Source organism: Primulina tabacum, chromosome 16, assembly GCF_025594145.1.
Source record: "Primulina tabacum isolate GXHZ01 chromosome 16, ASM2559414v2, whole genome shotgun sequence".
In the NCBI taxonomy this organism is placed as follows: domain Eukaryota; kingdom Viridiplantae; phylum Streptophyta; class Magnoliopsida; order Lamiales; family Gesneriaceae; genus Primulina; species Primulina tabacum.
Window position 1 is genome coordinate 9,934,704 of NC_134565.1, and position 72,089 is coordinate 10,006,792.

Genomic DNA, 72,089 nt, shown 5'->3' on the forward strand with positions numbered 1-72,089 from the left:
TATGTTGCGCACTCATGTATTTAAAAAAAAAATTAGACCCAAATTAATTAACTGATCCTAATGATGATTAAGAAAATGAATTAGGTTCGGGTCCCCACATCTACATTCAAAGTGCATTTTTTAAAAACTATGTAAGTTTTACTAACTGATGAATACCCAAGAAATATTCCCTCTGCAGATTTAGCATCAAAAGCTTTTAAATGATTTTTGTTATTATCATGAATAAAACATCTGTATCCGAATATTTTGAAATAAGAAACCAAGCTTTTGCTTCCATGCCAGATCTCATACGGTGTTTTCAAATGATTCTTATTAATCATTGATATGTTTTGAGTGTAACATGCAGTGTTTACTGCTTCAACTCAAAACCTCTGAGAAATACCAGAATCAGCAAGCATTGTTCTAGCAGCTTCTTAAAGGGTCCGATTTCTTCTCTCAGCTATACCATTTTGCTGAGGAGTTCTTGCTGCTGAGAGCTCATTCTTGATCCCAATATTTTCTAAAAAATTTGAAAGATTTTGATTGATGAATTCAGTCACTCGATCAGACATTATTCGATCAATCCCAACTGATTTTTCATTTAATAATCTTTTGAAAAGCTTAATCAGTTGTACAGTAGTTTGGTCTTTGGATTTAAGAAAGATAACCCAAGTAAATCTTGTGAAATCATCCACGAATACTAAGGTGTATTTCGTTCCCCCTAAGCTCATGACTGGTATAGGACCAACAAGATCCATATGTAGGAGTTCTAAGCATCGGAAAGATGATTTACAACCCTTGTTTTTAAATGAAGATCTTACTTTCTTACCAAACTGACATGTTGAACAAATTTTATCTTTTGAAAAATCTATTTTGGGAAAACCAGTTATAAGATCATGGTCACTCAAATAAGCAATAGATTTAAAGTTTAGGTGGTTCAACCTCTTATGCCCAGTTTTTAGAAGATTTGGAAGCTATAAAGCAAACTAGTGCATAAGGTTGATCAGTCCAACTGAATTTGTAGGTGTTCCCACAACGATTGTCAGTTAGGATGACCTCATCAATTGAGTCTCTAACTGAGCAAGTGTGTTTATCGAACTGAATTGAGAATTTATTGTCTCAAAACTCATTGATGCTGATCAAGTTATATTTCAAATTCTCAACATGTAAAACATCTTTGATAGTAAAATTACAAAAGATAAGCTTACCCTTACCCACAGTTTTACCTTTGGAGTTGTCTCCAACACTGATATTTGGACCTGTGTATTTGATCAGTTAAGATAGCAAATTTGCATCCTCTGTCATATGACGCGAGCATTCACTGTCCAGATACCATGTTGATTCTTTGTTTGTACATGTCACCTGCAATCACACACAATATATAATTTTGGTACCTACATATATTTGGGTCCTAAACTGACTAGTCCTTTAGGAACCTAGACTTGGACTAGTCTAACTGACTTTCCAGTTGCTTTGTTCCAAATAGTTTTTATCGGCTTGTGTGTGCTTGATGTGTAGTATATAGATGAATCAATATGAGCTTTAGCCTTATTCAACTGGTTGTTCAGCCAATATCTTTTCTGAACTGGCTTACTGTTATAGTAATTGGAGTATCCATTTGAATAGTTCAGGTATTTATTGCTGAACCTTTTTGGTGACTGACTTTGTGGGTCAGTTGAAAATTTTGGGCTATAACCAATAGCATACCTTCTAGCATTTTTCCTATTTTCAATAGGTTGTACAACTGGTTTACTTGGCTCAGATTGTTCTTGTACCACAATTGATTTTACAAAGTGGATATATTTCCATTTGCCCATGTTCAGTTTTGGTTGAGTATCACTGGTGAAAGTTTCATCTTGGTTACTAAACCCTAAACCAATTTTATCATTAACTGCTTTTTTCTTATCTTGTATTTCAGCTAGTGCAACAGATGATTTATTCCAAGCCTTAATAAGCTCAGTTTGCTTTGAATTCTCAAGCATTAACTGCTGAATCATAGATTGATTATTGCTTCTTTCAGCATTGAGCTCAGCAATCTCTCATTTAAGACTCAACAGATCAACTGATTCATCAGTCTCAGTTTTATCGTCTTTGGGATCAGTTTTTTTTGCACTAGCCTTCTCAAAAGATAGGTCAAGCTTGTGATACTCATTGACCATGTCATGAAGTGTAGAAATAAGTTCATCTCGTGTGAAGTCAGTTGAACTAAAGTCAAATACCTATTGACTGGTTGACTCCAGTTCAGTGTCATCAGCCATCAATCACTTGACCTCCTCATCATCATCACTGGAGCAGCTCAAGCTCTCAGGTTCTGAATCATCACTGTCAGATTCTACCCATTTGGACTTGCTTTCCTCTGCTAGAAGCACCTCATGTTTCTTTCGGTATGATTTCTTATCATCCTTAGTTCTTCTCTTGTGCTCGTAAGATTTCTTTCCATTTTCAGTTGAGCCTCAATTGTCCTTCTTTGGCTTAGGACAGTCATCAATAAAGTGACCAGCTTTTCCACAATTGTAGCAAGCATTAGGTTCTTCTTTGGAGTTATTTCTCTGATATTGTCATTGAAAATTGTCCTTGATTTTTTCTCATAAATCTTCCAAACTTTTTGACAAATAATGACACAGCGTCATTACTTAACTGATCAGCAGATTTTTCAACTGAACCAGTTGGTTCCAGTTTGACAGCAGTTAGGGCAGTTGTAGCAGCTGGTGTAGAAGGTTCCCCTTCTCTAGTTTGCAACTCAAACTCGTAGGCTTTTAAATCAGCAAATAAATCATGAAGTTTAACCTTGTTCAGGTCCTTTGATCTCGCATTGCCATGGTCTTAACGTCTCATTCCTTGGGAAGACCTCTGACTACTTTCACTGCTATTTCTTTATTTGAATACACATTTCCGAGTGCATTCAGTTCGTTTACTATGCTACTGATTATTTCATCATATTCGTGCATGGTTTCTCCAATCTTCATCTTGATATTGTCGAATTTTTGAACAACAACAGATAGTTTTTTCTCCTTGGTTTGCTCATTTCCTTTACAGAGCTGAATCAGTTTCTCCCAGATTTCCTTAGCAGTTTTGCACATTTTTATTTTGCTGAAAGTGACTTTATCCAGCGTTTTGTACAAAATATCTTTAGCCACGTTGTTCAAGTTGGCTTGTCTCTTGTCTTAAGCTGTCCATTCATCTCGGGGTTTTTCAATGCGGTGTGTTGCCCCATCAGTTATGACAACAACATTGTTTGCCTTTAATATTTTCATGGGTCCGTCTGTAATAACGTACCACATATCATCGTCTTGTGCAACTAGATGATCCCACATTCTGATTTTCCAATCATCAAAATCCTTTCTGGAGAACAATGGAATTTTGTTGAATGAAGACATGGTAATCAGTTTGTATATTGAAAAATTCGGGAACAAGATTCAACCGCTCTGATACCATTTGATAGGATCGGGTAAAGGTGAAAGAGTGTTTAGAATGGGGGGTTGAATAAACACCAACAATTTTCATAACCTTTTCTCGATTTATAAGTCAGTTTAATGATAAACTGATACTCGGGAAACTTGTAAGCCGATATCAATCAGTTAACAATAAAAGTGCGGAAATAAACTAACTGATAGATAGAATAAAACTGAAATAAGAATACACAAGATTTTATGGATGTTCGGAGATTTCAAACACTCCTACGTCACCCCTTCTATCACAAAGATAGGATATTCACTAAAAGACTTTGATCGATACAAAGAGTTGTACATACTCACTTCAGTTTTGGACTTAACAATGCCAAACTGAAACTCTTAGTTACGAACCAGTTTACAGTATTCAATTGGACTGAAATAATTTAGCACAACTGATCTATTCAAGATCAAGTATTATAATAATAACAGTTTGTGCTTGTAAGCTCGAAGTATAGCCTTGAATGCTATGAATGTATACAATAAGCGTGAGCTTTGAAATTTGCAAAGATTTCAGCAGAGTAACAGCTCAGTTGATAGAATAGTATATCGATCGAGTTGATTCAACTTGTTTCTTAGCTGCTCTTCTCTGCTATTTATAGTATTTGCCTCCAACGGTAATATTGAATACGATTTGAAACTCTTTATCCGTTGTTTGCCACTTCAACATTCTTCTGACAGTCGTACACTGCAGCTTTTCTGAAATGCGGTGATCTTACTACTTTTTGCAGTCAGCTTTTGTATAGTTGTCGGTTGAACGTCTTTTTCCTTAACTGATGACGTGTACTGCTGAAAGATCAGCTGATAGGATGTAGCTGAAAAGCTAACAACCGATTGTGGAACTGATCAGTCAGTTGTCTGCGTAGTTCAGTTTGCTAGTCCAGTTGCCTTTGAAAATCTGCGTAGTAATTTTCATTAAGGGCAACCGATAGTTTGCGTATTTTAGATCAGTTGCTATCAGTCTTCTTGATCAGTTAGTTCAATCTATTAAATGCTCAGTTTGTCAAACTTCCGAAATTCAGTTTCCAACAACTAGTATCTCCTGGATGTATGTATGGTAATACTATCGATGAGCTCAAATCGAAAGTATCAGGAGCTTGTTCATCTCTCAACTTCATTGATGTATTATTTTCGTATGATATTTCTTTCAATAGCTTCCTCATTCAATGTTACACGCTTGTTTACCATAGCATTTAGTCTAGTTATGATTAATTCAATACTATTTTCCTCATCGTTTTTATGTTCCAAAGGTCGGTTTGTAAAATCTAGGTAGCTAATTTGTGGGAGGTATTGGTAGCTCCGACTCCTTATTATCCAACAAATATATCACATTGTCTCCCTTTCGACTAAGTAATGGACTACCAGTTGTCAGTGCTCCATTAAATACCCATTTTTGTGTAAATGCAACAAAAATTTTAAGAAAAAGTCGAATAAAACATATTTATTAAAATCATGATTCCTGAATGTTGTTGCTAAATTATTGAATCTCCCTCATGCTCCGTAGAATGACTCTCTGTTTTTTTGGGCAAAACTGGAGAATATTTGTTGATTAACATATCGAAGTATTTCACAGTAAAAAAATTTCAATTTTTTTCTCTTGATGAATCACCTGAGAAGAAAGAAGCATCAAAAAGAAAAGAAAAATAACAAAACTAAAAAAACTAACCTTGCACTATTCCTAAGTAGCAGCGTTAAAATTTGATGTGTTGTCATTGTGCCACAAAACTTAAATTCTTGTTCTTTAAGTAAAATGAGTGTAATGGTGATTAGGGTCGAATCCACAAAGAATAAGATATTTATTTCTTTCAAGGAAAAACAATAAAAATTGGAGAATTTATTGGATAAGGACTAAATCAAATCCTAAAACTAAAAGTAGAAAGTAAGAAAAAAATAATTAATTTAAAGAGAATTAATAACCAAATTGAGTATACCAAAAGAAAAAATTCAATCTTAGCAAGTTCTGATTCAAGGGTTTCCACTATTCAATTGTATCACTGTTCATCGGCTAACATATTATTTATCAATGCATTTACAAGTAATTAACCTTAGAATTAATGGGATAGCCGCTAAAATTCTTATATTTTCCTATTTGATCAAACTAGCATCAAGTCAAAACTTATCAATAATCAACTAGGTACGATAGCGTTCCATATTAATTAAAAATAACATTTTCATTTTGTGAAAACATTTAATCATGAAATCTAACAACCAAGATAATTATAATTGATATATCCAGTTTTGTTGATTTATTTATATTAAATATGCAATGATAGCACAACACACTTAATCTATCACTACTCATTTACCAATCGTTCATGACAATTACATATCACTGAAATCGTGGATAATCGTAGAAAATTATATATGAAGTTAAATTGTCAGATTAATCAAAATACAACTTTCATATAAATAAATAATAAACTAACAAATATTTGAACAAAACGAGAATATTAAATTAAAGTGCAAAACCTCATAGTGATAAAATTGAATAGTAGAAGTATCCCTAAATCAGAAATAAAAGCTTAGCCTAGAGTTGCGAAAAGAAGATGAAAAATTACTGCATCTCTTTGTCTTTCACGTGTAGATGGTGGAATTCTTGTGTATATTTTTTTGTGCATCCTTCTCGCTTTTCACGTGTAGATGATTAATTGGGCCCAAGGAAAAAAATCATTAACTAAAAAAAAACTTAATGTTAAAAATATCTCAAAAAAAGAATATATAGCTTTTATGGAATAAAACTATACGTAATATTTTGTTCTCTCAATAACAATTTCTCTTTTCAAGAATTTTTTAAATCAAACACCATGATTAGAAATTTAAAATTTGGCATGATATTCACAAATTTCAAATTTCATTACTTGAAATTCTATCAGCTTCAGTTTCACATGCAGCAGAAAAACAGTCACAAGGCATGACCACGCCTTGTTATAGACTTATTATGTTTTTATATTTATTTCATAGTTTTATCTTAGGAACTTCAAATGTAATAAAACTCATATTTTTAGCACAAATTCGCTACAAGACCATAAAAGTTCTTTATACAATAAAATAACACAAAATGTATGAATTAAGTATGTCGAAAATTAAAACAATGATAAATATGATAACAAAAATACAAACTATTACGAGTCTAGCAAGCTTGCATTACAAGAAACAAGGCACGAACGGAACTTCAAATGACACATCATGGAAATACAAGAGCTATAAACTAGTGAATGTTTGCAAGAGTCGATATAAACCCTAAATAAACAAGTTAAAAGTATTCTGGTCAAATATCGATGATGATCGTTGAATTATTTCGACGTTAAAAAGCCCGAGATAGATTATAAACTATAAATATTTCAAGATGCTTAGAAAGTGGGACATAATTAGTTTAAAAAAATTGATAATTAATAATCACATAATAATTATGAAATAATTGAATGTTGTACTTCGATATTAGGTTCGAAGCTCATTTCTTCGAGCTAGAGCATATGGGCAATGGGTGAAAAGTTAGACGACGTGGAGTCGATACACGCATTTTAGTGCCTCTCCAGGTAAAATTATCATCGTCTGCCCGATGACTGCCCGCCCTCTACATTTTTACTTAAATTAAATAATTAATTTCTCTCCCTATACGTACAATCATTTTGTCTCTATATCTCACCGTTTACTCTCTCTGGAACCTCTCGCTGTTTCTCCTCCTGAAGCGGAAAATTTTGCAGGTCTTTCTCTGTCTCCTTGTTCCTCTTTCTAAGGCGCGTAGCCGCACGCGTGGATGTGCGTGCGCAATTTTACGTTTTTATTCTGGTAATCGTACCTGAGGGTTAATCGGTTGTGATGTTGGTAATTTTTTTTTATTAGTTTGCTTGTTATATTCGATCTGAAGCTTTTGAACTTGAATTTGATAGGTACTGAATAGGCGAATCGAAGCTGTGAATGAGATAAAGGAGGATAAATTGGGGTTTCAATATAATTGAGGTGATCTAGGGTTTTCTCTGAATTGGGGAATCGGGGTTATTTGTGGGTTTTCTGGTTCTTTTAATTTGGTGATTGGGGGAACGATATTAAGTTGTTGAATCCGGGTTAGGGTTTGGGATAAAGTGGTGATTTTGAGGGGGTCATTGGAAATATTTGATGGTTGAAGTCGTGGCGTCGGGCGGAACAGAAACTGTGCAAAATGAAACAAAAGAAAATGTAGATATGCACGGACGGTTCGTGGGACGGATAGAATTGTAGGAGTTCAAGGAGTGTGGTTAGCACATGCGGTCGGTCCTGCCCGCGGCGACTGAAGCTGTTGGGGGTTATCATCTTTCGTCTCTTGCTTCTTCTGTCACTGCCAGCACAACTGTTGATTCTTTCTGCAAGGTATTACCTTTGGGTTTCAATTTTTAGCCTTTCTGCAGATTCTGCCATTCTATTGCCTTTGGATGTTGTTGAATTTTTCCTTTGCTCTGTGACATCATTGAATGTCGTTAGTGTGCTTTCCATGTATCAGGATTTGGTTGTGATGAGTGAATTGAAACATGTAACCTGATTGTTTGATGGCATCTATAGTCTATTTGTTTGTGAATTCTCAGCTTGGAGTTTCTTGATTTGGTGTTCGAGTAAAAAAGTGGTTGCTGGAGGGTTCTCTTATTCGGTTCATACTTCAAACGATAATGTTCCACCATAAGTTATTTTCCTCTTCGTAGAAAATAGTACAGTGTGTTTTTATACCAAAGCCAACTTGGAATTAGAATGCCATTTATTTTAATATTTTATTAGTAGTAACGTGAGGGATGATATGCAAATCTGTCCGAATTCGGTTGACTCCTCTCTACTTGTGCCTCCAACACCTCATTATTTTCATGCTATGATCATTGTCCCAACATATCTTATTATATATACTCCTTTCCGAGCTATGGTATCCCAAAGCCCGGGTTAGAAATTTATGACTTAGATTAGTATGAGGCAGGAGAAGGGTGTATTACTGCACATGGTCTTGTTCAAGCTCTGAGGAATGTGATCTTGTCCAGTTGGTTAACCTACTGACATTCACTAAGATGATTAACATAGTCTGAATTTATTGCTTACGCTAATAAATTTCACAGTAATGCTGTGCATCTGGGCAAAACTGCTTTGATGCTAACAGACCTTTTCTTTTCCTCTTTTTTGCATCAGCAGATGAGGTGATAGTATACACCCGTTCGAAACATCATCCTTATCAACCTGTCTTTGACACTGTGTTTAATATATATGAATGGTTGAGGTAATGATAGAAATTTGTTCAGAACTATCATATGATTTCCATGCCTTTGACTCTATTCTTTCTTTTACTGTAATCATATGGTGTTTGTAACTCGTGGACATAAAATGCTTTGGTCAACCTGTCCTTTACAGTACTTTCAGGACACTGTGAATCAGTGGGAGTGGGGAGGGAGAGGGGTATCTAGAAGATTTGATCATGCTGTGAAAGATCATATCTACTTTGTTCCGAAATGATTGTCAATCTATGTTGGACAGTTTGTATTAGTGTTGAAATGCATGAATTAATGATGCACAATTATCTAGGATGATCTTTTGTGGTATAACTTTTGCATTTTTTTTTAGAAACATGGTGATGATACTTTAGGTCTGTTTTGAGATCTCTGCTGATTATTTTCATTAAGGCGATATTGTGAATACATATTTTGTGAGTTACGAATACTGGGATAATTATTTGCATCCATCCAAAATTACTATTCATGGGTCATCGTGGTAGGGGTGTGGAGTGGATGTCCAAAAATATGGAAGCACATACTTGAATGATGCCAAATATTTGTACCATACACTCATCATATTTCTGATCTACCCAAAGAAACCTTCTCTCTATATTTCTGCCCATATTGTCTCATTCTTCATAGATTCTTGGTGGCATAGAAAAATATACTTTGAATATTAAAACAAATGTTTCTCTTTACGATTTTAGATACATCAATAAATATTAATACATTTGTAGGTTGTAAAGAATTTGAGTTCACTACCTATTGTGGTAATTTTGGGCACTAGCTTGGAAGTATGGCCACTTATTTTGTCTTTCCTTCTGTTTCATATTTTCTATGCCATTTGGTCTATGAAATGTGATATGACTTTGCCATGTTGTGCTATATATCCTACTAGTGAGCAAGTTCTTCTCTCTTTTTTCAGGACAATCGCAGAATAAGCGTTGGCGATTGTGCTCTTTTCAAACCTTCTCAGGATTCTCCTCCTTTCATTGGTTTAATCCGTTGCTTGACATTGAGCGAAGAGAATAATTTGCATCTAGGAGTGAATTGGCTTTATCGACCAGCGGAATTAAAGCTTGGAAAGGGCTCACTTTTGGACGCTGCTCCTAATGAGATTTTCTATTCCTTTCACAAAGACGAAATTCCAGCTGCTTCACTTCTCCATCCTTGTAAAGTTGCATTTCTACCTAGAGGCATAGAACTGCCCACAGGGACTTCATCTTTTGTTTGTCGACGTGTCTATGACATTGCAAACAAGTGTTTATGGTGGCTAACGGATCAAGATTACATTAATGTGAGCTGCTGCTGTTGATAAATTTTTCTTTAAATTATAATTTCTATACCCGTACCTGCTCAGCAGACGCACACACACGCACACAGTTGCTTTGATATGGGTTGGGGGTTGTCAGAGGATAGATTACTTTATGTTTGAATCTGTGTTTTTTGATACCGATACTTAGATGCACAATGGTTTTGCAGGAGCGACAGGAAGAAATAGACCAGCTTTTATACAAAACAAGGACAGAAATGCATGGTACATTGCAGCCTGGTGATCGTTCTCCAAAGCAAATTAATAGTCCATCTTCAACTGCACAAATAAAACCTGGTTGTGATAGTGGTCAAAATAGTGGGGCATCCATTCCTTCTCAAGTCAAGGGAAAGAAGAGGGAAAGAGGAGATCATCTTACTGATCCTGTTAAAAGAGAACGTTCATTAAGACTTGATGATAGTGAATCTGTTCAATGCAAATATGGAACTAATTTGAAGTCTGAGATTGCACGAATAACTGAAAAAGGAGGAGTCACAAATTTGGATGGGGTTGAGAAACTTATTCAGCTAATGCAATCGAGCAGAACTGATAGAAACAAGGATTTGCTTGGCCGTTCCATGCTTGCAGGTGTGGTAGCTGCTACCGATAAGGCTGATTGCCTTGATGGGTTTGTTCAGCTGAGGGGTTTACCTGTTTTGGACGAATGGCTACAGGATATTCATAAAGGGAAGATTGGTGATGGTTATAATTTAAAGGATGGTGATAAATTTGTTGAGGAATTCCTTTTAGTTTTACTCCGTGCCCTTGATAAACTTCCAGTTAATCTCCATGCCCTTCAAATGTGCAACATTGGTAAATCTGTGAATCATTTACGATCGCATAAAAACTTAGAAATCCAGAGAAAAGCACGAAGTTTAGTTGACACATGGAAGAAACGCGTTGAAGCCGAAATGAACAGTATTGACACAAAATCTGGTTCAGCACAAACTATATCTGTGTGGCCTTCCAAATCACGCCTTCCAGAAGCGTCACAAAGTGAGAGTAGAACCCCAAGTGGGTCTGATGTTGCCATGAAAAGCTCAGTTACTCAGAGTTCTATATCAAAAACTACTTCAGCAAGGTCTTCACATGGGGAGAGTAATGTAAAGTCTGCAACCTCTTCACCGGAGCCACTAAAATCATCTTCATCGCCTGCATCTGGCAAGGAGAGCCAGCCCAGAGTTTCAGTTGGAGGCACTCCTGATGTCCCTGTAATTAGGGAGGACAGGAGCAGTAGTTCAAATCAGTCTAATAATTGCAGTCAGTCTTTCTCAGGGAAGGAGGATGGAAAGAGTTCCTCCGCAGGTTTAACAACTGTTAGTAAGATATCAGGTGGCACTGCTCGCAACCGAAAAATCAGTGGTTTTTCTGTGGCCTCGGTGTCTGGAAGCCAGAAAGAAATTAGCTTCAGCAGAGTTTCTTCTGCACACAAAAGTCTGGTTTCAGAGAAGTCTCAGTCTGCTTCAACATGTGAAAGGGTTCTTGAGAGTCCCGTTGCTGAGGGGAGCATTCATAAGCTAATTGTTAAGATACCAAACCGGGTACGAAGTCCCCCACATGGTGTCAATGGAGAATCTCTAGAAGATCCTACCTTTTTGGGCAGTCGAGCTTCTTCCACAGTGCTTTTGGACAAACATGAGCAGTTTGACCGAACTTCAAAGGACAAGAATGATGCATATAGATCTAATGTTGCTTCAGATATGAATCAGGAGTCGTGGCAGCATAGCGAATTTAAAAGTTTAGTAACTGGGTCAGGAGAAGTTGCCGGCTCACCTTCTGCTCTTCCTGATGAAGAGCAAAGTATGTCAACTAAGGACTCCGCGACAAATCATTTGAAGTCTTCAAAGTTACATGAATCTTCTTTCAGCCCCATGAATGCTTTAATTGAGAGTTGTGTTAAATATTCTGCAGGAAATTCATCCTTATCACATGAGGATGAGGTTGGGATGAACTTACTTGCTAGCGTTGCTACCAGGGAAATGTCCATATCTGATTTGGTTTCTCCGACTGATTCTACAGAAATGAGTACCCCGGCTGTCGAGGAAAATGGTGTTGTGGATGAAGCAAAGTCTAAGTCTTCCCTTGAAAAGCACGGGTCAGCAATTCAAAGTGAGTTCTGCACTGATGCTGAGTGTGATGATAAGAATCAGGCTGCTTTAGACAGTAATTCATTGTCTCACGACAGTTTGCATCTGCTTAAAATATTATCCATCAAGTTCCCTGGTGACATACAATGTCCTTCATCCCGGTCTTCTGAAGATATACTAGCTGGAGAAGGCAATAACCACTTGGACTCTTCTCGGACGGATTTCAGAAAAAGTGCAGACACAGAGTGGGAGACGTGTGATAATTCTAATGAAAAGACTGCTGCTACTTCTTTGACACCACCACTCTCTATAGACAAGTTCAGAGATGATCAATGTAATGGAGAAATTCATGAGGAGAAGGTCAATTTTAGCAATGCTGGAACTAATAGTATTTTGAACTGTAAAAGTGAGGAAAATATTGCCATGGAGACTGGGGAAAAGGCTGGTATTGGTGTCGAAGAGGGCAAACTAACACTTGATATTACTGAGTTCAAGCGGTTGTGTGAAGGTAAAGGTAAAAAGGATTTAAATGATGGATTGAATGCATTAACTAATGCACAGCAGAAAGTGAGTACACATATTAAGCATGAATTTTCAGAAAGAGATGATGATTCCAAGTTAACCCAAAGTGCAAATGGACAGAACTTGGTGTTAGAAGGTGGCGATGAAGTCAAATCAGGTAAACCTGATAGAGATGATGCTAAGAGTTGCACGAATGAGCTTAAAACACCAAACTTTGATGCGGAAGTCAGCAAGAATGCTGATATAGAAAATCATAGCATCTCTGGGTTTTGTTCCACATCAAACGATATAAAGAGTGACAAAGATGTCAATGTGGACAAGTCAAAGATCACCGAGCATATGTCACTTTCTGAAAATGGATGTAGTAGTTCTGCGAACTATGAAGCACAACAAAAGGCCGAGTTAAAGGGATCTAAGTCTTCCAGCATGCAGTTAGATGCAGCAGAGAAGTGTACTTCCAATGCTGTTGAGGCTTCCACTTCTGCTGTAAGAGAAGCAGATCCTAATGTCAAAGTAAAGTTCGACTTAAATGAAGGTTTTAGTTCCGATGATGGGAAATACGGGGAGTCTGTTAATTTTGTATCCTCGGTTTCAGCAGCTGTTCAGACGATGAAATCAATACCATTTTCTGCAAGTTTTGTTCCAAGTGGCCATCCTGCTTCCATCACTGTGGCCGCGGCCGCTAAGGGTCCCTTTGTTCATCCGGAGGACTTAATGAAGATCAAGGGAGAACTTGGATGGAAGGGATCTGCTGCAACTAGTGCATTTCGGCCTGCTGAACCCAGAAAATCTTTTGAGACGCAAGTTGGTTCGACAAATGGACCTTACACTGATATTTCTACCAATAAACATGGTCGAATTCTCTTGGATTTTGATCTGAATGTGCCTGATGAGAGGGTTCTTGAGGAACTGGCTTTTCGAGATTGTGCTTTGGCTGTTAATTTAACAACCAATCTTACAAGCAAGCATGGTACCTTGCTGAATGAAGGCCCAGGTTCTTTGCTTTTACGTGGTTCTGGAGGTTTAGATCTTGACTTGAATAGGGCTGATGAGGCTAATGATAATGCGCACTGCTCTATCAGCAGCTATCATAGAGGGGAGAATTCCATTCCTCATATTAAACCATTTGTTATTTTACCTACAGGTGATATTCAGAGAGATTTTGATCTCAACGATGGGCCTGTGGTTGATAATACTAGCGCCGATCAGTTTTCAAGCAGTAAGAAAGTCAAGGGTGGCTTACCATCTCAGTTGCCTTCTGCAGGACTTAGAATAAACAGTCCCGGGCTGGGGAGTTTCTCTTCTTGGTTCCCTCCTGGGAATACATACTCAACAGTAGCCATACCATCAGCATTACCCGATCGAGTTGACCAGCCTTTTCCAGTTTTTCCACCTGGTGCATCCCAAAGAACTTTTGGCCCTATTGGTCTTGCCCCTTTTACTCCTGAGCTCTACCGAGGATCAGTATTATCATCATCTCCTGCAGTGCCTTTCTCATCTAGCCATTTCCAATTTCCAGTCTTTCCTTTTGGGACTACCTTTCCGCTTCCATCAGCCAATTTTTCTGTTGGTGCAAACTCTTCTGCAGATTCCTCATCTGGTGCAAGGTTGTTTGCACCTCCTGTAAACCCGCAGTTTCTGGGACCAGTTGGTTCAATGACATCGCAATTTCAGAGACCATATTTGGTCAACCTTCCAGATAATGGAAGTAACGGTGTGTTGGAGAATGACAGAAAGTGGGGCAGACCAGGTTTGGATCTCAATGCCGGCCCAGGAATCGTGGAAAGTGAAGTTAGGGAGGAGTCATCAGCACAACATTCTGTTGCCATTTCACAAGCTGTGGCAGACGAGCAAGCCCGGATGCTTTCAGTGTCAAGTGGAATTTTGAAAAGGAAGGATCCCGAGGGAGGTTGGGACAATGAGAGTGTCAGATACAAGCAATTTTCATGGCAGTAGGAAATTTGGTGCATACCAGTGTCTATAACTCTTGTAAGTAAAATAGCCGTCGTTGGGAGAAACTCCTAATTTTGTATGGTGTTAGTCTATATCTATATGTTTTAGTAACAGATCATCCTTTTTTTACAAAAAAGAAGCTCTTCTGCATTTTCTCATCTGCATACTGTGCATGTTCTCCCTTCGCATAATTATCATCCACACTTACAGATGCTGTCATACTTTTCTAGTTTCTCCATACAAGTTTGTCATAATACATTGAGATTGGGGTTTCTAGGCAAGTTTTTATTTAGCATGGAAAATAAGAGCCGTGAATTTGGAAACAGAAAATTTTCATTCTACCAATAATCAGTCTCAAGATTTGTTGACGTGGATGACTCATGTTGTGACTTCCTTTTGTTTCCCACGGAATGACAGAAATTTTTAAGTCATAAAATATTTTGGAAGAGTATGTAAGGCCGAATTTGAGCGTAGTTCCGGATATCCTTTTGGGTAAATGTTTCTCTTAATGAGTATATATAAAGCTGCAAGGGATCATTATTTTTGTGTACAGATACCAGAGCTTTGGTTTTCAAGTAATGCTTGTAAAATTCATTACATATTTATAATTGTATGCAATTGCATTTTGTTTATGAAGGAGCAGGTGGTGTCTTTTCTTTGCTAACAAAACTTGTTATTTTACTCTCTCTAGTGTTTGAAGCCCATTTATGAACCACCATGCTGCCGGTTGGCTCTTTGGAAACTATGCGCAGTTTGGTTTGTGCGGAAGGTCGACGAGCTTCCCCTTTCTGACTAGTGAATCTGAGGCAACTAGTTCTTAAAAATTGACACCCAAGTGAAAACCTTCAACAATCGAGCTCTTCCTTTTTAACCTTTCACATCTGAATCTTTCCCAATACATATTTATGAGCAGGTTTTAACCTTGTTTTGTAGTGGTATTACAACATGGTTGTTAATCTTGCCTCAGTACTTGCTGCATAACATGTCATATACAGTACGTGTTATTTGAAATTTCATTTCGAGGATCTTATGATGTATATATTTTCAGTTTTTATAAGATGGACATATAAATGGTGACGAGTCATACAAATATCTTTCATGGATCCTGTGGGATTTGCCATTGGTTTTGCTTGGTTCCATGTTGCATGTTGATGTGATGAATGTGAAAAATGTACATCAGTGCATATACATTATACATATGTTAATAATGTAACTCAAATTTCTGTTTCGTAAGGTTAAGGTTTTGGAGAATGGGTTTGGAAAATATTGGCCGAATATAATATTTGTTTAGTTTTGTAAGGAGAAATGATGATATCATCTGACTTGTGAGATAAGATGAATGATATATAATTATTCATGTATAAGATGATAAATGATGTATAATTTATGAATAATAATCAACATATAACTAATTTAATGATGTATTACTCAAATTCTACAAGTCAAACATTGGATGACACAAAAATATGTAATAATCTAGTACTTCATCGATCGTGTCAAATGGTTAGAAGTTCAAAATCTAAATTTCATAGTAATTTTGTGATCGACAGGAATAAATAATATTATTAAACATATGGTTGATTTATTTTGTGTTTGGAGAAGGAATGGACGAAGGGTTGCAAATTATCGTCTTCGTCTTGTGACCAAAGTGGTATACGACCAGAGTTTCTGAAATTTCATCCGAACTTAGAAATCGAAATATAAAATTTCAAGAGTTTGAAAGCATTGATATTTGATTTAAAGTTCAAGTTCGAAAACATTTTTCGAGACTCAACAAGAGAAACTAACCACTAATAATATTTTATATGTTTGAAACTTGAAACTCAAAAAATTTATATTAATAATACAATGCATCAAACCAGTAGTAATGTGATTTGAATATATCTTATTTTAAGTGAAATTGATATTACATTATTGAAGTATTTAAAATGAAAAATTCATTTTTCTTAGATTCATACTTAACAAGACAAGAAATTATATATTTTTCTACATAGTTTAAATTTAATAAATTACATCGACTGATTATGAAACGTCTAATCATTTTAAAATGCTATGAATTTTTTTTAAGCTAATACATGAAAATCCCATTTAAATGCATGCATGCAGGACTACTGGAAAATACCTATTTGAAAATAACTGTAATCAAATGACAATCAAAATACTGTAATTTAAAATTTGCCAACTCGGTCATAAAAAACGTACGTAAAAATAAACATGTAAAAACCATGGTAATCATCAACAGTGGCCAAATAAGCGTAATAATATGAATGAGAATATGTTCATGTCCACTCCTATCCCATAAACATGATGTGCGGAAAAACACGGTCCTTGGGTTCGTGTACGCACATTCAACTTTGTCTACTCAGAATTCGGTACCTCCAGCCTTTTCATCGACATGCTCACCTCCATCATTCATACCTAGTAGTCTAAAGACTCAACACACCTATAATATTAATAGCAAGTACATATACATAACATGCAACAGTGAAAAGTACTATAATAAAAATACATTTCATTAACTTGCAAGATCGTATGCATAATCATGGTCTATTAAAACATAAACATTTCATAATATATCAACATATACGTGTTCGTTTTCTTAGTTTGAATTTCGTTCGTCATCTGTGACTTTCGTATCATCGTATTAGGCGATGGATCCATCTACGTATAACCGCAGTACCCTGCGACGGGGACATCAGCGACAGTATTACCCATCCACTGAGTCTTGGCCTTACATATCATCTTATTAACATGTCATCGTATTAGTCACAACCAGCTCCCTTCTTTCAAAAAGATGTCATCATATTCATCACTTAAAAAAACATGCATATTCATAAATTTTCTTTGAAACCAAACATGCAACATATTTTTCATATTTACATAAAAATCATATAGGTGATAACATAAACATTTAAATCATGACATATCGTGTTTAGGACGCTGCCAGGACCGCTAACTCTACCCGAAAATTACCAATCTTTAACCATATTTTCAAGATTTCAATTCAAGTTTCGTATCAGCTAATCTAACCATCAGTAAGCTTGGTCATAACGACGTATTGGTTCTCAAATTAAACAATAGTACCTAAACTAAAAGCTTCTCAATCCCTGGACTAACGCCTAGGCGCTGACGCTGTGGCGGTCACCAGTGTCTGGCATCAGCGCTATGACGCTCCTAATTCGAAGCACAAGAGCTGCAGCGCCTAAAGGGCAGCGCTGCGACACTAATCCTACGGCTGAAAGGCGTCCCAAACACCTCAAAGCCAACTTCTACTTTACTCTCAACCAAATCGAACCAGCCTCGAACCAACACTTCCTAGCCCACCTTAGGACCCTCCTGGACCAATCTAACCAAGAACCCTAGCCCCATGCACGATGTAATACACACAAACCGTAGGATCACCAAAAGAACTCCAACCAGGACCAAACTTGGAACAAATCGCTCGATCGGATTCTTGGTCAAGTCCAGTAGGGTTCGAGCCATCTTAGACCATGACTTAGACCCACCAGGGTTTGGTCCATGACTTGGATCGACCCTTGCACCGCCAGCTCAGCCCCAACACCCAATCCACTTACAACCAAGCCGTGAACCCAATTACTCGATCGGCCTACGCTAGAACTCAAGCCTCACCTGACTCCACCCCCTTGACCACCTAACTCGGCAGTCCCCTTGCACAAGAACCATAAAAACATGAGTTATGCACAAGAACATGAGTTTTCACGAGCAACCGAAGCAAAAAACGTGTTACGCATGCAGGGTTTATGAAATTGACACACATGACAACATAACACAACATGGATGATGTGAAAATAAAGATACAAGGCGTGCCTTAGCATTTAATATGATCAAAAGCTTGAATATCTATGCGCGAGACGTGAACCGGAGAGGTGGGGAGACGTTTTCTTGAAGAAACAACAATGGCCGATGGCTGTTGCTGAACACGAGAGGAGGCTGCTGAAAACTAAGGGGGTGGGTGGCTGAATGCATTAGCTTTAGGGTTAAGATTAGTTTAGGTTATAATTGTGTCTTAAATATTGCTTTAATGGGCCAAAAATAAGGATTAAGGGATAAAAATAAAAGTGTTGAGCCCATTAAACATTAAAACAAACCCAACAAGCCCAAAAACACTCCCGAAAAATATTACGTTTTGGTACGTTTTTGAAAATATTGTCCGAGTCTTCAAAAAGTTTCCCGATTAGATAAAGTTCGCGTACCGATTAAAAATATAACTCGGCGAGTAAAAATACCCATCGAGGCCCATTTTCGAAAAAACCAAAAAAATAATTAACTAAAATTAATTATTAAATAAAAATATTTTTCTTGACTATCCCCGGTCTCCGTTCCTCGTTCGAACGCGAAATGCAACTTAAAACCCTAATGCATGAAGTTTCAAAATAACTTGTGAAATAATACCTATTCATGCAATAATCATGCATTAAATACGTAAAAATCAATAAACACATATTTTAAAATAAAATCCTAGATTGCATGCATTCATGTTACGTAGATCGAATTTCCTGGACTTTACAAATTATAAAGTAGGAACTAAGCTTATGTTATATTTCCAATTATTTATTTTTAAATTCTTATACAAATAATGAAAATGTGATTGCTTTTATGGTTTTTGAGTTAAAATATGAAATAATGACATGAATGAAAATATGTAGAGATAAAAAAAATTGACATATATAGAATAATTGAGAAATAAAAATTGTTGGGTTTCACACAAAGCCCAAAATGTCACTTGCGCCCAAAATATGGGCCCAAAATGATATTTCCAATTCTTTTAATTAGATTTTCTCCCTTCTGCATACAATTCCATCATGTGCCAGGAAACCAAATTAAAAAGGAAGCGCGGCCGCGGCGCTGAATCCCGGCCGCCTGTCGCCGACGCACTAGATAACGGAAATGATTCCTCTCCCTCCGTCGCCGCTGTCTCCTCCGAAAATGACGTTGTATTTTCAGTCAGCAATGTGGAGCTCATCAACCCTAGTTCTCCCAAAGCCTCCCAACACCACCTCCGGCGCCGAGGCCGCCCAAGAAAAATCTTGAAGCCCGAACCTCCTGCTACTTCAAAAACCCTGGCATTAGCCACTCCACCCATCCCTAATGGATCATTGTCAGCTGCGCTGATTAACGCGGATAGTGTAGCTAGGGTTGTTCCCGCCATGGACTCCGTGGTTAAGGTCTTTTGTGTTCATACGGAACCGAATTTCTCTTTGCCATGGCAGAGGAAAAGGCAGTACAGCTCGAGTAGTAGTGGGTTTGTTATTGAAGGGCGGAGAGTTTTAACCAATGCCCATTCTGTGGAGCATTATACACAGGTTAAGTTGAAGAAGAGAGGCTCAGATACTAAGTATGTGGCTACCGTGCTTGCCATAGGGACGGAATGTGACATTGGTGAGACTTGCTATTTGTTCTGTTGATTGATGAGTGATGTATCATATTTTCCTAGGGGGAATTGATCTTAAGTTGATTAATGTACTTTTAAGCTGACTATTACACATAAAATTTGATCGTTAGATTTTTTTCGTTTTGCTGATTGTTATTGTTTCCTCAACCTATCTGGTTCCAGTCTGATTTTATTGTGATTGAACTTGTCGATGTTGTGAATTACCTGTGACCTTGTGAAAGAAATCCAGCTGGAGCCTTTTTGAGTTTAGTTAACTTTGTTGTCTCATTTACTTTTGGGTAATCGAGAGTGAAAACAAACTTGTTGTGTTTGTAGTAATTTAGTTTATGGAGAAGTGCCAAAATATTATTTATTTCTTCTGACTCTGTAAATCCAAGGTAAATATGTCTTGTGTTTTGGTGTTCTCGGCATTGTATATTTTTATTTTTTTTAAAATCATCTACCAATGGTATTTTTCTTTTTAAGTTTTTTTTTTTGTACCAACTGTATAATAATAAAAATAATTTTAAAAATAATAAGAATCTGAAATTATATAAAAAAACTTAAAATTTCCAATGGCTATTGTATGCGATTGTGATTTTTTCCTATGTGTATTCCTTCATTTTAAATTTATAATAAAATTTTATTTTTAAATAAATTCTACTCGTAAAATGAGATAAAATAATTTTAAATAATAATAAAAAATTTAAAAACAGTATTAATATTTATTTTAAAGAATAATAATTTAAATGGTGTAAATATAATTTAAAATGTATTTGTTTAATGTAGATAAGAATAAAGATGAATGAGTGAACAATGAGATCCATAAATAATGAGTCATGAATGTGAGAAAATATATGTGTTAATATAATATGTTTGTGGCATGTGAGTTCCACGTTTTTTGAGTAGGTGATGAGTGTTATAACTCTCACCAACGTGGATGGTCTTGCTGAACTCGTGTTAGTCTAGATGGGATTTCACCTCAATCGTGAAGATTCCAATCTTATAATTAGGAGAAATTTGTATTTGTTATTGTCCAAGTAGATCATAATAGGAGTTATAAGAATGCTTGGGGCATGGACTATAACATTCATGACTTCGCATGAGTTAATGAACAAGGTAAACAATTTGGCCTTTTCAGTTACAAAATGTTGTTGGGCCTTTGTGAGGACGTGCATATTCTCTGTCAGTATTTCCTATACATGGTCATAATGGACACTGTTGAGTACCTGATATTAACATTTGGAGCCTTAAAGGCCATCTGGAATGAGAAAACCTGGATAGATGCATTATCATTGTTTCTAGAAACATGAAAGAAAGAAAGTTCTGGTAGAAAAGATGTTTAAATTGGAAAAGAAGTGTGTAAAATATGTATATTCCTCTTGATTTGTAGGTAACTGGTCTACAAAAGGGTCTCGAGATGGAAAAGTGGATAACTTGTTACTGCTAATATGCGAAATCGAACTTTTCAAATAACTGTTTTCCCTATGGAATGTTAATATGCTTCAGTGACTTGCAGCTAATACTTTATAGTTAAATGACAAAAAAGGATAAAATACATCTATAGAAATATGCAACAGATTGGATTAGTTTATGAAGTTATTTCGCATGCGATGTTGCAGCCATGCTCACAGTGGAAGGTGATGAATTCTGGGAAGGGGTTTCACCTGTACAATTTGGGAATTTGCCTGCACTACAAGATGCTGTGACAGTTGTAGGTTATCCAATTGGAGGTGACACTATCTCCGTGACAAGTGGAGTTGTGTCACGGATAGAGATCCTTTCTTATGTTCATGGATCCACTGAACTTCTGGGGTTACAGGTAGGTCATTTCTGTTTAAATCACAAATATTAATAGCTGTCAGAATGAATTGTACCAATTTATTTCAAATTGTGATTTTGCAGATTGATGCTGCTATTAATTCTGGGAATTCAGGTGGACCTGCTTTTAATGACAAGGGAAATTGTGTGGGTATTGCATTTCAATCACTCAAGCATGAAGATGTGGAGAATATTGGTTATGTGATACCGACACCGGTCATCATGCACTTTATACAAGATTATGAGAAGAATGGATCATATACTGGTAAGTTCACTGATAGAATTCACCTGAGCCGATAGAATTGTAAGAACCAATTACAGAAATATACTTTGGACTTTTGTATTGATATGATGAAAATAACAAGAAAACAACCCCAGAGATGATCTCTGTGCAAATATTCTCCCTAGCCACTGCTAGTTACAACTCCAATAACAAAATAACGAACTGATTCTTCTCTCTCTTCTCTCACACCTTTTCTACTACTCCCTCCCAGTTGGCCTCTTCTGCTCCGCACCCAACCAAGAGTAGTAATATTTGCTCTGTCCCTCGTTTCCTGAACCGTTTGGCTAGAATTCTTTCAGGTTCATATGTGATAGCTAGATCTTTCTCCAATCCTTCTGGCAGCTTTGCTTCACCCTGTTGCTTATTGCCCAATGCTTTCTTTAAATAAGACGCATGAAAAACTGGATGCACCCTTGACCCCAACGTAGCTGTAACTTATAAGCAACATTTCCTACACTTGCCATGATTTTAAAAGGTCCATAATACCGTGCAGCTAACTTCTGATATACCCTCTTGCAAACAGATTGTTGTCGGCGTGGCCTTAATTTCAGAAAAACCATATCCCCAACTTGTAAAAAAACATCTCTTCAATGGTTGTGGGCATACTTGATCATTCTCTATTGAGCTCGGTGCAGATTATATTTTAACTGTCAGAGCAACTCATCTCTATCGTGCAACTCTTGAGCAACTACAGCCACCGATGATTCTCCTGGTAGATATTGAATTATGTTAGGTGACTGTCTTCCATATACGGCCTCAAAAGGTGTCATGCCTGTGGAAGAGTGGAAAGTGATGTTATACTAATATTCTGCCCACAGAATCCATTCTGCCCATCCCTTAGGTTGCTCCGATGCGAAGCATCTCAGACAAGTCTCCAAACATGAACTTCAGATTGTCCATCGATTTCCGAATGATATGCATAACTCATTTTCAGTTCGATCCACTGTAAGCTGAACAACTCCAACCATAAATGACTCAAAAACACACTGTCCCTGTCACTAACAATCGTCTTGGGAATACCATGCAATCACACCACCTCCTTCATAAACACTTTAGCCACTCCTCTTGCTGTAAAAGGATGTTTTAGCAATAGGAAGTGAGCTGTCTTAGAGAGTGTATCCACCACTACCCTGATTATCTCGAAACCTTTGGACTTAGGCAGCCCTGTAATGAAGTCCATTGCCAAATCTTCCCAAATTGCCTCTGGTACAGGTAGTGCTTGTAACAAAACAGCCGGTGACTTAGCCATATATTTTTGTTGTTGGCAAATGTCACACTCAGACACAAATTTGTACACATTATTCCTCATTCCCAGCCAATAGAAAACTGTTAGCAATTATTTTCAAGGTTCGGAAAGCCCCAGAATGGCCTCCCATAGGTGTAACATGGAACTCTTCAATCAACTTAGGCACCCATGCAGAATTCTGTGGAATGACCACACGGTCTTTGTACATCAATCGCACATTAGCCATTGAACAAAAAGCATGGTTACCAATTCCTTCTCTGATGTCTCTAATTACTGCTTGCAACTTGGGATCACTTTCTACCTCCAATTTGAGTTCTTCCCATTCCAGCCATACCGAACAGAATTGTCAATTCACATTCTGACCCATCCTGGACCATGCATCAGCTACTGATGAAACGTCTACTACTGATTTTTTTTTTTGTAAGCTATTTTCGAAAATTACACATGCATTTAATAGATAATTTACTACTAGAGGAAAATACTGCAGTTAAATAATTTTAATATCGTCAAATTCCTAGACTATGGTTTTAAAGGAACTCAAATTTAACATTCAAAATCCTGCTAAATCATAAACACAGTAAAAGATGAAAATGTATAAAAATAACAATGTTTCAATCCTGACTCATAAACATATAATGCGTAAAACATATAGGTTAACGTGCACACACCTAGCTCCGCCTACTCAGTCTTCGGCGCCTTCAGTCTCCACATCATCATGCACATCTACATCATTCACACCTAGTGAATTTAAAGACTCAACACACCTGAACCGTGATAGCAAGTACATATACATAACATGCAACAGTGAAACGTACTGTAATTAAAATACATTTCATGATCTTAAAAGCATGAACTTAAACATAACATGTCAAAGCATAAACGTATCCATAACATATCACATCATATCCACATATATGTGTTCATTTTCTTTTATTGAATTCAGTTCATTAGTTGTGACTTTCGTATCAGCTCTAATTCGATGGATCCATCTACGTATAACCGTGGTACCCGGCGGCGAGGACATCAGCGATAGTTTTACCCATCCACTGAGCCTTGGCCTTACATGTTCATGTTTGTGTTCGTGTTCGTATTAGTTACAACCAACTCCTTTCCTTCAAAACATGTCATGATATTCACCACTTATGAAAATCATGTATATACGTGCAATTTCTTAAAACCATGCATGCAATATATTTTTCGTATTTTCATAAGAATTCATATTCATAAAAATTCATATTCATAATAAGCATAAACATTTTAAACATGCAATTTTGGCGATTGTCAGGATTGTTAACTCGACCCGGGTGCAAAATGACCATTTTGCACCTGGGAACCCTAATCGACCATTTTACCTCCGGCTCTCAAAATTTCGACCCGATGTCAACCAGACTTATTAAAACAACTCAGAACATATTTAAAACCATTTCTTAGACGTAAACTCGAGCTCATGCAAGAACTTCTATAATTCGTTTTAAAACTTGGACCAGGTCCCGGTTTTAACCCTAAACTCAACCAAAACTTTCCAAACTTAAACTATGACTTGAACCTACATGACCAGCCCTAGAACCACTTGTTTCAGACCACCTTAGACCTGTGCAACGTATCCGAACCCTAGTTGCCCCTCTTGACCAGCCTATTCGATCATAGGTCCGAACCAGCACGTCCAGACCTTAGCCAGCCACCCTAGGACCATGACCAGAGCCACATGCACCTCACTGGACTACCCGCAAAGAGCCATGCACGCAAGAACGCAGCATCGCCCGATCAAGCTTCCCTACGCGTCTGCATGCCTAATCGCCACTGCTAGCCCCTAACCCTTTGAACCAGCCTAGCATCGACCTCCCAGGACCCTGACTCAGACTCTCCACTGTCTGAACCACGGCTTGGAGCAGGCCTGCACACAGCTACCTTGACCCATCCCTCGATCGAACCCCCTCCTAGCCCTAAACATAAAGATCCAATCGCAACTCTCACACAACCCGTTACCGATTTGTTTCTCACGCCTATGCACCTTCAACTAGACATGTTTGAGCCTTCTAGCCATCAGTCCTGCCAGCCCCTTGCAACAAGAGTAAAAAACGTGAGAATCAATTCATAAAAATAGGTTTTCTCCATGAACTTGCATTCGAAACTCACAAAACATTAGAACGACAATAAATCATGCACAATCAATCGAAAACTCGTATTATGGTGTGAAAGACGAGAAAATGGAGGTATCAGGCGTGTCTTTGCGTATTTACGCTCGAAACTTCGATGCAATCGCGTAGAACGGGAACAAAGGGACGGGGAAGAGTTCTTATGAATTATTTTTGAGAAAACCGAGCACAATGGCTGCTGAAATGCCACGAGATGCTGCTGCTGGGACTTGGGAGGGGTGGCCGAATGCAATGAGTGAGTGGATTAGGGTTTTGGGTAGGGATGTAAATGAACCAAACCATTTGTGAGCTATTCGAAGCTCGATTCGATAAAAGCTCGTTTAATGAGGCTCGTTAAGATAAACGAACCAAGTTCAAGCTCGATTCGATAAAAGCTCGTTTGAGCTCGTTCAATGAGGCTCGTTAAGATAAACGAACCAAGTTCAAGCTCTACAATATTCGGCTCGTTATCACGTGAACATGTTTGTTAGTAAATTCATAAGTAATATCTTAGATGAAAAATAATAATTTCGATATTTAATTTATTGATTCAACACATTAATTATGAAGTATATAGAAAAATCTATTAAATTTATTTATTATAATAAATTGACAAATTTTAATAAGAATATTATATTTTTTTCTAAATGTATAATTTATCTTTTAATGAATTTAATGAATATTTAAATGTACAATTCATATTTATTGAGCTCGTTTCGGTTCGATAAAAACTTGAATAAGCTCGTGAGCCATGAATATATTTGTTAAATAAAGCTAGAGCTCGGCTCGATTATAAACAAGCCAAGCTCAAACATTCAAGAGTTCGGCTCGGCTCGACTCGATTACATCCCTAGTTTTGGGGTAGGGTTTGTTATAATAAGATTGTATGATGGGGCACTTTAATTAAAAAATATTTGGAGGAGTAGAAGTTTAGGGCCAATATAACTTAAAGTAGGCCCATTACTCCCAAAAACACCATTGCAAAATATTTCTTTTAAGTATGTTTTTAAAAATCTTCCCTGAATCATCAAAAAGCCTTCCGTGTTGCTAAAAATTGCATACCGGTTTAAAATATGACTCGATGAGGCTCATGGTCCAGCACATGCGAAGGATTCGACATGTACTTTCGCAACATCGAGACGTGGAACACATTATGAACTCCTGCCAGGTTCGGCGGTAATGCGACTCTGTAAGCTAGTGTCCCAACTCTCTCTAAGATCTCGAATGGTCCTATTAATCTAGGACTGAGTTTGCCATTTTTCCTGAATCTCATCACACCCTTCATCGGTGCGACATTCACGAATACTTGATCACCCACCACAAACTCTAGATCCATGCGCCGCTGATCTGTATAACTCTTCTGTCGGCTCTGAGCGGTCTTCATCCTTTCTAGGATTTTGACCACTATTTCTGCAGTCTGACTGACAATATCTGGCCCCAACACGCCTCTTTCCCCTGCCTCATCCCAATAGAATGGTGACTTACACTTTCTCTTTCGAGCGAGAAATACTACTAAAAGTCCTAATACATGAAATCTTAACAACCATTAAATAAAATACCTATCCATGCCATGATCATGCATTTAATGCATTAAAAATTATTAAGCACATATTTTAGCAAAACCCTAGATTGCATGTAGTCAGGTTACGAAGTTCGAATTTCCTAGACCTTTCAACTAATCTTCTGCTGTAATAGGCTCTTTAAAGACTTGTAGTCATTCATAATTGTGAATTTCTTTCCTAATAGACACGGCCTCCAATGTTGGATTGCCATTATCAGAGACATCAACTCCTCAGAAGTAGATTAAGCTAAGGCCCCGAGCTGCCAAAGCCTTACTATAATATGCAATGGGCCTCCCCTCTTGAGACAATCCTATCCCCTTTCCTGAAGCATCACACCCTCGCAAGTTTTTTTTTTTGAAATCAGGTAACCGCAAAAGCGGGCTGTGCTAATTGCGCGGCTGTGCTAATAGCTGTTTTGAGCTGCTCAAACCTCTGCGCTTCCAAATTCCATTTGAAATTTTTCTTCATCAAAAGTTCAGTTAAAGGTTTGACTATCATCCCATATTCCTTTGTGAATTTTGTGTAATATTTTGGTTAATCCCATAAACCCTTGAATGCCCTCAACATTCAGAGGCGTAGGCAATTTCTGCACTCTCGGTTTTTTTTATCATCCATTGACACTCCTTACCCGGAGATTGTACGTCCCAAATATTCCACTTCTTTTAGCCCAAATTGACATTTCTTTCGATTCAACACTAACTGAGATTGGCTCAAAACTGTCAATATGATGCCAAGATGCCTCAAATGATCTTCCCACGTAACACTGTAGATTAATATATCATCAAAAACACTAACACAAATTGTCTTAAGTATGGGCGAAGTACCTCATTCATCATCACCTTAAAGGTCATCGGTACGTTTTTTTAGCCCAAATGACATCACAAGGAACTCGTAATGCCCCGAGTGTGTCCTAAAAGCTGTTTTAGAGACATCCTCGTTTCGTACATGAATCTGGTGATATCCGGATCGCAAATCCAGCTTGGAAAAATGCCTTGCCCCATACAACTCATCCAACAACTCATCCACCACTAGAATAGGATATTTATCAGCCAGAATTATGTCATTTAGGGCCCGATAGTCCACAAAGAACCTCCAGCTACCATCTTTCTTTTTAACAAGGATCACATGGCTAGAATACGGGCTGGTGCTAGGCTGAATCACCCCTGCAGATAGCCTTTATTTTTACCAGCCGCTCCATCTCAATTTTTGTACAATGAGCGTAACTATAGGGCCTCTCTACCACCGGTCCACAACCCTCTTTTATCTGAATGTTATACTGTTTACTTTTGGGAGGTTTCCATCAACCATAGCCCAAACTGCACCACATAATACCACATCCACAGTTTTGATTAGAGACCGAAGAGATACAATGGACATATTGATGGATGGGTCCCCTTGAATCTCCAATTCTCTTGACCCTTGTAAGGACTTCATCACCATCCGCCCCCAATCTACCCGGACTTCTCCCAGCAAGCTCAATCATTCCACTCCAGGATCAAATCCACACCCCCTAGCTTAAACAAATACCCAATCGATATTTACCTTACATACCCCAAGATCAACCGTTAACCCTCTGCACACCCCTTGACATGGGACTCGACAACCATTACCCAAATATACCCCAAATCGCTCACTCTCCTTCATGTCTAAACCCAATTCATCGATCAATTTTTTTGAAACCAAATTGTTGCTAGCGCCATTGTCATTGCAACGATACTTGTACACCCTATCCATCCTTTCAGCTTCATAGTTTGAGATTGGTTGACCCGTCTCACTGAAAATAACGGCAACTTCAATGTTCCATATTCCACTTCCTATCCCCCTACTTGCTCGCCCTTATCCTCTCCCCCATAAGCCATCTCTATATCTTCCTCTCCCCCTTCATCGTCCGTCATCACAGTGACTCGCATGATCTTAAAAGTGCACCTGTGTTGTGGTGTACATGACTCTCCTCATTTAAAACACAGCCTATTCTCTCTTCTTCTAAAATACTCTTGATGCGAAACAATTCTCCCATCCCTTCCTTGATTTGCCCAGGCGTTGGACCCCTGCTTCTCATTCATCGATACTGAATTTCCGGTGGTTGTCAGGAAACCAACTGTCACTACCTTGCGTCTTTGTATTCCACTTGTAGCTTCATTTCGACGGACCCAGCCCGCACTTTGGCCCGTCTTCTTGTCTGTTTTTGGGCCCAAGGCGGCTGTAGCACGGACACCGTGAATTTTTTTTTGAAGTATCGAACACGAATACAAATGGATACGGATACGACATGCGGATACGACATGTCGGATACGCATGTCGGATACAACAAAATTAGTGTCGTTGACTTTAGGGTTGACAAGTTGGATACGTTTTGGACACGGCCTGGACACGCCATTGATATGGCTTGGATACGTTTTTCGGATACGTTTTGGGCAAAATTGCAAATATTTAAAAGTTTCAGGGGTTATTTGAAAAAATTTGAAATTTCTGAGGATTAGTTGGAAAATAATTTTAAAAAAATTGGAATTGGGCATTGGCTTTGGGCTTTTATATCTCTAAATAAATTCTAATCGTCTTCATTCTACTCAACAGAGAGATCGACTCTCAATTCTCATTGTCTCTTCACACACTCTGTGTCTCGCCTCCCTTTCTGCTGTCGTTGCCGCCGCCGCTTAATGATTCTATATATATTTTAATGATTGTCATATCTTAGTCGTATCGTGTCTTATATTTTTAAAATTTGATGTGTCGCCGTATCATATCTTATTCAATACGATACCCGTACCCATATCCATGCAAACATACCAAGGCGGTATAGGCAGAATATGGGTCAATGGGCTAACCCTTAATTGATTATTCAATGCTGCGGGCCAGGGCCATGGCTCTGATAACTGTTTTGGACTCATGAATCCCAATTAGTCTGCGTATCTCAGTGCGTAATCCACTGAGAAAGTAGCCCAATGCTTGATTTTATGGCATATCATCGATCTGAGCCATAATTATCTCAATTTGCGTGATATAATCTTCAGTCAGCCGATCGCCCTGTCTCAATAATGCCAACATTTCGAAAGGGTTAGCCGCTTTTCTTCCGCCATAGCATTTTATCAGTTCTTCCGCAAATTCCTCCCAGATCATGTTGGCTATCTTGCTTTCAACCCATTTGTGAGTCGCCTCCTTCTTCATTTCCTTTAGAATGGGGCAACTCCTCGTGAATGGACTTTTTTGTAAGCTTGGCCAGGAACACTTAGATTTCCGATATTTCACCCACTGCTTTGTTGGGATTGGCTATGTTTCCTTGCAAATATTTGACCCCTCCTCTCAGTTCGGATATATCTGCTCCCACATTTCCTTGCATCCCGAGAAACACTTCCTTCAAACCCAGCACTGGATTTCCAGTGCCTCAAACCTTACTTCTGATTTCGTAGATGCCATGACTCTTGCTCAGGCTATCCAGCAGATCAGACCAATTTGATAGAATACACCCGAGCCGATAGAATTTAAGAAGCAATTACAGAAATATAATTTGGAGTTTTGTACTGATATGATGAAAATTACTCTTCTCTCACTTTTCTTCTGCTACTCCCCCCCACATGGCTTTCCTAACTTTCTCCTAGAGTACACGTATCGGATCATGGGCCTTGTTTCTTCAAGCCCACACTATCTTTTCCGCCCGTATCATTCACTGAGATAGAGATTACCTCACTTATTTCATTTCAATCTCTCCTGTTTTTGCGTTTGACTTGCAGGTTTTCATGGGTTGTTAAGTGAACAGGTTGATTTATATTGAATTGTATAGGAATTATATTCTATACCTAGAAGAAATGGTTTACACATTAGAGAGAAATTGTAGAATGTCAAGGTGCTTGTGTGAGATCCAACAAGACAAGTTGACATAATTGCGACTTGAATATGCATTACAGGATTCTGATTCCTACATATCTAAAATAATGTGCTCTCTCACAACTAACTTTTCTGTTCCCCCAGTCTTACAACTAGCATTGGTATTAGGGTAATTATTTAATTTGTCCGACTTGGATACTTGGATAAGCTCTCCGTGGTTATCATTGACTTAAGAATTAAGATTGAGTTCATCATCTTACATGCATAGATGACGTCGATGTGAAATGATTAGCAGATATATCCCGCGCTTCAATTTTTCTTGAGAATATATTACCTGAATTATTTGAGTGCTATGTGTTAGGTTTCCCTATTCTTGGGGTTGAGTGGCAAAAGATGGAAAATCCGGACTTGCGGTTGTCCATGGGGATGAAATCTGATCAGAAGGGTGTTCGTATAAGAAGAATTGATCCCACCGCTCCAGAATTCAAGGTTTTGAAGCCATCAGATATCATTCTCAGCTTTGATGGAGTTGACATTGCGAATGATGGAACCGGTAAGATCCAGAGAACAATTTCTAGTGGCCCTTACATAATGACATGTAAAAATGGTATCATTTCATCTTTGTGCTTAATCATGTGCTTCTTTTATGAAGTTATCTTTGGTGATCAATTATTTCTCAAATAACTTAATGTTGAAATTTTCATGCTTGATATTGAATGGAGAATTGAGCTCCATCAAGGAGGAAAGTTAATAAAATTCTATTTAATGTCACTGTGAATAACTGACAGTAACTAGACCTCTGCAGTATGCATATCTCGTGTAGTATAAATATGTTGCATTTCCCAAAATCATTTCCGACTGAGAGTGAGGTGGCTGGTCTGTGAGTTTGTTTGATGAGCTTCTATGACAGCATGGTTAACCATATATGCAAATAGTTGCTATAAGATGTCATGGCTTCAATGTCTCATCACTGTGTCTTGTGGTTGGTCTTGAATGTGACTTTTTGCATATCAGCGTCTGTCGAAATATGACTCCTGTTATGCTATTCTTGTTTTCTCAAAGTATCAGGTAAATTTCACATGCAATGGATGCTTTCTGTTACTGTGTCCCTTTGACTTAACTACTTGAACATGCTTGGGCAAACATGCAATTTGTCTGAATCATGTCCTCTTCCCCACCCGGGACATCAATGCAGGGAGTAAAATCAGTATGCCAATGGAGATTAGCTAAACTGTTACTTATATTCCCTTGCCACATATATGTTTCTCTATTGGGTACTTCATTCTGTACTTGATTTACAAAAACCCCAAGCTTGTCTCGTATTTTTTGTGATTGTTGTGACATTTCTTCAATTGATGATGCTCCTTATATTACTTTTGGTCTCTTGCAGTTCCATTTAGGCATGGAGAGCGTATTGGTTTCAGCTACCTTGTGTCCCAGAAATACACCGAAGATAGTGCCTCGATTAAAGTTCTTCGTAATTCTGAAATTTTCAAGTTCAATGTTAAGCTTGGTGCTCATAGAAGGTTGATTCCAGCTCACAACAAGGGAAGACCTCCCTCTTATTACATCATTGCTGGATTTGTTTTTACTACTGTTTCTGTTCCATATTTTCGTTCTGAGGTGAGTATTCCAAGTTTGTTACAGCCTTCAGGTTTTCCTGATTCTATTTATGCAATGTAAATGTCATTTTGAGCTTCTGACATCTTAAGTTCACAGCAACTAGAAGTGTGTTTAATGCAATATGGATTGTGCTGTACACCTATAAAATTTTGTCGTTTCCCATAATTTTAACTTACTCGAACGTGGGAAACATGATATTTGAGCTATGTAAATTTGAACTCCATTGGGATAGCATCTGTACCAGATATTAATCATGGACTACTATCCTTTTACTTTTTAATTTGACGTCTTTCAAAACTGCTCTTTTCAAAGTAATGTTTACCTTTTCTTTTCCCCTTCGGGTTGATTTCTTATGATAATGGGCATGTGCTTCAGAAGCAAGGGTGAGCTGCTTTGTAGTGGTACAGATTTTGATTGCAAGCCCTAGTGTCTTATCTGTGTTGGCAGGCTTTTTGTCTAGCAGCTAATGATCACTCAAGCATCAAAATAGTTCATAATTGGCATGGATTTTTTGGCTCTGGAACTTGTCTGACTTTGCATTGTTTGTCAAGGTTCTAGCCATCAAATGAAGAATTCCCTTTCCTTCACCACCTTCCTCTCCCTTGATTTATTTTTCTTCAATGTGTTCTATCTTAATGCTTAAATTTGTCCCTCTTTCGTTTTGAAGAGGTATTCTTGTTGATTTTCAGCTTGGTGTTTGACAGCTTCCATGTTTAGTTTCTATATAATTCCTCTTGAGATCCATTTCTATTGACTCCTAAATTTTGAGATCTTGTGTTCTATGCAAAAAATAAATCTTGTCTACTTGCTTAATGCTAAAACTTTATTTGTTTCTCTCTTTGGCTGTGAAGTTTGCATATCCCCATGATGCTCAAGATTCCAATGTCTACTCTATTTTTTCATTAATGCTGATTACAATTTTATATGATAATTTAATATATGAAACAAATAAATATAGTCAGTCATTTAGATTTTTTCTCACGTATTTTCTTCGGAATTTCCAGTACGGAAAGGATTATGAGTATGAAGCTCCAGTCAAGTTACTGGACAAACTCTTACATGAAATGCCTCAATCTCCAGATGAACAAATTGTTGTGGTTTCTCAGGTGCGTCACATCACTATAATACAGAAACCATTTGTATTTGATCTAAGAAGAGTGTTTCTCACTCTTGTTTCTTTGTTATTGCAAAATTATTTAAGGTGCTTGTCGCTGACATCAACATTGGGTATGAAGATATTGTCAATACTCAGGTTTGTGGTTTGACGACAGTTAACTCATGCTAGGAGTTCAATCGCTGCAAGTAATTTGTCTTCTAGCCTATTCCTTGATTATTATTCATTATGTTTCATGTCTTGTTAGGTTCTTGCTTTTGATGGTCAACCTGTGAAGAATCTGAAAAGCTTAGCCAGAATGGTAGAAAGCAGCAATGATGAATTCTTGAAATTTGATTTGGAATACCAGCAGGTGGATCTCTTTGTTCTTTTGTAGTGTTGGTGTACTATGTCAATTTATATATCCTGTTGCAGTATATTTTAACGCAATAATATTTTGAGCAGATTGTTGTCCTCCAAACAAAAACCGCGAAAGCGGCGACTTTGGACATCCTTGCAACACATTGTATACCGTCAGCAATGTCAGATGATCTAAAGATTTGATATCACACCATCTGGGGATCTACATCTACTTTCCAATTGGATTGTTGAAATTTCATTCTTATATCACATCTCTGCTTTTCTCGGTGTTGGAAGGCCACTTTTTCAAGTACCTACCAGTGAAACTATTAGCTAGAGACTTTCAGGTGAGTGAAGCAGACTGTCGTGAACTAGGCTCTTTGAATTGTCTGTATCTGCTGATTAGAGCCGTTTTAGGTGAGGCGAAGGGGTGATATTTTTTGCTTTTCCAATCCCCTCTTAAAAATAACTGCAGATTTAAAGTCAGGCGTTCCTTTGTTTTGATGACAGTGTTGGTGTTTCTTGATTCGTCACAAGTTGAATATATAATGGTTAACTATGCAATTCCAAAGTTCTGACTTTTAGCCAGTACAACTTATTATTTTTGTTGTTACTCGAACTAGTAATCTATGGTATATCCTGGTCACGGTGATTGGATTTCATAGAACAAATAGTTTAGTGGTTCTCTATCCTTGAAAAATTCCTTAAATCTCATTTGATTTACTTAAAAGATATAATTTTCATATTTAAAATTAGCCTAATTCCCTAATTCGATCAACCTGGTTGGTCAATCAGTTGAATTTTTTAGGTTAAGAGGTGGTGGGTTTTTGTGTACTATGTTGCGGCTAGGGATGAGCATTCAATTACTTTGGTTACCGACCGAACTGAAATTGATTTAATCGAACATTTTTAGGCTAATTGAACTTAACTGAATTTCAAAATAAAAACTAATTAACTAAACATAATTAAAATTGTACGATCGAGCGTTTGTAGCTTTACCAAAAACTATAGCTAGTAGTAATGGCGCAACTCAAATCTTTTAAACCGCACAACAGCTCAAGCCCCAAGGTTCGATCGCTTTACCAAGCAGGGACAATTATTGCACCCAACAATCTATCTCCCAATAATTATACTCCTTGCAATGAATGAGAATCGAACTCGTGATCTTGGTTCTGATACCAATTGTAGGACTGAGCGTTTGCCGTTTTACCAAAAGCTATAACTAGTAGTAATGGTGCAACTCAAATATTTTAAACCGCACAGCAGCTCAAGCACCACGATTCGATCGCTCTATAAAGCAGGAACAATTATTGCACTCAACAAAAATCAGTTATTTCGTTCAATAATCAATTAATCGATTTTTTTTTAAAATAGAAAATATATAATTTATATGAAATTAATAATTGAAATATGATATTTTTATTATAATAAAATACATTTTGTCTAAAGAATTAAAATTACAAAAGTTACGTACAATATTAAATATAAAAACATTAAATACATATATAAATTTTTCCTAAAGGAATTAAAAATTACAAAAGTTATGTATAGTATTAAATATAAAAATATTAAATACATATTATAAGTAAAGCCTAATAAAAAATTTCAAAATTCAATTATTGGTTAACCGAATGTTGTTTTACGAACCCAAATCGAGCAGAATTGATTCCAATTATTTAAATTTAAATCGAATCTCCGAATTAATTGAAAAAAATTTCAATTTAATTTGGTTTAACTGATAACGCAAAAACTTATGTGAGATGATCTCAGGGGTCGTATTTTATGAGACGGATATCTTATTTGAGTCAATAATAAATTTTTTTTATTTTTTATGCTAAGAGTTACTTTTTATTGTGAATATCGGTAGAGTTGACCCGTCTCATAGATAAAAATTCGTGAGACCGTCTCACAAGAGACCTACTCTTGATATAATGGTCACCGCTAGTTGTGACTGCAAACTATTCTCGGGATTGGAGTCGAAATTGGAACTGGAACATAATTCTCTTTGTTTAGTTCCAATTCCTAAAAATTAGAAATCCCAATTGTAATCGAATTTATCTAAAATTGTAATTGAAATTTTAAAGTAATTTTAAATTTTAATTTTTTATATGTATAGACAGTTTAGTTTATATAACTAACTAACGTAACTTTATGTCAGTTAAATTTAACTTTTTTTTCTTTTATTTAGTAAAAAAATAAATCTTCATAATATTTTATAATATAATTTATCAAATAATCAAAGTTTAATTATCTTCCAAACGTTGTACAATTATTTTTCTTGACTCTTAATATTTTAAAAAATAAATTTTGATTCAAACCGGTCTTTAACTATAACTAAACAAAAGATGAAAGTCGTTAAAAACAAGACCGGAAACGAAACCCAAACCCGGACCGTGTCTATGCAATTCGATTCTGAGTCCATATCGTTGATTTTAGAATCATGGTTAGACCAAATGCCATGATATATGGGATTTGTGTTATTTATAGGATGACCTATCCGCCCATTTTGATCTATATTACATTATTCGTAAAGTTACTTTTGTTAAACCTAAAATGTCAACATATTTCATTAAATTTTCAAAAACGATTTTAAACTTAATTTTTTTTCCAACTTATTTTTTAAAATAAAAAATAGGTATATGGCTGGAGCGAACAATCAGGCTTCATTATTACGAGTTTATTTTTATTTATTTATTTTCTAGGTGACCTGCTTCTGTTCAAAAGATAAAAATAAGCGACATAATTTAACGAACCATGTGAATTGCATGCAAAGACTCGACAAATTCTAATATGAATATCATGACCGGATATTACGAGCTAACTTTTGGAAAGAGTTTCAATAAGCGTTGTTGTCTGGATCGTATAAGCTTAAATGTGATTGAAGATGAAGAATCAATTGTGTTCAAGCAACGAGATTCAAAGAAGCATTTAATGGCATTGTGTCGAGCAACCAAGCATTCGAGTGCAAAATGACCCTGGACACCCACGTTCACCCCAGCGCCCAAACAGAGGCGTCCCAGCGCACCATGTGCGCAACCTGGGCGCCCCAACGCTCCAAAATAAGCATCTTGGTGCGCCGCATTGCAGATTTTAATATAGAAACCCTAGCTTGCGAGTTTTACATGAATTGTTTTCTTTTTTAATTTAAACAAAGTTGTATAAACCTTATGATTAAGAATTTTGAACATCATTGAGTTTTATCATATATTTGAAAATACTTATCTTCAAAAAGCTTTGACTTTGTTTACACCTTTATGCTTGTTCCTAAAATCTAATTTATCAAAATTTCATACTTTGTGGCGTTTGTCGATTGTTCTTCATGAGAATTGTCAAAAACGAATTTTTTGAAGGTTACCTTGAGATCAATTGTTCTTATTTATGTTATTTGTTACTAAAACACATCGTTTATGGGTGAATATCACGTTGCTGGTTTAAAAGTTAAAGATCGGGGGTCAAAAAAATTCTTGTTGTTAACTGAATTGAGGGCGTGATTTGGTCTAGTTTGTGTTTGCCTTTCATACATAACCAGATTCACATCATTCGCTATCAGTTTATCATTTGATAATCAAGAGCAAAGTTTTGAATCAAGTAAGTTATCTTGTTTTATTTATCATGTCTTCTTCGTCTATTGTTTGTGATTTTCGTTAAGTTGCAAAAATTCTATTTATTCGTGTCTTGTCGTGAAATTTGTTAAAAAAAAAAAAGAGTTTGCTTTCGATTAAAAAATGGGAGATAATTTTTTGTTTAAAAAGAAGATCGATCAATAAAAAAAAGTGAGATCGATCAATAACAAAAAACAAAAAGGAAAAAAAGATACAGTGTTTGAGTTTTAGTGCTTGAATATGAGCATTAAAAATTCTAATTTTTGTGTGTGTATGAGTCATGTCTGGATATTCAGATTTGATTGTTCTTTTGCAGTCTAAGTGAGTCAATTTGCAAGTGCCGTGAAATTTGCATTTGTGAGTATGATGCACACAAGCTACAAAGCCTAAAGTATATCCTTTGAGAGAAATCACAAATTTGAAAGAAATACTTGAGTGCGAGTGTTTCTTCTTTGGAGTGACTTGTGAGTATTTGTAGCGAAGACAAAAAAATAGAGTTTGAGTGATTTTTCTTTTGGAGTGACTAGTGAGATTTGGGTAAGGTTTATTTATATCTTGTTATTTTTCTGCTAACCTTTCTTGTAAGTACGACATGTCCGATGATCTTCAATTTCAAGAATGTGTTGGAGAGTTGGGAAACACTTGGGAGAAGGAGTTTAAGCCTTTATGTGAGAAGTATAGGCAAGTTGATGGGGATAGAAGAGCGAGGAGAGTCGAAGAGAATAGAGTGAATGGTGTTAAGATGACCATTCCATCTTTCCGTTGGAGAGCCGATACAAAGAAGTATCTTGATTGGGAGGAGATGATGAAGTGTATATTTGAAATATGGGATTATTCGGAATCTATGAAAGAAAGACGAGCTTGTAGCGAGTTTACCGATTATGCTACTACTTTGTGGGATAAATTAGTGTTGGGTAGGAGGAGATATGGAGATAACCCTATAATCACGTGGGATGAGATGAAAAATGTGATGAGGAAATGATTTTTTCCTGATAACTAAGATAGGAGAGTTGATAGTGGAGATGAACGTGACTTGTATGAGGTTTCTTTAGCATCCACACGACGGTCCAACACAGAGGAGAAAATCATGGCTAGGTCATGATTGATTCAAAGTTGGAGGTCACCAAGCATTAATATCAAGGTACATCTGAAATTTTAAATACTCGTACTTTTGATATTATATGTTGTTGGTGCCTAGAGGTTAGACATGATATTAGCCAATGTCCAAGTGAGGCGGTGACGGTAATGGATTTTCAAGTGGATTTTGAATCCAAAATTGTTATTGAGTTTCAATATTAAATCGAGGTTGAAGTTGATGATGATGGTACTCCACCGGTTGATGTTTCGAATATTTTTAAACGATATACGGTGGCAAGTGAATCATTAGTTGGTGAAGAAGTTTCTACTATGTATGCTATGGAGGAGGAGAGTAGACAAAGTGAAACTTTTTTTGTATACATGTGTTGATGAACAATATATTTCGCTTGTTCAGTTGACTCCAAAAGATTTTCTTTGGGATCTGATGGTTCGGTTCGGGCACCTACGAGGGTGCTTCAAACACAATAATCTCAATGAGCTGCAATAACTTTTATTCTAAGAATGTATACACCGATGAATTAGATCGAGTTCGGTTTGAAATAAATCAGAAAACACTCGAAGTAATATTTCGTTAAGAAAAATTGATAGATTTTAAAAGGACTTTTAGCTTTTGTAAACCGATCGACTGAAATACGGGGAATCAGTTGTAACTTCTATCAATTCAGCTATATATGGACTTAACTGAACTGATCAAATCAGTTTAAAACACAATTAAATAGTTAATACACAAGAGATGTTTAAAACACAGTTAAACAGTCGACTGATATAGCTGAGAGGATTGGCTCTGCAATTAACATTGTGGCCACTTCACTCGACTCAGAGGTTTGGAGCTTTAATCAGCCCGTAGGGGTATGAGTCCTACCTGTTGGCTATTCAGCAAAACTGATCGGAAGACAAGGTTTCAGCTGCCAACCTTTCAGTTGAAGCTGATCAACAGACGAAGCCCAGCTATGTTGAGATGTTTGATGATTAAAGTTGAGCTTAATCATCAGCAGGATATCGCCGCTTAACTGCCATATCAGATCAAGTAGATGACCAATGCGGTTCAATACCGGCTGAGTCCAGTTTGAGTCAGACCAACCAGTTTGGCACCACAAAGATCATGTCCAAGGCAGCTAGCTGTTTATCTGGCACGAAGACTCAAGATCGTTGCAGCACTTCAAGAGTTCAAGACAACCAGTTGTTAGTATATTCAATTCTGTCATGCATAAACTGATTGATATTTGATGTTGTTTCAAATATGCTATTGTAGTGGCAATTCTCCCTTATAACTGATGGTGTACTTAAATGTATAATAAAAGGGAGATCTATTTGATTAAATAAACATCATGTTTATCCAATTATGTTTCTATGTGATTGAACTAATTCTTTCAAATTTCTTGTTTAAACTGCTTGAATGATCAAAGATAATAAATTTTGGCGTAGATAATTATTTTTAAATAAATGGAGTTTTCAATTCAGTTAGTGAGGGAGAGCTGTACATCCCTCGAACTAAATTTTATTTTTTATTTTTTAAACTTGGTTTATCAATTCAGTTAGTGAGGGGGAACTTTATTTCTCTCGAATTGAAAAATGTTTTAAATTCTTTTTTAACCCGGTTTTAAAATCAGTTATTGAGGAGGAGCTTCTTATCCATCAAAATGAGAATTTTTATTTAACCGTTTTTTTAAATGTTTTTGATTCTCATAAAGGGGAAGGAGAATTAGTTAAAGTTTAAAATTTTAATTTTAAAATTTTAAATTTTTAAAATCGTTTTAATTGCTCAAGTTTTGTGATCATAAAAAAGGGGAGATTGTTGGAATTCGTGTTTGCAATCTTACTTGATTTTGATGTTAACAAAACTCGTTATTTTGTTTCTAATGATTTTACCTAAGTGCACAGAAACTGAAACTGATCAGGATTCGAACTGATCAGTTATCAAGCAAAAACTGAAGCTATCGAAGAATGCAAACTGAAAGTGCCAACTGATTAATCGAACTGAACCAGTTCAATTGATTGTCCAGCTAAAAAATGGTTCGGCAGAAGACCTTCAGAAGCCCGGCCAGCTAATGAAGAGCTCAACTGATGAAGAACCCAGGTGACTAGTTCAACTGAAAGAGTGAAATCAGTTCAACTTACGAGTCAAATGATTTCACCAGCTCAATTGAAGATCAGTTCAACGAACCAGTTCAGAACATCAGTTATAACCAATCAGTTGCAGAACTCGACAAGCTTATTCAATGGGATACAGTCGTGCACAAAGGTACTAAAGCATCCGTACTATCAATAGTACAATAATGGATGTTGCAGCAAAGGTCAAAGACAAAATGTTCCAGAATGACTGTCTGAAAAGTCGAGACATAAATTTCAAGGAACGCATTCAAGCTGCAACGATTACATGTGATGTGTCTTGATGTACACTCGCATTACTGCTATAAATATAGACCAAGACCATCAACAAAGACATATAAAAAGAGGTGAAAATCAAGAGGGAAAAGAAAGGGCATGCTTATTGCATACAAGAAGCAATCAGCCCAATCAAGGGAACACTTCGAGATATATCAGCTTAGTGTAGAAGCCTATTTCCATCAGTGTGTGAGAACACCTTTCGGATTGTTTTCAGATATCAATTCTCACACACATATACACACCTCCACTCAAATTTCGTCTTCCACAAAGACGTAAAACTTTTGTATGTAGTCTTTGACAAACAAACGTTAAACAAGTGTTGGCTGGTAGGTGATGCCTTCAGTCTAAACTAGGAGTTCAGTTAGGCAGTAGGTAAGTCCTAAGCTGGGTGGGTTTGTACAAGATGTTGTATAAATCAAAGTCTTCTAGTGGATTCTATCCAAGGTGGTAGAAGGGGTGACGTTGAAGCAATTGAAGTCTCCGAACATCCATAAACATATCTTGTGTATTAACTGTGTAACTGTGTTTTAAACTGATTTGATCTGTTCAGTTAAGTCCATAGGCCATAGCTGAACTGATAGAAGCCACAACTGATTCCCCATATTTTAGTCGATCAGTTTACACAAGCTAAAAGTCTTTTTAAAATCTATCAGTTTTTCTTAACGAAAGATTACTTCGAGTGTTTTCTGCTTGGTTTTAAACCAAACTCGATCTAATTCATAGGTGTATACATTCTTAGAACAAAAATTATTGTATCTCATTGAGAATATTGTGTTTGAAGCACCCTCGTATGTGCTCGAATCGATCCATCAAGTGGTATCAGAGGGGGTTGTTCTTGAAAGAACATTGAAACTGATTTAGATGTTTTAAAATTCGAAAATTTCAGATTTTTTAAACATATATATGCAAATTTGAATTTTCGTACCGCTTGCAGCGACCGTGGGAAAAATGACAAATCTCCTTGCTCGAGTGTCCAAATGACAAACCGCTTTTTGCGTTGCAAACTAGACTCGTAGAAGATTACAGCAGTATAAAATTTGAAGCTTTTTTATGCTTGATAAAAAGTAGTTTATTCATTGAAGTCAGAGCATATGTGCTGCGGCAGAAAATGAGCCATTGAGAAAATTGGTTAGTTATCTATCTTCTTTTATAAATTTCAAAAATTAAAAAATGTAGAGATATAACTCATTATAATTTTAATGGAGATATTATTTTTTAATATTGAGGGGGATAATTGTGCTTAAAATGTTTTGAAAATATGATTTTTTGATTCACACAAAAAGGGGGAGAAATATGTTAGTTGAATCGATTATTTATCCAAGTTTTGTGATCATCAAAAAGGGAGAGATTGTTGGAACATTTCATATTCGCAATCTTGATTTTGATGTTAAAAAATCTTTTTATTGTGTTTCTAACATATTTACTCAAGCGTGAAGTTATTAAAACAAGAAGAAAACTGAAACTGAATTCTACACAAACTGAATTTCTGGCGAGTTTCGGTGTTTTGATGATATTTCTCAGCTGGATGATTCAAATGATAATCCGCATACATGAATGATAAGAAAACTCAATTTGGAACAAGACATACTTCACGTCAGTTGAGAAAATTTGGATGTTATCAAGGTCTAACTGATTGCTGAATTACCGAACCGATTGCACGAAAACAACAATCAGTTGGGTATGAGAAGTTGCAGTATTTTGGTCATATCTCTCAGCTTGATTATTGGAATGAAATGATTTAGTATGCTTTGGAAAGATAAGACGATAATCTACAAATCATTTTCAAAAGTCAAAGTTTGAATCGAAGCTTAAGATGCTGATAAATGGTCATGAAGATACTTGTTCTACACTAACTGAAATCAGCTAGGCTGGTTTCAGCACACCTGCTGAAATTGAATTGAACCAGCAGCTGACAAACTGAACTGAACTGAACCAGCTGAAACTGAACTGAACCATCTGCCGACCAACTGAACTGAACCATCTGCCGACCAACTGAAACTTAACAAGTTGAACTGAACCAGACCAGTCGATAAAAATAAAAAATTGTATATTAATTAAATGTTTATAATATAAATTTATAGTTTTTGTTTTATTAAATGTTTAAATATTATATGTTTTATAATAAATTGTATAAAATATAAGTTGTGTAATTATAAGTTTTTACTATTTTTACAGGTTCGATAAAACAAGAATAACATTTGCGTTGCAAATGAGATTAAGATGATTCTTGGACCTGTAGAAAGTTGATGTAAATATCTACAATATTGGTGGCAAGCATGAAATAAAAATCTTCTCACAAGTGGGATCAAAAGTAATGTGTATTAAAATATAATTTATTGGAACACCAATGAAGATTTATGTGTAAAAAAATAATATTTTATTTGTGGTTGTCTCCCCAAATTTGGCTATAAATAGGGATGCTTTGTAATGAATTGAGATATCCCTCATTTTATTAACAAACATTTGAGTTCATAATATTTCTTTCTTTGTTTTTCTTTTATTTCTTCATTTAAATATAATTAGCATGTTAATTTCATATTCAAAATTTTACACTTTGAATAATGAGTAGCTAACTTCCCAAAGTTGAGATGAAAAGGTGAAACTCTTGGCATGATAATAAGGTTATTAAAAGGTAAGAATCTATATTTTATATTATTTAATCATTATTTATTGTTTATGTTATATTTATTTCTTTAAGCATTATTATACCCTACTTTTAAGTGGGAGTTTTGATTTATTGTTGCTATATGTTACATTAATTTCTTGGTACCATTTAAATGTTAGTTTGGTTTTACCAATCATTTAAAGTGGATGCCTTGATTTATTATATATGAATATATCATAATATTAATTTCTTGGTACCATTTAAATGTTAGTTAGGTTTTTCCAACCATTTAAAGTGGGGACCTTGATTTAGTGTTAATATATATATATAGCACAATAAATACTTGACAACATTTATAAGTTTTGGTATATATACTTATAAGATAATAATATATAACATAATATAAATATGATTATTTAATATATTGGAACCATTTTATTAAGTGGATTTCAATAATGTTCATTAAGGTTAATTTTATTAAAATACCAAGAGTGGATTCTTTAATCTCAACTACTTAAATTAAAATTTGAACAATTAAAAATTACCAATTAAAGATTCAAACAATTAAACGAAAAAAATAAAAACAAAAATAAAAACAAAAAGACAATGTAGTGGACTTGTAATTACCTTAACTTCTCCGTGGATACGATATTCGGACTCACCGAATTATAATACTTGTGGACAACCTTCTCTTGGGAGTGCAACAATCAAAATCGCATCAAGTTTTTGGCGCCGTTGCCGAGGAAGTATAATTTAATTTCAAGTTTATTTAATTTTGTTTATAGTTTATTTTTTTTTATTTGAATTTTTATTGCTTTTGTGTGTTTTTTTTCTTTTACATTTGCATGGGCATTTGGTTACGTACACTTAGTGGTCGACTCATTCGAAATAACCATTTATTTTTACAAAACATGTCGGAAGAACCCATCCAAGAAAATGAAGATGAAATTCAATCTCAACATGATCATGATAGATGAAGAACACTTAGAGATCACATGAATCCTACACGTACTAGTGCACCTTCATGTCTAGTTTTTCTCCCTGATGCATCTCATTTCAATTTTAAGCCTAGTATTATCCAACTTTTACCCAACTTTCATGGCTTAGATTCTGAAAATCCATACATGCATTTACGAGAGTTTGAAGAAGTGTGCAACACATAATGATCTAAATTGTAGCATGAACACCATTCGACTTAAGCTTTTTCCCTTTTCTTTAAAAGATAAAGCTAAAACTTGGCTACAAAATCTTAGATCGGGATCCATTCGAACTTGGGATGAATTACAACAACAAATTTTGAAAAAGTTTTTTCTATCTCATAGAACAAATTCTTTCAAAAGGCAAATAATTACTTTCACTCAAAAACAAGGAGAAACTTTTTATCAGTGTTAGGATAGATACAAAGAATTGCTTAATCTTTGTCCACATTACGGTTTTGAAATTTGGAGAGTTGTTTCTCAATTTTATGAAGGCTTAACACCTAAAGATAGGCAAATGGTTGAATTTATGTGTAATGGAACATTTGAAGATAAAGATCCAAACGAGGCAATTGAGTATCTCGATTCATTAGCTGAAAATGCTCAAAATTGGGACATTATAGGTACAATCGAACCATCAAACAAAATTCAATCTCCCACATCTGATGGAGGTATATACACCCTCAAAGATGAACATGATCTTCAAGCTAGATTTACCTCTTTGGCAAGAAAAGTTGAGGTACTTGAATTGAAAAAGAATGGTCAATTAAAATCTGTTCATGAAATTGCGTGTCACATCTGTGATACAAGTGATCATTCTAAAAAAGATTGTCCCACTTCGCCCTCTTTTAAAGAATATCTCCATGAACAAGCCAATGTTTTGAACAATTTCAAAAGGCCAAAATTTGAACCATTTTCTCAAAATTACAATTCAGGTTGGCGAAATCATCCAAATTTTAGTTGGAGGAATGATAATGCTGCACAATTTTCACAACCACATTTCCAAAATTTTCAAAATTATGCACCTTATGTCCCTCCACCTAAAAGGAACTTCGAAGATATATTGAATTCTTTCATTGCGAAGCAAGAGTCTATCAATATTCAAACTGCTCAAACCATGATAGATTTGAAAGATACTCTTGCTAAATTTGCATCTGCACTTAATGTTCATGAAAAAGGTAAATTTCCTTCACAACCTCTGCCTAATCCCAAGGATCATCATTCACAAACTGGAACTTCTGGAACTCAATCGATGGATCAGGTAAAATCTGTTATTACCCTTCGAAGTGGTAAGGTTGTGGAAAAATCCATTCTTGAACCTTGTGAAGATGATGATAAATCAACTCCAAAGGGTAAGGAAGTGGAACCCATAACTTTGCGAAGATGAGGATCAACAGAAAATGTCACCACCATTCCCTCATGCATTGAAAAATACAAAAAAATCAAATTTGAATTCTGATATATATGATTTTTTTAAACAAGTAAAAGTTAATATTCCTTTATTATATGCAATAAAGCAGGTACCATCATATGCCAAATTTTTGAAAGACTTGAGCACTGTAAAAATAAAATTGAATGTGAAAAAGAAAGCATTTTTAGCCGAACAAGTAAGTGCAATCATTCAAAATAATAATACTTTGAAATGCAAAGACCCTAGTTGTCCTATTATTTAATGTATTATTGGAGAACGAAAGATCAAAAAAGCCTTGCTTGATCTTGGAGCTAGTGTGAATTTACTTCCATATTCAGTTTATCAAGAACTCAATCTAGGCGAGTTAAAACCTACTTCGATAACACTTTTGCTTTCCGATAGATCTGTTAAAGTGCCAAGAGGTATGGTAGAAGACGTGTTGGTCCAAGTTGATAACTTTGTATATCCTGTCAATTTCATTGTTTTAGATACACAACCTATCGAAGCTTGTAATACAATTCCTGTAATTTTGGGCCGTCCATTTTTATCAACTATTAATGCTCTTATAAATTGCAGGAATGGAATAATGAAGTTGTCATTTGGTAACATGACCTTGGAGCTTAATGTTTTTAACCTTTGTAAGCAACCACATGACAAAGGAGATGAAAGTGAAGATGAAAATCTTCTTGAAACCCTTGGGGAAGAAAACATTCAAGAAGGGAGTACTCGTGACCAATTAGATATTTGTTCAATTGATACTGTTAAAGAAAATATTGAAATTGATCTTGATGATTTTATCAGGTATCACTCGTTACTAGGATCAGAGAAATAATTTGAGGCAAAATATGAGAACAAAAACGAACCATCCATATTGGAGTTAAAACCCTTACCAAAAGAATTGAAGTATGCATTTCTTGGAGAAGATGAAACATATCAGGTGGTAATTTCTTCCAAACTAGCAAGTGATCAAGAAGGTAAATTGGTTGATATGCTTAAAAGACATAAAAATGCAATTGGTTGGACACTAAAAGATCTCAAGGGCATTAATCCACTAATTTGCACTCACAAAATTCATTTAGAAGAAAATGCTAAAACATCTCAACAACCACAAAAGAGATTAAATCCACACATGAAAGATGTTGTGAAAACTAAAGTTCTCAAACTACTTGATGTTGGGATTATCTACCCTATTTCTGATAGCAAGTGGGTAAGCCCAACACAAGTAGTTCCAAAAAAATCTGGCATCACAGTGATAAAAAATGAAAAAGGTGAATTATTAACAAGTCGAGTCCCATCTAGTTGACGGATGTGTATTGATTATAGAAAATTAAATGACGTCACTAGAAAAGATCATTTTTCATTACTATTTTTGGATCAAATTTTAGAAAGAGTAGCAGGTCATCCCTACTACTGTTTTCTTGATGGATATTCAGGCTATTATCAAATTCACATTGCACTCGAAGATCAAGATAAAACTACATTCACATGTACTTTTGGAACATTTGCATTCAGAAGGATGCCATTTGGATTATGTAATGCCCCTACAACATTTCAAAAATGTATGCTAAGCATTTTTAGCGACATGGTTGAAAATTGTTTGGAGATTTTCATTGATGATTTAACTGATTTTGGGAATACATTTGATAATTGTCTTGAAAATTAGGAAAAAGTTTTAAAAAGATACGAGAAAAAAAGTCTTATTTTAAATTGGAAAAAATGTCATTACATGATTACTTCTGGGATTGTTTTGGGACATGTTGTGTCATCTCATGGAATTGAAGTTGATAAAGCCAAAGTTGATGTCATTGCCAATTTACCCCCTCCAAAAACTATTAAAGAAATTCGCTCATTTTTGGGACATGCAGGATTTTATAGGAGGTTTATGAAGGACTTTAATTCAATCTCTAAACCCATTTGTAACCTCTTAACAAAAGACACTGCATTTGAGTGGACTCAAGAATGTCAAAATGCTTTTGATAAAATCATTCGACATTTAACATCAGCTCCTATCATGCAACCTCCTGATTAGTCTTTACCATTTGAAATCATGTGCGACGCGAGTGATTATGCAGTCGGTGCAGTATTGGGTCAAAGAAGAAACGGTAAGCCTTATGTGATATATTATGCATGTAGAACTTTAAACAATGCTCAAATGAATTACTCCACAACTGAAAAAGAACTACTTGCTGTAATATTTGCATTAGATAAATTTCGTTCTTATTTGATTGGATCAACAACTATTGTGTTTATTGATCATTCTGCTATTAGATATTTGTTGACCAAACAGGATGCAAAGCCACGACTGATACGATGGATTTTGTTGCTCCAAGAATTTGACATTGTGATCAAAGATAAAAAGGAACCGAGAATGTCGTAGCCGATCATTTATCGAGACTAGTAACAGGATCATCTTATGAAATGACACCAATTAACGATAATTTTTCTGATGAACATCTATTTTCAGTTACTACTACACCTTGGTTTACTAACATAATAAATTTTCTTGTGACAAGAAAAATGCCACCGCAATGGAGTTCCCAAGATAAAAGAAAATTTTTGAATGAGGTAAAAAAATTTTATTGGGATGATCCAGATCAAATTTTTTGACGTTGCATACCCGACAATGAGGTAAGTAGTGTCATTAAATTGTCATTCAGAAGCATGCGGAGGACATTTTTCTTCAAAAAAAACGGCTGCAAAAATCTTGCAGTGTGGATTTTATTGGCCCACTTTGTTTAAAGACACCCACGAAATCTGCAAGATCTGTGAAAATTGTCAAAAATTGGGTGCGATTTCAAAAAAAATATGATGTCTTTGAATCCTATCATTGAAATTGAAATCTTTGACTGTTGGAGAATTGATTTTATGAGACCTTTTCCACCCTCGTTTGGATACTTGTATATTTTAGTTACAGTTGATTATGTTTTCAAATGGATAGAGGCAATTCCATGTCGAACAAATGATCATAAAATCGTCACCAAATTTTTGAAAGAAAATATTTTTAGTAGATTTGGAATTCCTCGAGCTATAATAAGTGATGAGGGAACTCACTTTGTTAATAAGTCATTTGCTTCATTAATGAAAAAATATGGTATTACTCACAAAGTAACTACTCCTTATCATCCTCAAACAAATGAACAAGTTGAATTAGCTAATATGGAGATAAAGCAAATTTTAGAAAAAACTGTTAACCCAAATATAAAAGATTGGTTTCCGCGACTTAATGATGCACTTTGGGCATATCGAACAGCTTTTAAAACATCATTGAATATGTCTCCCTATAGGTTGTTTTACAGAAAACATTGTCATTTGCCTGTGAAATTGGAACATAAAGCTTATTGGACGATCAAAATTTTTAATTCAAGCATGAATGATTGCAATAAATTGCGTAAATTGCAAATTAATGAACTTGATGAACTCAGAAATGACGCGTATGAGAATTCAAGGATTTATAAAGCAAAAATCAAATCATTTCATGATAAAACAAGGAAACTGATTTAACCGACTATGAGAGTCACGGAGTACCGTTATCCGTCATTTAATAGTGAAAATAAAATTAAGGAAACCTCAAATAAAAACAAACAAAATTAAATACAACACAAACAAAAAAATTTCTTTCTTTTCAAAATGGATGAAATTCTCTCAAAAATTTGTAAATATTTCCCTCTGTTTCTGAAAATGTTCTAAGAAAAATTTATGCAGGTAAGTGTGAAAGATTGAGATTGCTAATGCAAAAAAGAATTCCAGAAGATATTCGTCTTGTAATAGAAGCTAAGGTCCGATTAGGAGGAGAAGTTCCACAATCATTGCTCATTCGGTATTTGCCTGGATTAGGAAAAAGCACTTATGCGAAAAAACGAAGGGCCAAAAGGTTAGGGGTTTGTCATAAGTGTGCAAGATGGACTTGTGACAAACGATGCATATATTTGGGAAGTGTTTTCAATAACAGAGAAGATAAAATTAGTTTCATTAAGAATGAGCTGAGTAAGGAGTCTTTAGATAACATCTTATTGACTCTTGAGACGCATTCTAGCGGACACGTGCATATTGAACTTCTCCGTTTATGGAAACAATTCCAAGATGAGCGTCACAGTCTTGGGAATCAGACTAAAAAAAGACCCTGTTTGCCAATTTATAAGAAAATTGGATGGGAAGCATATCCTCAACTCATAGAAGGCGTTGAAGCCGTTTCTGGACGTAAAACCAGAGGAAAATTGTGAGCCATAATCACACTACTGTTTATATGCATCTGTGTCATTATTGTTTTTACTATTTATTCTTCTTACAGCTGTGACCCATAGTTTTGTCATGATAACATATTACCCATATAAAATCTCTTATATTTCTCTCTATTTTAGCAGATCAAAATGAAAGTAAAAACATGGTTGGATCCTCTGGAAAAACATTGAAAAATATTTGTGTATTTTGTGGATCGAGTCCTGGATAAAATGAAGTGTTTGTAGAAGTAGCAAATAATATTGGAAAGATATTGGCTGAGAGAAAAATTCAATTGGTATATGAGGAAGGTAATATTGGGTTAATGTGATCTATTTCCACATCTGCTCATCTTGAAGGTAGTCAGGTTTTGGGTATTATTCCTACAGCTTTAGCTGAATGAAATATTACAGGTGTTACGATTGAGGAGGAATTAAAAGTTTCTTCTATGTATGAAAGAATCACCAAAATGATTGAAAATTCTGATGCTTTTATTGCACTATCATGTGGTTTTGGTACATTAGAAGAAATTTTCACATTGTTTCTTGGACACAACTTAATATCCATAATAAACCTGTGGGCTTGTTGAATATCAGAAATTATTATGACAGTTTGTTGACATTTCTTGATAAAGCTGTGGAACAGAATTTCATTTCAAAAAATTCACGAAGGATACTCATCTCTGCTTCGACTGCTGACTAATTAATTGATGATTTGGAAGCTTTTGTTTATAACCCTAATCCGATGATAACAATGATCAATGGTCGCAATTAAGCAGTAAGAAAAGAAAGTTGGATCATTGATTCAAAAGTCGTGGATTGGTTTGCGTTTGTTTCAGTTTGTTATCTTCAATAAAATTCCAGGTGATATATTTTTCATTATGTACTCTTTATTAATAGTTATTTTGACATTAGAGACAATGTCATATTCTGATTGGGGGGAGAACAACTTATAAAAAAAACTTTTAAATAAAAATATTATTTTAAAATAAAACCATGTTTATTGTTTGTATCTTAGTAATTTTTGCAAAAAAATCATTACATTACATGTTTGAAATGTTTAAATTTGAAAATGTATTAATCTATCTAAGGATGTTTAAATTTTTATTTGAAAAAAGTTAATTTTAATATCTGATCACTATAAAAATATGATTTATGAAATCTTTTTGAATGATTAACCATTCTGATAAAATCAGTTATTAAACTATATGGCCCAAGATATACCTGATAATAGTGCCTAAAATTTTTAAACTCACACATATTTTGTGAGTGAGTGGAGAGGATTGATAAAACAGCTTGCGATCCTTTATTGATCATCAGAGAGGCTATCTATTTTTTAGATCTTGAGTTCTTATTTTGAAAAAAAATTATATTTCCTGAAAAAAGAGAAAAAAAATAAAAAAAGATAAAAAGATGTTGAAGATCTATGTAATTTTTAAGTTATATGCTACGACCCATTTATCTCTCATGAAAATTAAAAAAAAAGGAAGAAACAAAAAAAAGAGAGAAATTTGTTGTATAAATTAAATAAATATGTGGTCAAGAAGCATAAATTTAGTCTGATTCCATGATATTAAAAAAAAAAGAACAAGAAAAAAATATATAATAAGAACAACTAGATTTTGAATCAATGGATTTCCTATATTTTGATTAGTTTGGCTCGTTTGTCTGTCTTCATTATGTAAACCATTTTTCTGAGCATTTATCTGTATTCCAACTCCATGAGAGAAATCGTTCCCATAAATTGAAGCATTTATTAATCTGTGAGGATATGAAGCTGAGACTCTAACTAGGAATTTCTGAAGGCCATGTACATTTAACTACCTGAAAATAAGCTTTGAATTGATCAGTTCAGATTATTTCATAAATCATAATTATAATGATCTTGATATAATTTTGACAGTTTTCAAATTTATTTAAACACTTGGATAGTTCCGATTACATTTCTATTTAAATTAATCAATATATTTTGTGTTGCGATTAACGCTTAAATTGCTAGGGACTAGCAATAAGCTGGTTGGGGAGTGCGATAAAGATAAAAAATTGTATATTAATTAAATGTTTTATAATATAAATTTATAGTTTTTGTTTTATCAAATGTTTAAATATTATATGTTTTATAATGAATTGTATAAAATATAAGTTGTGTAATTATAATTTTTTACTATTTTTACATGTCTGATAAAATAAGAATAACCTTGGCGTTGTAAATGAGATTAAGATGATTCTTGGACCTGTAGAAAGTTGATGTTAATAACTACAATATTGGTGGCAAGCATGAGATAAAAATCTTCTCACAAGTGGGATCAAATTAAGCAACAAATAAAGTTACCAATGAAGTGGCAGTTTTACCATGCTCTAGCATTTTGACCATATCTCTCAAATTACTTGGTCAAATGGTTAAAAAAAAACCACAATTCAAACAACCAATTATCTACATGTTTTGTTTTATTTGGAAAAGAAAATTCGGATGGGAAGATTTTCAAAAGTGATGTGTATTAAAATATAATTTTTTGGAACACCAATGAAGATTTATGTGTAAAAAAATAATATTTTATTTGTCGTTGTCTCCCCAAATTTGCCTATAAACAGGGGTGCATTGTATGAATTGAGATATCCCTCATTTTATGAACAAACCTTTGAGTTCATAATATTTCTCTCTTTGTTTTTCTTTTATTTCTTCATTTAAATATAATTAGCATGTTAATTTCATATTTAAAATTTTACACTTTGAATAATGAGTAGCTAACTTCCCAAAGTTGAGATGAAAAGACGAAACTCTTGGCATGATAATAAGGTTATTAAAAGGTAAGAATCTATATTTTATATTATTTAATCATTATTTATTGTTTATGTTATATTCATTTCTTTAATCATTGTTATAATCTACTTTTAAGTGGGAGTTTGTTGCTATATGTTACACTAAATTCTTGGAACCATTTAAATGTTAGTTTGATATTACCAACCATTTAAAGTGGATTCCTTGATTTATTATATATGAATATATCATAATATTAATTTTTTGGTATCATTTAAATGTTTGTTTGGTTTTACCAACCATTTAAAGTGGATGCCTTGATTTATTATATATGAATATATCATAATATTAATTTCTTAGTACCATTTAAATATTAATTTGGTTTTACCAACCATTTAAAGTGAATGACTTGATTTATTATATATGAATATATCATAATATTAATTTCTTGGTACATTAAAATGTTAGTTTGGTTTTAACAACCATTTAAAGTGGGAACCTTGATTTAGTGTTTACAAATATATATATAGCACAATAAATACTTGACAACATTTATAAGTTTTGGTATATATACTTATAAGATAATAATATATAACATAATATAAATATGATTATTTAATATATTTGAACTATTTTATTAAGTGGATTTCAATAATATTCATTAATGTTAACTTTATTAAAATACCAAGAGCGGATCCTTTAATCTCAACTACTTAAATTAAAATTTGAACAATTAAAAATTACCAATTAAAGATTCAAAAGTAATTACCTTAGTTTCTGTAATGCCCAAGATTTTATACCGTGTTAAATTACGATTATTAATTTTTAATCGAGACGATTATGAAAGGGCTAACCGAGACACGAAATGAGATCGCGTGTGAAAATTGATGTGCGAGGACAGTAGCATTGGCGCACATGCGCGAACGGATGCGCGCACATGCGCCAAACAGGCAGAAGACCTCGCGCATATGCGCGGAAGATGTCGCGCATATGCGCGAGCCTATGCAAGTGAGGTCCAGAAGACATCGAGCATATGCGCCAGTAATGTCGCGCATATGCGTGAGCTGCCAAGGCCGAGACCAGTAGGTCTCGCGCATATGCGCCAGTAATGTCGCGCATATGCGCGAGACATGCAAATTGAAAAATTGCCACGTTTCCTTGGCATGGGAATTGGATATATATATATATATATATATATATATATATATATATATATATATAAAGAAACGTAATTCCTCAAAAATTTTCAGAAGAAGGAGGAACGAGAGCTCCCGGGGAAATTACGTTCAATTCGATTTGCGATCAATCCGTCCGTCCAAATTTGAATCCGAGTATGACACCGAGTTCATAGCAACGACAGCTACAACAGGATGTAAGTTTTGTTACGTTTTGTTAAGATTTGAAATTATGCTATGTCCAGAATCAGATACGATTCATATATAGTGTTCTTGACATAGTAAACATCATAGAATCGAAGTCAGATTAAGAAACAGATTGATCATCAAATTGTTATGAATTTCAAAGTTAAAGTGACTGAGATGTGATGTCAGATTCGTACGGTGGTTGATTCTAAGTTATTGGAATTAGTATATACTGGTGTGGTATCACCGGTATCGCAAGATTGTACTGTTGTACCGTCAGAATTTGATAAGACGGGGATGTTTTGATTTGAATAGAATATTGATACAGTATATTGATATTGTCATTGCCAGATTGAACATTGACAGGCTTTGAGTCGAGACTTCGATTGTATCAGAGCGACAGCAAGAAATGTATAAATAAATGTTGATTCGGGATTGCACAACTCGAGTTAGGTTTGACTTGAGTTTCCCAAAATCACATACTTTATTTTATTGCATTGATAATTGCAGACTATCAGATTGATATGTTTAGTCTATTGAATTATAGCAGAGCCAGAGTTTGAGTCTAGGGCAGATCAGCCTAGCTAGGGCAGAACCGCCGAGTCTTTGTCAAAACCGCGTAGACTCTAGACTTACGGTGTATCGATGAGCTTAGATGTAGATCGACGTCTATTGTAGACATTCGATACAGCATACCAAAGTCTAAATTAGATCGGGATCCCTAGGTTAGAAATAAGTTGAGATAAGATAATAAGTCATTGACTTAAATACAGATTCGTATTGGTTTATGTAGTCAGATTGGATACATGTTTTAATGATTGTTTATGCTTTTATATATGTTTTATATGATTGCATTGATACATTGTTTATACTGGGATATTTATATCTCACCGGAGTTATCCGGCTTTTGTCTTGTCTGTATGTGTGCATGGCAACAGGTGGGACAGGTTCAGGGTCACAGAGGTGAAGAAAGATCGAGTTAGAGTGGAGACTACGGACTTGGACTAGAGTTAGGGTTTAAACACTTGTTATATAGTTGTTAAACCTTAGTTGAGACTGATTGTATATAGTCAAGTTTTGTACTTTAATACTGACGTGTATGTTAAGAGGTATGCCATTACGTTCCGCATTTAAAAAAAAAATTTAGACCCTGTTTATTATAATTAATTAAATTAGTCCCAATGACGATTAATAAGATGATTAGCGTCCGGGTCCCCACAACAGGTGGTATCAGAGCGATAGATCCTTTAGATTGAGATATAAGAGGCTAGTGAGCGGGGTAGATTGAGGATTTCTTTCCTGCTTTTGAATGCTAGCATGTCTTACTGCTTTAATACATGTTACTTGCTTATCTGATTTGATATAGTTATATGTTTTATTGAGAATGGATCAGCACCGATTCTAGATCAGCAGTAAGATGATCAGAGGAGGACTGAAGTTGGTTGTTGTATTTGAGTTACTAATTTTGTTGATAACCAGATATGCCTCCGAGACGAGTACCAGAACAGGGAAGTACATCAAATCCTCCGATGGATGTAACACCGACTCCAATGGAAACGTTACTGAAACTATTTCAGTCATTTCACCCGCCAACTTTGAAAGGAACAGAGAACGCTGGTGGAGTGCGAGAGTTGGATTGATGATATTGAAATGCTTTTTGACTCATTGGAGTATACAGATGAGAGGCGAGTTCGATTAATTGGACACCAGTTACACGATGTTGCTAAGGACTGGTGGATTACTAGAAAGAGAGCCATGGAGCATAGAGGTACGACTATTACCTGGAATGTCTTTAGAACTGAATTTTATCAACGATTCTTTCCAGTGTCGTACAGAAAAGACAAGGGGGCGGAGTTTGCTAATCTAAGGCAGGGACCGATGAACATAGAAGCATACGTGTCCAAGTTCTCCACCTTGTTGAAATTTGCTCCACATGTGGCTGACAGCGAGGAAGCTACTGCTGACCAGTTCATCAATGGCTTGAACCCCGATATTTTTACATTGGTGAACACAGGGCGATCGAAAAACTTTACTGACGCCCTGAACAGAGCTAAGGGAGCAGAAGCCGGTCTGATGAGACAAAAAGGGGCTTCATTTGTGCCTCCAGCACCGAGACCACAGCAACCACCTCCCAGATTCGAGGGTGGCAGCAGCAGTGGAGGGAAGAAAGAATTTTTGAAAGCCAGGGGAAAGCAATTCAAGAAATCTGGCAGCAGTTCTTCCAGCTTCGGTGGTTCCAGACAGAGCCAGAGTTATACTGGAGTTTATTGTAAGACTTGCGGAGGAAGACATGCAACTGAGCAATGCCAGGGAGTGACTGGTAGTTGCAACATCTGTAAACAGCCGGGACACTTTGCTAAAGTGTGTCCACAGAGAGGGTCCCAAAGATCTCAGGGAGCTGAGTCATCGGGATCAGCAGCACAGACTGAGAGACGATCAGCTGCTGTTCACACCTTCCAGCCAGCGCCAGCTCAGTCACAGCAGAGGCCAAGAGGTAGCCAGATTGTTAGCCGGCCTCCTAGACAGCAGGCCAGAGTATTCGCTTTGACCGAGGAGCAAGCTAAGGAAGCACCAGATGACGTTGTGGCAGGTAACTGTTCTTTATGTGGTTACCCTACTTATGTATTGATTGATACCGGTGCTTCACATGCTTTTATTTCTGAACGATTTGCATTAAGTCATGCATTGCCTGTAGAATCTTTAGCTACTGTAGTGTCTGTCTCTTCTCCTTTAGGGACATGTTTGATATCCGTAAATTCTGTAAAACATTGTATACTACAGTATGACGGGCATGAGATTGAGTTAGAGTGTATTGTACTGGGGTTGTCTGATTTTGATTGTATTATCGGTATTGATATGCTGACCAAGTACAGAGCTACAGTTGATTGTTTCCACAAAATAGTGAGATTCAGACCAGATACGACTAAAGAGTGGAAATTTTACGGTAAGGGTTCTAGATCGAGAATTCCTTTAATATCCGTATTATCTATGACTCGATTATTACAGAAAGGAGCAGAGGGATTCCTTGTCTATTCAGTAGATGTACTGAAGTCGAGTCCATCATTGGCAGATCTGCCAGTAGTACGTGAGTTTGCTGACGTCTTTCCAGATGAGATCCCGGGATTACCTCCAGTTAGAGAGATAGGCTTCAGCATTGAATTGATGCCAGGTACAGTGCCAATTTCTAGAGCCCCGTACAGAATGGCACCAATTGAATTGAAAGAATTAAAAGATCAGCTGGAAGATTTACTGGCCAAGGGGTACATCAGACCGAGTGTTTCTCCTTGGGGTGCTCCAGTATTGTTTGTAAGAAAGAAAGACAGTTCCATGAGACTCTGCATCGACTATCGGCAACTGAACAAGGCAACGATAAAGAATAAATATCCTTTGCCTCGTATTGATGATTTGTTTGACCAGTTGCAGGGTTCTTCAGTATATTCCAAAATTGATTTAAGATCTGGATATCATCAGCTGAGAGTCAGAGATTCTGATATCTCGAAAACAACATTCAGAACCAGGTATGGACAATATGAGTTTATTGTCATGCCATTTGGTTTGACGAATGCTCCGGCGGTGTTTATGGGATTGATGAACCGTGTATTCCAGAAATATCTCGATGAATTTGTGATTATATTCATTGATGATATTTTGATTTATTCAAAGAATATGAGTGAGCATGCTGAGCATTTAAGAACTGTGTTGCGAATTTTAAGGGCTGAGAAATTATATGCTAAACTGTCGAAATGCGAGTTTTGGTTGAGACAGGTAGTATTTCTGGGGCATATTATATCCGGAGATGGGATATCAGTGGATCCCAGCAAGGTTGAAGCCGTGATTTCTTGGCCAAGACCGACGTCAGTGCCCGAAATTCGCAGTTTCATGGGTTTAGCGGGATATTACCGTCGTTTCATTAAAGATTTCTCAAGTATTGCTAAACCAATTACTCAGCTGACTCAGAAGAATGCTCCATTTGTTTGGTCTGAAGAATGCGAGACCAGTTTTCTGGAGTTGAAGAAGAGAATAACCAGTGCTCCGGTGTTGACTATCCCATCCGGTACTGGTGGTTTTGTGATTTATTGCGACGCTTCTCACAGAGGGTTGGGATGTGTTCTGATGCAGCGAGGGCATGTTATTGCTTATGCCTCAAGACAGCTTAAACCACATGAGACCCGTTATCCAATTCATGATCTTGAATTGGCAGCCATTGTCTTCGCATTAAAGATAGGGCGACACTATCTTTATGGTGAGAAATTTGAGATATATTCTGATCATAAGAGTTTGAAATATCTGTTTTCACAATCTGAATTGAATATGAGGCAACGAAGATGGCTTGATTTGCTTAAAGACTTTGATTGTGAAATCAAATACTATCCAGGAAAGTCTAATGCAGCAGCTGATGCACTAAGTCGAAAGGTATGTTCTTTATCCTTATCGACGATTGGTGTTTCAAATTTGATAGAAGACTGCTGTTTGTCTGGATTAGCATTTGAAACAGATTATAGACCGTTGAGACTTTATACGGTGCAAGTAGAACCAGAGCTGATTATGAGGATTAAAGCGGCTCAGAAAGTTGATTAGAATGTACAGAGATCAGTATCGATGATCAGAACAGGACATCGATCGGAATATCAGGTACGTGATAACGTCTTGTATGTAAATAATCGTTTGGTTGTGCCGAATGTTTCAGATTTGAGACGACAGATATTGTCAGAAGCGTACAACAGTCGATTCAGTATTCATCCTGGTGGCAGAAAGATGTATAATGATTTGAAAAGACAGTTCTGGTGGAAACAAATGAAGACTGACATTGCCGAATTTGTTTCCAAATGTCTGAATTGCCAGCAGGTGAAAGCAGAAAGAAAGAAACCAGGAGGTTTATTACAGAGTTTGTCCATTCCTGAATGGAAATGAGATCACATTTCCATGGATTTTGTGACGCAGCTACCGCGTTCCTCCCGAGGTTGTGATGCAATTTGGGTCGTGATTGACAGATTGACCAAATCCGCATGTTTTATTCCGTACAAGATGACGTACACATTTGACCAGATGGCAGAGATCTATGTCAGAGAAGTGGTCAGATTGCACGGAGTGCCGAAGTCAATTGTATCAGACCGTGATCCTCGATTTACTTCGCACTTCTGGCAGAGCTTGCAGCAGGCTCTCGGTACGAAGTTACATCTGAGTACCGCATATCATCCACAGACTGACAGACAGTCAGAGCGAACTATCCAGACACTGGAAGATATGCTGAGAGCAGTGGTGCTTGATTTTAGCACTAATTGGCAAGATGCATTGCCACTTTGTGAGTTTTCGTACAACAACAGCTATCAGATGAGTATTGAGATGGCACCATTCGAAGCGTTGTACGGAAAGAAGTGTCGATCCCCTCTCTATTGGGATGATATCTCTGAAGTGCCTGAGATTGGACTTGACATGATCAGAGATATGACAGAAAAAGTGAAGCTAATTCGAAAGAAAATGAAGGCAGCACAAGACAGACAGGCCAAATATGCCAATGTTCGACGTAGACCGTTGGTATTTGAGACATGAGACCAAGTATTTTTAAAGATTTCACCTTTCAGAGGAGTTGTCAGATTTGGCAAGAAAGGGAAACTGTCTCCACGATATATTGGGCCTTATGAGATTCTCGAAAAGATAGGAGATCGTGCATATCGGCTTGCGTTACCGCCTTCATTATCTGGGATACATGATGTCTTTCATGTATCGTTATTAAGGAAATACCTTCCTGATGCTTCACATGCTATTCAGCCAGACGAGGCCGAAATAGATGAGACGTTGAGCTATATTGAAAAACCGATTCAGATTATTGATCGTAAAGAAAAACAGCTCAGAACGAAGACCATTCCACTTGTGAAAGCTCAATGGACTCGTCATGGCACTGAAGAAGCAACCTGGGAAACTGAATCAGATATGAGACAAGAATTCCCTGAGGTTTTTCGATAATGTAAACTCTTTAGACCGTTTTTGTATATACTCCCTACTGATATAATTGAATGCCTGTGATTTCGAGGACGAAATCGTATCTTAGGGGGGGAGAATGTAATGCCCAAGATTTTATACCGTGTTAAATTACAATTATTAATTTTTAATCGAGACGATTATGAAAGGGCTAACCGAGACACGAAATGAGATCGCGTGTGAAAATTGATGTGCGATGACAGTAGCATTGGCGCACATGCGCGACCGGATGCGCGCACATGCGCCAAACAGGCAGAAGACCTCGCGCATATGCGCGGAAGATATCGCGCATATGCGCAAGCCTATGCAAGTGAGGTCCAGAAGACATCGCGCATATGCGCCAGTAATGTCGTGCATATGCGTGAGCTGCCAAGGCCGAGACCAGTAGGTCTCGTGCATATGCGCCAGTAATGTCGCGCATATGCGCGAGACATGCAAATTGAAAAATTGCCACGTTTCCTTGGCATGGGAATTGGATATATATATATATATATAAAGAAACGTAATTCCTCAAAATGTTTCAGAAGAAGGAGGAACGAGAGCTCCCGGGGAAATTACGTTCAATTCGATTTGCGATCAATCCGTCCGTCCAAATTTGAATCCGAGTACGACACCGAGTTCATAGCAACGACATCTACAACAGGACGTAAGTTTTGTTACGTTTTGTTAAGATTTGAAATTATGCTATGTCCAGAATCAGATACGATTCATATATAGTGTTCTTGACATAGTAGACATCATAGAATCGAAGTCAGATTAAGAAACAGATTGATCATCAAATTGTTATGAATTTCAAAGTTAAAGTGACTGAGATGTGATGTCAGATTCGTACGGTGGTTGATTATAAGTTATTGGAATTAGTATATACTGGTGTGGTATCACCGGTATCGCAAGATTGTACTGTTGTACCGTCAGAATTTGATAAGACGGGGATGTTTTGATTTGAATAGAATATTGATACAGTATATTGATATTGTCATTGCCAGATTGAACATTGACAGGCTTTGAGTCGAGACTTCGATTGTATCAGAGCGACAGCAAGAAAGGTATAAATAAATGTTGATTCGGGATTGCACAACTCGAGTTAGGTTTGACTTGAGTTTCCCAAAATCACATACTTTATTTTATTGCATTGATAATTGCAGACTATCAGATTGATATGTTTAGTCTATTGAATTATAGCAGAGCCAGAGTTTGAGTCTAGGGCAGATCAGCCTAGCTAGGGCAGAACCGCCGAGTCTTTGTCAGAACCGCGTAGACTCTAGACTTACGGTGTATCGATGAGCTTAGATGTAGATCGACGTCTATTGTAGACATTCGATACAGCATACCAAAGTCTAAATTAGATCGGGATCCCTAGGTTAGAAATAAGTTGAGATAAGATAATAAGTCATTGACTTAAATACAGATTCGTATTGGTTTATGTAGTCAGATTGGATACATGTTTTAATGATTGTTTATGCTTTTATATATGTTTTATATGATTGCATTGATACATTGTTTATACTGGGATATTTATATCTCACCGGAGTTATCCGGCTTTTGTCTTGTCTGTATGTGTGCATGGCAACAGGTGGGACAGGTTCAGGGTCACAGAGGTGAAGAAAGATCGAGTTAGAGTGGAGACTACGGACTTGGACTAGAGTTAGGGTTTAAACACTTGTTATATAGTTGTTAAACCTTAGTTGAGACTGATTGTATATAGTCAAGTTTTGTACTTTAATACTGACGTGTATGTTAAGAGGTATGCCATTACGTTCCGCATTTAAAAAAAAAAATTTAGACCCTGTTTATTATAATTAATTAAATTAGTCCCAATGACGATTAATAAGATGATTAGCGTCCGGGTCCCCACAACAGGTGGTATCAGAGCGATAGATCCTTTAGATTGAGATATAAGAGGCTAGTGAGCGGGGTAGATTGAGGATTTCTTTCCTGCTTTTGAATGCTAGCATGTCTTACTGCTTTAATACATGTTACTTGCTTATCTGATTTGATATAGTTATATGTTTTATTGAGAATGGATCAGCACCGATTCTAGATCAGCAGTAAGATGATCAGAGGAGGACTGAAGTTGGTTGTTGTATTTGAGTTACTAATTTTGTTGATAACCAGATATGCCTCCGAGACGAGTACCAGAACAGGGAAGTACATCAAATCCTCCGATGGATGTAACACCGACTCCAATGGAAACGTTACTGAAACTATTTCAGTCATTTCACCCGCCAACTTTGAAAGGAACAGAGAACGCTGGTGGAGTGCGAGAGTTGGATTGATGATATTGAAATGCTTTTTGACTCATTGGAGTATACAGATGAGAGGCGAGTTCGATTAATTGGACACCAGTTACACGATGTTTCTAAGGACTGGTGGATTACTAGAAAGAGAGCCATGGAGCATAGAGGTACGACTATTACCTGGAATATCTTTAGAACTGAATTTTATCAACGATTCTTTCCAGTGTCGTACAGAAAAGACAAGGGGGCGGAGTTTGCTAATCTAAGGCAGGGACCGATGAACATAGAAGCATACGTGTCCAAGTTCTCCACCTTGTTGAAATTTGCTCCACATGTGGCTGACAGCGAGGAAGCTACTGCTGACCAGTTCATCAATGGCTTGAACCCCGATATTTTTACATTGGTGAACACAGGGCGATCGAAAAACTTTACTGACGCCCTGAACAGAGCTAAGGGAGCAGAAGCCGGTCTGATGAGACAAAAAGGGGCTTCATTTGTGCCTCCAGCACCGAGACCACAGCAACCACCTCCCAGATTCAAGGGTGGCAGCAGCAGTGGAGGGAAGAAAGAATTTTTGAAAGCCAGGGGAAAGCAATTCAAGAAATCTGGCAGCAGTTCTTCCAGCTCCGGTGGTTCCAGACAGAGCCAGAGTTATACTGGAGTTTATTGTAAGACTTGCGGAGGAAGACATGCAACTGAGCAATGCCAGGGAGTGACTGGTAGTTGCAACATCTGTAAACAGCCGGGACACTTTGCTAAAGTGTGTCCACAGAGAGGGTCCCAAAGATCTCAGGGAGCTGAGTCATCGGGATCAGCAGCACAGACTGAGAGACGATCAGCTGCTGTTCACACCTTCCAGCCAGCGCCAGCTCAGTCACAGCAGAGGCCAGGAGGTAGCCAGATTGTTAGCCGGCCTCCTAGACAGCAGGCCAGAGTATTCGCTTTGACCGAGGAGCAAGCTAAGGAAGCACCAGATGACGTTGTGGCAGGTAACTGTTCTTTATGTGGTTACCCTACTTATGTATTGATTGATACCGGTGCTTCACATACTTTTATTTCTGAACGATTTGCATTAAGTCATGCATTGTCTGTAGAATCTTTAGCTACTGTAGTGTCTGTCTCTTCTCCTTTAGGGACAGGTTTGATATCCGTAAATTCTGTAAAACATTGTATACTACAGTATGACGGGCATGAGATTGAGTTAGAGTGTATTGTACTGGGGTTGTCTGATTTTGATTGTATTATCGGTATTGATATGCTGACCAAGTACAGAGCTACAGTTGATTGTTTCCACAAAATAGTGAGATTCAGACCAGATACGACTAAAGAGTGAAAATTTTACGGTAAGGGTTCTAGATCGAGAATTCCTTTAATATCCGTATTATCTATGACTCGATTATTACAGAAAGGAGCAGAGGGATTCCTTGTCTATTCAGTAGATGTACTGAAGTCGAGTCCATCATTGGCAGATCTGCCAGTAGTACGTGAGTTTGCTGACGTCTTTCCAGATGAGATCCCGGGATTACCTCCAGTTAGAGAGATAGGCTTCAGCATTGAATTGATGCCAGGTACAGTGCCAATTTCTAGAGCCCCGTACAGAATGGCACCAATTGAATTGAAAGAATTAAAAGATCAGCTGGAAGATTTACTGGCCAAGGGGTACATCAGACCGAGTGTTTCTCCTTGGGGTGCTCCAGTATTGTTTGTAAGAAAGAAAGACAGTTCCATGAGACTCTGCATCGACTATCGGCAACTGAACAAGGCAACGATAAAGAATAAATATCCTTTGCCTCGTATTGATGATTTGTTTGACCAGTTGCAGGGTTCTTCAGTATATTCCAAAATTGATTTAAGATCTGGATATCATCAGCTGAGAGTCAGAGATTCTGATATCTCGAAAACAGCATTCAGAACCAGGTATGGACAATATGAGTTTATTGTCCTGCCATTTGGTTTGACGAATGCTCCGGCGGTGTTTATGGGATTGATGAACCATGTATTCCAGAAATATCTCGATGAATTTGTGATTATATTCATTGATGATATTTTGATTTATTCAAAGAATATGAGTGAGCATGCTGAGCATTTAAGAACTGTGTTGCGAATTTTAAGGGCTGAGAAATTATATGCTAAACTGTCGAAATGCGAGTTTTGGTTGAGACAAGTAGTATTTCTGGGGCATATTATATCCGGAGATGGGATATCAGTGGATCCCAGCAAGGTTGAAGCCGTGATTTCTTGGCCAAGACCGACGTCAGTGCCCGAAATTCGCAGTTTCATGGGTTTAGCGGGATATTACCGTCGTTTCATTAAAGATTTCTCAAGTATTGCTAAACCAATTACTCAGCTGACTCAGAAGAATGCTCCATTTGTTTGGTCTGAAGAATGCGAGACCAGTTTTCTGGAGTTGAAGAAGAGAATAACCAGTGCTCCGGTGTTGACTATCCCATCCGGTACTGGTGGTTTTGTGATTTATTGCGACGCTTCTCACAGAGGGTTGGGATGTGTTCTGATGCAGCGAGGGCATGTTATTGCTTATGCCTCAAGACAGCTTAAACCACATGAGACCCGTTATCCAATTCATGATCTTGAATTGGCAGCCATTGTCTTCGCATTAAAGATAGGGCGACACTATCTTTATGGTGAGAAATTTGAGATATATTCTGATCATAAGAGTTTGAAATATCTGTTTTCACAATCTGAATTGAATATGAGGCAACGAAGATGGCTTGATTTGCTTAAAGACTTTGATTGTGAAATCAAATACTATCCAGGAAAGTCTAATGCAGCAGCTGATGCACTAAGTCGAAAGGTATGTTCTTTATCCTTATCGACGATTGGTGTTTCAAATTTGATAGAAGACTGCTGTTTGTCTGGATTAGCATTTGAAACAGATTATAGACCGTTGAGACTTTATACGGTGCAAGTAGAACCAGAGCTGATTATGAGGATTAAAGCGGCTCAAAAAGTTGATTAGAATGTACAGAGATCAGTATCGATGATCAGAACAGGACATCGATCGGAATATCAGGTACGTGATAACGTCTTGTATGTAAATAATCGTTTGGTTGTGCCGAATGTTTCAGATTTGAGACGACAGATATTGTCAGAAGCGTACAACAGTCGATTCAGTATTCATCCTGGTGGCAGAAAGATGTATAATGATTTGAAAAGACAGTTCTGGTGGAAACAAATGAAGACTGACATTGCCGAATTTGTTTCCAAATGTCTGAATTGCCAGCAGGTGAAAGCAGAAAGAAAGAAACCAGGAGGTTTATTACAGAGTTTGTCCATTCCTGAATGGAAATGAGATCACATTTCCATGGATTTTGTGACGCAGCTACCGCGTTCCTCCCGAGGTTGTGATGCAATTTGGGTCGTGATTGACAGATTGACCAAATCCGCATGTTTTATTCCGTACAAGATGACGTACACATTTGACCAGATGGCAGAGATCTATGTCAGAGAAGTGGTCAGATTGCACGGAGTGCCGAAGTCAATTGTATCAGACCGTGATCCTCGATTTACTTCGCACTTCTGGCAGAGCTTGCAGCAGGCTCTCGGTACGAAGTTACATCTGAGTACCGCATATCATCCACAGACTGACGGACAGTCAGAACGAACTATCCAGACACTGGAAGATATGCTGAGAGCAGTGGTGCTTGATTTTAGCACTAATTGGCAAGATGCATTGCCACTTTGTGAGTTTTCGTACAACAACAGCTATCGGATGAGTATTGAGATGGCACCATTCGAAGCGTTGTACGGAAAGAAGTGTCGATCCCCTCTCTATTGGGATGATATCTCTGAAGTGCCTGAGATTGGACTTGACATGATCAGAGATATGACAGAAAAAGTGAAGCTAATTCGAAAGAAAATGAAGGCAGCACAAGACAGACAGGCCAAATATGCCAATGTTCGACGTAGACCGTTGGTATTTGAGACAGGAGACCGAGTATTTTTAAAGATTTCACCTTTCAGAGGAGTTGTCAGATTTGGCAAGAAAGGGAAACTGTCTCCACGATATATTGGGCCTTATGAGATTCTCGAAAAGATAGGAGATCGTGCATATCGGCTTGCGTTACCGCCTTCATTATCTGGGATACATGATGTCTTTCATGTATCGTTATTAAGGAAATACCTTCCTGATGCTTCATTTGCTATTCAGCCAGACGAGGCCGAAATAGATGAGACGTTGAGCTATATTGAAAAACCGATTCAGATTATTGATCGTAAAGAAAAACAGCTCAGAACGAAGACCATTCCACTTGTGAAAGTTCAATGGACTCGTCATGGCACTGAAGAAGCAACCTGGGAAACTGAATCAGATATGAGACAAGAATTCCATGAGTTGTTTCGATAATGTAAACTCTTTAGACCGTTTTTGTATATACTCCCTACTGATATAATTGAATGCCTGTGATTTCGAGGACGAAATCGTATCTTAGGGGGGGAGAATGTAATGCCCAAGATTTTATACCGTGTTAAATTACAATTATTAATTTTTAATCGAGACGATTATGAAAGGGCTAACCGAGACACGAAATGAGATCGCGTGTGAAAATTGATGTGCGAAGACAGTAGCATTGGCGCACATGCGCGACCGGATGCGCGCACATGCGCCAAACAGGCAGAAGACCTCGCGCATATGCGCGGAAGATGTCGCGCATATGCGCGAGCCTATGCAAGTGAGGTCCAGAAGACATCGCGCATATGCGCCAGTAATGTCGTGCATATGCGTGAGCTGCCAAGGCCGAGACCAGTAGGTCTCGTGCATATGCGCCAGTAATGTCGCGCATATGCGCGAGACATGCAAATTGAAAAATTGCCACGTTTCCTTGGCATGGGAATTGGATATATATATATATATATATAAAGAAACGTAATTCCTCAAAATGTTTCAGAAGAAGGAGGAACGAGAGCTCCCGGGGAAATTACGTTCAATTCGATTTGCGATCAATCCGTCCGTCCAAATTTGAATCCGAGTACGACACCGAGTTCATAGCAACGACAGCTACAACAGGACGTAAGTTTTGTTACGTTTTGTTAAGATTTGAAATTACGCTATGTCCAGAATCAGATACGATTCATATATAGTGTTCTTGACATAGTAGACATCATAGAATCGAAGTCAGATTAAGAAACAGATTGATCATCAAATTGTTATGAATTTCAAAGTTAAAGTGACTGAGATGTGATGTCAGATTCGTACGGTGGTTGATTATAAGTTATTGGAATTAGTATATACTGGTGTGGTATCACCGGTATCGCAAGATTGTACTGTTGTACCGTCAGAATTTGATAAGACGGGGATGTTTTGATTTGAATAGAATATTGATACAGTATATTGATATTGTCATTGCCAGATTGAACATTGACAGGCTTTGAGTCGAGACTTCGATTGTATCAGAGCGACAGCAAGAAAGGTATAAATAAATGTTGATTCGGGATTGCACAACTCGAGTTAGGTTTGACTTGAGTTTCCCAAAATCACATACTTTATTTTATTGCATTGATAATTGCAGACTATCAGATTGATATGTTTAGTCTATTGAATTATAGCAGAGCCAGAGTTTGAGTCTAGGGCAGATCAGCCTAGCTAGGGCAGAACCGCCGAGTCTTTGTCAGAACCGCGTAGACTCTAGACTTACGGTGTATCGATGAGCTTAGATGTAGATCGACGTCTATTGTAGACATTCGATACAGCATACCAAAGTCTAAATTAGATCGGGATCCCTAGGTTAGAAATAAGTTGAGATAAGATAATAAGTCATTGACTTAAATACAGATTCGTATTGGTTTATGTAGTCAGATTGGATACATGTTTTAATGATTGTTTATGCTTTTATATATGTTTTATATGATTGCATTGATACATTGTTTATACTGGGATATTTATATCTCACCGGAGTTATCCGGCTTTTGTCTTGTCTGTATGTGTGCATGGCAACAGGTGGGACAGGTTCAGGGTCACAGAGGTGAAGAAAGATCGAGTTAGAGTGGAGACTACAGACTTGGACTAGAGTTAGGGTTTAAACACTTGTTATATAGTTGTTAAACCTTAGTTGAGACTGATTGTATATAGTGCAAGATTTGTACTTTAATACTGACGTGTATGTTAAGAGGTATGCCATTACGTTCCGCATTTTAAAAAAAAATTTAGACCCTGTTTATTATAATTAATTAAATTAGTCCCAATGACGATTAATAAGATGATTAGCGTCTGGGTCCCCACAGTTTCCCTGTGGATACGATATTCGGACTCACCGAATTATATTACTTGTGGACAACCTGATTTTGGGAGTACAACAATCAAAGTCGCATCACCAGTTGAACTGAACGAGCTGAAACTGAACTAGGCCAGCTGAACTGAACTAGAACATTTGACCATAGTTGACCACTCGGGAAAATGTTTAGCAATGCGAATTTGACCGTTGAAATTTCGAAAACAGTACAAAAAATTTCAAAACAGTCATATTCTTGTGTCTAACGTATATATCATTGTTGGGGCTTATAAATACATCTTGAAGATCAAACAAGAGCTTTTGAATATGATTCAAAGCATGGGCAATTAGCATGTAGAAATCAGCTAGTTGAGAACACAAGCCCTTGTGTGAGGATACATTTGAGATGTACATTGTAAATGATTAATTTCTCTCACACAATCACTTACTCATTTACAAAAGAGTCGAACTTCAAATATTAGTTGAGTGAGTTTTCACACAAATAAGTAAAACAATGTGTTTGTAGTCTTTGCATATGAGACATTAAATAATATATTGATTGTGAGGTGCTGCCTGCAATTTTGAGTGCTAGGAGTTCTAGTTGGGTGCTGTCCTTCCAGAGTGGGTTTGTACAAAGAGTTGTATAAATCAAAGTCTTTTAGTTAATTCTTCCCAAGGTGGAAGAAAGTGACCTAGGAGCATTTGAAGTCTCCGAACATCCATAAACAAATTCGTGTCTATTTTTTACTCATTCAACTTGCATATATTTTAAATGCTTTACAAAATGTTTAATCGATTTCTAAAAAGGACTATGTCGAGTGTCTTCCGCTTGGTTTGAAACCAAACTCGATTTAATTCATTGGTGTTCAATACTTCAAGAACCGAGCTATTGTAGATCAACGATTTACCCCCCAACCGATCCTAAAAATATGTGTCTTGATGTACGGTCGCATTACTGCTATAAATATAGACCAAGACCATCAACAACGACATACAACGAGAGGTAAAAAAAAAGAGAGAAAATAAAAGGCACGCTTATTGCATACAAGAAGCAATCAACACAATCAAGGGAACACTTCGAGATATATCAGCTTAGTGTAGAAGCCTATTTTCCTTAGTGTGTGAGAACACATTTCAGGTTATTTTCAGAGATCAATTCTCACACACACCTCCACTCAAATTCTGTATTGCACAAAGACTTAAAACTTGTGTATGTAGTCTTTGACACACAGACATTAGACAATTGTTGGCTGGAAGGTGATGCCTTCAGTTTAGACTAGGAGTTCAGTTAGGCAGTCGGTAAGTCCTAAGCTGGGTGAGTTTGTATAAGGTGTTGTATAAATTAAAGTCTTCTAGTTAATCCTAACCGAGGTGGTAGAATGGGTGACATAGGAGCAATTGAAGTTTCCAATCATCCATAAACATATCTTGTGTATTAACTGTGTTTTAAACTGATTTGATCAGTTCAGCTGATATCAATTCAGTTAAGTCCATAGCTGAACTGATAGACGCCACAACTGATTTCCCGTATTTCAGTCGATCAGTTTACACAAGATAAAATTCCTTTTAAAATCTATCAATTTTTCTTAAAGAAGGATTACTTCGAGTGTTTTTCGCACCAAACTCGATCTAATTCATCGGTGTATACATTATTAGAACAAGAGCTATTGCATCTCATTGAGAATATTGTTTTTGAAGCACCCTCATAGGTGCCTGAACTGATCCATCAATTGGTATTAGAGCGGGTTATTTTTGAAAAAACATAAAAACTGATTTTGATGTTTTAAAATTCAAAAATTTCAGATTTTTTAAATATATATATGCAAAACTGGATTTTCGTGCAGCTTGCAGGGACCGTGGGAAAAATGACATATCTCCTTGCTCGAGTGTCCAAATGACAAACTGCTTTTTGCGTTACAAACTAGACTCGTAGAGGATTACAGAGATATAAAATTTGCAGATTATTTGTGCTCGAGAAAAAACAGTTTATTCATTGAAGGCAGAGCATATGTGCTGCGAGAAAAAATGAGCCATGGACAAAATTGGTTAGTTATCCCTCTTCTTTATAAATTTCAAAATTTCAAAAATGTAGGGGGAGAACATAATTTTAATGGAGTGATTATTTTTTAATATTGAGGAGGAGAAAATTTTTTGTTTAAACAGGGAGAGAAATATGTTAGTTGAATCGATTATTTATCCAAGTTTTGTGATCATCAAAATCAAGTAAGATTGCGAAAATGAAATGTTCCAATAGGATCAATTGGAAATTCAAACGATGAGTGTTGGAACATTTCATGTTCGCAATCGTTATTTTGATGTTAACAAAACTTGTTATTTTGTTTCTAATGCTTTTACCTAAGTGCGCATAAACCAGAACTGATCAGGATTCAAACTGATTGGTTATTGAGCCAAAACTGAAGCTATCGAGACGCAAACTGAAAGCGCCAACTTATTGCCCAAACTGAATCAGTTCAGCTGATATATCAAATACCAGTTCAATTGATTGTCCAGCTGATAGGTAGTTCAACATAAGACCTTCAGATGCCCAGCAAGCTGATTAATAGCTCAACTGATGAAGAGCCAAGCTGACCAGTTCAACTGAATCAGTGAAATCAGTTCAGCTGACGAGCCAATTGATTTCACCACACCAGTTCAAGACCATTTCAATTAGCCAGTTCAAAACATCAGTTAATAGCCGACCGGTTTGCAGAGCACGACAAGCTTATCTAAGTGGAATCCAGCTGTGCACAACGAAAAAGCAATTGTACGATCAAAAGCCAAGAATGAATTCAAACTGTAACGAACATATTTGATGAGTCTTGGTGTACGTACATGAAGCCTCTATAAATACATGTGAGAACCCGAATTTAGTTATTCAATATTTGGCAAGAATTAGAAATAATTATTTTAAAGTGCTAAATTAAAACAAATAAGTCAAATAATTTTAATTGTGTGTTAAGAATAGGTATTAGAAAATATAAGAATTTTAGAAGATATTAAAATACATATCGGAGTTTTATAGCTCGGGAGTTGTAATACTTGAACCAGGTCACATTCTAGCAATTGAGCTAAATAATTGGATACATGTATATATATATATATGTGCTATGTGAGAAAGAAGCCCATTTTCCCCAAGCCCAATTCATTTCCTCCTCAACCTTCTCGCCTCTTCTCCTTGCATCCATTATCTTCTCCATAACGAGAAGCTTCCCGCCGTCCCTTGCTGCCAGTTAGCAGGTCGCTAGAGTTCTCCCAAGTAAGTCTAGTAGTTCCTCAGCTCTCATTGTCCAAAATCATTGTAGAAAATCTTGTTCAAACTGCTACCATGTTTCTGTCGAGCTGTTGCTTCCTTTTCCAGCTTCTTGCTAACCATT

General features: G+C 36.6%; 2 protein-coding genes across 6 annotated transcripts; both read left to right on the forward strand.

Annotated features, from left to right (window-relative positions):
* Positions 1 to 7,009: 7,009 nt before the first annotated feature.
* Positions 7,010 to 15,563, forward strand: LOC142529631 (uncharacterized). 5 transcript variants are annotated; one of them, XM_075635206.1, is made up of 6 exons: positions 7,045 to 7,217; positions 7,319 to 7,775; positions 8,571 to 8,658; positions 9,576 to 9,947; positions 10,133 to 14,560; positions 15,216 to 15,563. In XM_075635206.1, exons 3-5 carry the CDS (start codon positions 8,650 to 8,652, stop codon positions 14,525 to 14,527), a joined length of 4,776 nt encoding a protein of 1,591 aa, XP_075491321.1. In that variant the 5' UTR covers positions 7,045 to 7,217; positions 7,319 to 7,775; positions 8,571 to 8,649; the 3' UTR covers positions 14,528 to 14,560; positions 15,216 to 15,563. The 5 variants fall into 5 exon arrangements, with proteins under 5 accessions (XP_075491319.1, XP_075491321.1, XP_075491320.1 ...); XM_075635205.1 differs by having other exon boundaries at positions 8,574 to 8,658; XM_075635204.1 differs by lacking the exon at positions 8,571 to 8,658 and having other exon boundaries at positions 7,010 to 7,132.
* Positions 15,564 to 19,322: 3,759 nt separating this feature from the next.
* LOC142529632 (protease Do-like 9) lies at positions 19,323 to 34,449 on the forward strand. The gene is made up of 9 exons (XM_075635207.1): positions 19,323 to 19,924; positions 21,539 to 21,738; positions 21,822 to 22,002; positions 31,147 to 31,338; positions 32,176 to 32,408; positions 33,413 to 33,514; positions 33,610 to 33,660; positions 33,770 to 33,874; positions 33,967 to 34,449. Exons 1-9 carry the CDS (start codon positions 19,348 to 19,350, stop codon positions 34,063 to 34,065), a joined length of 1,740 nt encoding a protein of 579 aa, XP_075491322.1. The 5' UTR covers positions 19,323 to 19,347; the 3' UTR covers positions 34,066 to 34,449.
* Positions 34,450 to 72,089: the final 37,640 nt, after the last annotated feature.

Coding starts and splice junctions, on each gene's coding strand:
- LOC142529631 (XM_075635204.1), top strand. CDS start 7,671: ATGCGGTCGGTCCTGCCCGCGGCGACTGAAGCTGTTGGGGGTTATCAT. Junction 7,776..9,575: donor CTGTTGATTCTTTCTGCAAG/GTATTACCTTTG, acceptor CTCTTTTTTCAG/GACAATCGCAGAATAAGCGT. Junction 9,948..10,132: donor CGGATCAAGATTACATTAAT/GTGAGCTGCTGC, acceptor ATGGTTTTGCAG/GAGCGACAGGAAGAAATAGA.
- LOC142529632 (XM_075635207.1), top strand. CDS start 19,348: ATGTGCCAGGAAACCAAATTAAAAAGGAAGCGCGGCCGCGGCGCTGAA. Junction 33,661..33,769: donor AAGATATTGTCAATACTCAG/GTTTGTGGTTTG, acceptor ATGTCTTGTTAG/GTTCTTGCTTTTGATGGTCA. Junction 33,875..33,966: donor TTGATTTGGAATACCAGCAG/GTGGATCTCTTT, acceptor TATTTTGAGCAG/ATTGTTGTCCTCCAAACAAA.